Here is a 72,089-nt window from a genome sequence, read left to right as displayed (position 1 = left end):
GATTTTTATTGTTACAACTGTTTATTTTAATTAATTTCGAGTTTTAGTTCGTTGTAAAACTGACGCAGAATTCATTTCATTAAGGCGTAACGCTGGTGTTTTACAAGTTTAGCCTGTTTACCGGGCAGCCGCTTGCATACAGGCTATGAGTATGTGTGATCAGTTATTGATTGATTATAAGGCATATACTTTATGCAAAAACAACATGGCACTTTTAAATGGCCACAGAAACGCTCCACAGAAACGGCCCAGCATGCGTCACATTTAGAATTGAATGTGAATGTTCGAAAGGTGACATCATAGCTAAGAGAATGCGAATGCAACTCTGACTTTGGCATTCTGCGGTTAAACTAGTTGAGCGATGGGTCAACGTAATTGTCGTTGCAAAAAGGCAAACAATGATTTTGAGCGTGTGCACGTTTACCATCACGATGCACCGCCACAGCTCACCAATTTGGTGGAAGCTCATAAACATCCTGTTGGCGTAGGTGAAGATAGTGCGAGTGAGGGGAAAAATAAAAAGAGAAAGGAGGCCAACCGTAAAAAGAAAAGAAGGTTCAAGTTGTGGCGGTGGTTCTCCTGTTTGAGTGCTGCTGAAAAAAATAGTACACTTCAGGTTGATGGAGAGGCTCAGGACACTGGGGCAACTGCAGCACCACCTGAAGTACAACCTTCCTCCTCTTCAGGTGACGGATCTCTACAGCAGGTCATTCATACTGTAGACCTCAATCTTCAGGAACCTTCAGCCAGTGACCCTGAAGTCTATCCAACAGTAAAGAAACATCTTACTGTTCAACCTGATGTCCTCCGTTCTCCAGTTCTGAGCAGCAATACTGCTCAGACTTCATTCGACTGGAACTTTGAAATCAGCCAGACTCCATTGCTTAGTCCTGACTATTGTGATGGCCTGGCTCTAGCACGCACCACATCAAGGTGGAGCAATGATTTCACTAAGACTCCAACACGCACCACATCAGATTGGAGTACTGACGCTACCCGGACTCCGGTACACAAAGTGTCAGTCTGGAGTACTGATGTCACCCAGCCTCCATTTCACTCATCCACTTCTGATTGTTGTAACAATGCCACTGAGATTCCAGTCCCCGATGCTTCCGAGGGGAGAGCCAATTTCCCTCAGATTTCACAGCACACAACGTCAGACTGGAGCATCAATGGTGGTCAAGCTCCAGTCTGCACACAGGCCTCTGTTTCAAAACAAATAGAGAATAATGGAAAGATGACAAGTCAGGGTAAGTTGACTGTCCCTTAAACACACCACACACACACAAACACACACACACACACACACACACACACACACACACACACACACACACACACACACACACCTGCAATACTATATCAGGCCATTTTAATGTTTCCATTTGTGACCCTGGACCACAAAACCAGTCTTAAGTTGCACAAGATACATTTTTGGCAATAGGTAAAACTAAAGCTTATTTATTCAACATTCAGACCTCATTTTCAAAAAATGTACACTGATTAAGTAAAACATTTTGTCCTGTTTTACACTGGTTGATATTTCATATTACTTAACCTTGGTTTTGTTTTAATAGTCATCAATTCTTGCCACTATCTGATCGATGACATGCTGGGTGAAGGATCCTTTGGAACTGTGTACAAGGGGCGACGTCTACACGATGACTTAAAGGTGCCTTTCATTTTTCTGGATTGGATAAATAGTAACAAATACAATATGTTAGCTGTACAATCATTCTTACTTACACTTTGCTTATTTCTTGTTTATTAGGTGGCAGTGAAATTTGTCACAAAGACGGAAGATGTGGAATACATATGTATCGTAAGTGATTTCTCATAAGACAAGCTACTGTTGTCGAAATTTTGTGAAATTATGATTCAATTCATAATCTATAAAAGATATATCTATCTAAACATCATAAAAAATGTATTTCCTGTAGTCGGGTCATTCAGAGCCCTTTCCTCTTGAAGTTGCACTTCTCATCCTCGCCCATGGAGTATCCAGCGTTCCAGAAATAATCCAGCTTCTGGACTGGCAGGACCAGGAGGACCATTATATAATGGTGTTGGAATACCCTTCACCCTGTGAGGACCTATATGCTTTCACAGAAAGCTATGGAGGATTCATAAGTGAAGATTTAGCGCGTGTTGTTATGCAGCAGGCAACTCAAGCTGCATACATGTGCTGCCGCAATGGTGTTCTACATCGCGATATCAAACTTGAAAATCTATTGATCAACAAGGAGACTCATAAAGTCAAATTAATAGACTTTGGGTGTGGAGACCTTCTCAAGAAATTACCCTACGATTCATTTGCCGGTATGTATTAACCCTTAAGCTGTGAAAAACGATATTCTGAATTTATAGCAACAAATGCTAATTGATGCAAAAATCTTTTACCTTTAGGCACCCTTGAGTACTGCCCCCCAGAGTTTGAGGAAACGGGTGAATACAATGGGAAGCCGGCAACAGTCTGGTCCCTTGGCATCCTCTTGTTTGTATTGGTGTGTGAGGACTTTCCCAACCCTCAAGAACTGCACATGATCAATGAGAACAACTTCTCCAAAGCTGGCTTGTCCGATGGTAAGCTCTTTATTTTAAAGACTCTTACATGCAACATCAAAGGAGGTGTGAAGTTCAAGGTAAACAGATGTTTCAACTGTTTTTCACAGAATGCTGTCAGTTGATTAGTTGCTGTCTCCAGCAAAAGCCAGAGCAGCGGATTCAATTAAAAGAGATTCTTCTCCACGAATGGTTCAAGGTATGAAGCCTAAGCAGAGTATTTTGGGAGGGTTAATTCAAACACAAGACTATGGATGTTAGCTTAGAGAATATTAGATTTGGATTGACTTTTGATAAACTAATTGCTGTTTTTATTTTAGGACACCAACCTGGAGAACTGAAGAACAGCCACCCTACATGTTATTGTCTTGAGAGGAACGTTTCAGGCTGTTTGAGGCAGGAAATCTTGAGCAGGAGGTGGCTCCTCTCAAAACAAACAATAAAACATATGCATTAATTGAACTCTTGTGAAGAGTATTATTTGACAAAAACAATTCTAGGAGAGCACATATTTACATAGTACTGTGAATCTTGTTTCTGTCATGTATGATAAGTATGCAATGCATTTCTTGTGTCATGCTATTCTTACAGTTAAAAAGATGACTAGAGGCTGCATATTGACACAATAAACGTGTCAAAAAAGTCACCAACACAAAACAGCTGATGATAAACATCATTTTAAGCTGTAAAATGACATCACATTTCCACTCTGAAAATGAATATTTAAAATAACAGACACTTCCCTGCCACATGTATTTGTTCTTCAGACATCTCACCAAGCAATGAGACGTTTAAATGCTGTCTAATAGACTCTAAACGTCTGGCCAAAAGAAGGCTAAATTTGGGTAGGCAGTGCAAATCTATATGGCTACTTGATGACTTGATTTATAGATAATTATTCATTCATTCATTTTCCTTCGGCTTAGTCCCTTTATTAATCAGGGGTTGCCACAGCGGAAAGATCTGCTAACTTATCCAGTATATGTTTTACACAGCAGATGTCCTTCCAGTCACAACCAAGTAAACTCCTATACACTCACATTCACACACATACACTATGGCTAATTTAGACTGTGGCTTCTTCAATTCAGTTTCCCCTACCTGTACTGTGGGGGAAACTGGAGCACCCGGAGGAAACCCACATGAACATAGAGAGAACATGCAAACTCCACAAAGAAACGCCAAGTGACCCAGCTTGGTCCCGCTAGGAAGCCAGCGACCACCTTGCTGTGCAGCAACAGTGCTAACCACTGAGCCTCCATGCCACCTTATAAGCAGTTAGATGTTTTTCAAACACACACAAAAACGTTTGTTTTTTTTCCCTTCGCAAGTTGAATAACTGTGCATAGGTCAATTCAAACATAATACATCTAGATATGTTTATATCATGTTTAGAATTTTTGGCCATAAATACTTAAACAATGACAATATGTGGGCTTGAAATTGCTAATTTTAAAATTTTGTTTTAAATTTTTTATTTTCTGTGCAAATACAAAAAACATAAGTAAATTTTAAAAAAATTGTGAAAATGGCAATGCCATGTGAAAGCAAATCCGAGCAGCAAACCCGGATTTCACAATCTCCAGGGCCCGGTTTTTCAAAAGTAATCCACTAGGATTTTGGATAAGGGATTGGATCAAATCTTGAAAATGGGTTTTTCAAAAGAAAAAACGGATTACATAATCAGATTAGATCACGTAATCTAATCTTGGTTTTGATTTGGATAGTTTGGGTTTTTCAGACCTTTTTTGTAGGATCTGGATCACTTTGATCCAAAAAACCTGGATTAAACTGATCCCATCAGAAGGGTGGATTTTGCGTGGATTTCATGCCCAAAATGTAATTAAAACGTAAAAAAATGTATTAAATAAAACTATATTGGATCATGCAGAATCTTACGAGATATACTATTTATTCATAACGTTTTAATTTTATTTGTTCATCTGTCAGGCTATAGTGATTATAGGCTTTAACGTACACTGTTAACCCTTACTGTAGATTATGCAGTAAATAACTGTAAAATAGCCAGTGTTTTGCTGTAATAAAAGGAAACAGTATTTTACAGTAAAAGGAGCAGGATTTGTATGAAATTTTGTAGTGCAAAGAATAAATTACAGTAACATTACAGATAGTTACTGTGATAATAAATGGTAAATTACTGCTCAACCATTATTACCCCATGTACTCTGATGCTTTATGTTGCTATATATATATATATATATATATATATATATATATATATATATATATATATATATATATATATATATATAGTTCAGTTTTGGTATGTGTATGGTAAGTATTGAGGAGAAAGTGAGACAATGCATTGATGATAAGATAAATTTCTCTGCAGCCATCTCTGTGTTTTCTTTGGTTCCTTTTATGTTTTTAACATTGAGTATCAGGAGTCAACCAATGTCAATGTCACAGAGCTAATTAAAAGGTAAAGATATCGACCTATATATTACCTATAGTTATATATATTACTATAGGTTTGGAACAACATGAGGATCAGATTATTATTATTTTTTTTTATTTGTTTGCTTTGGATGAAGTTTTTATATTTTTATTGTTTTTATTCAATGATATGTGCATGATTGTGATAAATGTAGGCAATTCCTTTGAAAATATGCTATGTACCAGGGATGTCAAACTCCTGAAAGGCCACAGCCCAGCAGAATTTAGTTCCAGCCCTGCTTCAACACACTACCTTTAGATTTAGTTTGATCAGGTGTGTTTAATTAGTATAACTGCACTGTTACTCTGGCTATTTTACAGTTATTTACTGCACAATCTACAGTGTTTTGCTGTAATAAAAAGAAACATTTATTATTTATTAACACATTATTTTACTGTAAAAGGAGTAGACTTTGTATGAAATTGTGTAGTGCAAAAAATAAATTACAGTAATTTACTTTATGTACTCATTACAGATAGTAACTGACAATAAATAGCAAATTACTGTTCAACCATTACTGTCCCATCTTCTCTGATGGTTTATGTTGCTATTTATAGAGATGTGCATTTTAAAGGCAGAAATTAATGATTTAGGCATCACCACACACTCCCACGGGCTGTCTGTCTTCTTCTAAACACAAAGGTGTTAGAAAGAGTTTTCAGAAAATGCTGGCCCTTTAAGAGAGTCAGGTGTTTGATTTGTTTACTGCTGAGTGTGCTCTATTCTCTGTCTATCAATTCAGATGTTGAGTCTGATATGTATTAGGCTTTAAATAAGAATCTACAACGAGTAAATGAAATGTGTTCAAATGTTTTTGAGGGTTTCTATAATAAGGCTGTCTTTTAAGTTATATTGTTGTTATCTTGAACTGTGTACTTGAAAGCTACATTGTTAGCTAGTTAGCCTCTCCTCATATAACTTCTTACATTACTTTTGTCTAAGTATATGTATTTATTGGATATTGGATATTGCATACTGCCATAATGTACAGATGCTAACAGTTGTATGTATCTTTCTGGCAACTGAGCCAAAATTAAATTCCATCATCTCTGTAAGGTAACATGTGCACATCATCACAGGGAATCACAAAAACATGATACACATAGCCATCCACACACAAAAGCTCCACTGTCAGGTCACAGGTTGTGAGTTTGTTGCCAAGTATTTTTCAGAGCAGTGTTTCCACCTATGAATTTATATTAGAAACAATAAAAGTTTGTTGTCATGAGATAATTATAACAATAAAAGATTGGATCCTTTGGTTTTTCGATGTTGCCAACTTTATTTTTATTTTTTATAATTATTTTAAACTTTTTATTGAGATTTAACACAGTTTTTAATTACTTAAAACTTTAAAATTTAAAACAATTATGTCGTGTTTTTTGCTGTTCATTTGCTGATCTACCTTCCTGCAGATTCCAGTTGCTATCCATATCAAACACACCTAAACCAATTCATTAGGACCTAAACACCACTTGATAATTACAGGCAGGTGTGTTTGATATGGGTAGCAACTGAAATCTGCAGGAAGGTAGATATCCAGGAACCGGATTGAGCACCCCTGCTATATACCATGGGGGTCAAACTCCAAGTTCCTGGAGAACTGCAGCAGCAGAGTTTAGTACCCACCCTGCTTCAACATTACCTGTAGATTTCTAACAAGCCTTAATTAGTTTGATCAGGTGTGTTTAACTAGAGTAACAGCTTAAAGTCCCGGTCACACTGCACTTTTCTCCCTATAGACTTCGATTCATACGCATGTGAGTACTGCAGACCTGGAATAATAGCTCATGCGACAAATTTCATAATTCGCAGCATTGGAAAGTTCAAGCTTGGAGAACGCTGACATGCAAAATCACATCATGTGATTGCTTGATACCAATCAAAGATCAAAACGTGACCTCTCTGGCTTGCTTTTTCAATCTCTAATTATTTTGTTGAATTCCACTACTCGCGTTGTTTAATTCCACTTCGCAGTGCAGTATGACAGAATTTCGCATGCTCAAACGTTAATGTGACCGCAGCCTTACTGTGCAGACCTGTAATCTGCAAGACAATAATTATATCTGCTGATTTCTTAATTTTGTTATACTTTTTCTGTTTTTTATTTGTTTGGTGCCAAAACAATAAAATAAATTTGTCTGAAAAATGTTATGCCTTCTATTTTTTTAATAACAGCTAAGAATACTGATTAATTTTAGTAACACTACAATAACTATATATTACATACTATTAATGTGTTTGCAGTATAATGCTGTGATTTGTAACACTACAATACAGTAATTAACTGTACACAGTTTCTAGTTAGTTACCACTGCTGCTCTATTACAGTAATTAACTGGCAACAAAGTTGCCAGCTACTCACTGTATCGGTTCAGTTACAGTAAATAACTGGCAACACTGTTGCCAGTTACTTACTGTAACTGAACTTTTACAGTGAGTGGCTGGCAACAGTGTTGCCAGTATTCTACTGTAAAATCAACCCGGTAAGGTCTAACAGTGTATTTAGCCTTTCAGTATAGGCCTACAGCAAAATAGAAAGAGTTTGGCCTCATAAAACAATCCCCCAAACAGCTGTCAAAATTTACCAAAAACGATACATTTTATTCTGTTACTAATTGATATATATATTCATCACAATGGAAAATATTTTTGTGTTTAGAATATTTATTAGTGATGCATGCAATGATTACAGAATAAAAAAAAAAAAAATGCAAAGAATGGCAATGGCAATTTGAAACTTGTTATAAATATCCTCAATGTACAGTGTTGTAGATCTCAGATGAGCGGACTGCTGGAAGAGGATGGGGTGGGGTTTTTCTTGCTTTTATTATTTATTATTATAATTATTTTATTATTTATAAAATTTTCTTAGTTTTCATTTCAAATAAAAATAAATTTATATTTACCCCACACTGGCTATTCTACTTGTTGCTCTTTACATAGGCCTATCTATCCATCTACATTGTGATTGAACACTGGTAATCCAGATTTAGTGATCCTAAAAAGTTCCTATCCGGATCAGAATGATCCAATCCAATGTTGCTTTGAAAAACTGGCTCAAAAAGTAAGCTGGATTACGTGATCACAGATTGCAAAAACAGGATTACTAAATCCGGATCAATTTTATCCAGATTAAACCTTTTGAAAAACCGGGCCCAGATGCAAAAAGCTCTCGAGTAAAAAATTTTCAGAGCAAACGTATTTCTGCCACGTGTCGCGTGCACTGATCCACACGTGAGTCCAATTGCACTCTTACAGCTGGAAAATTAAAACAAAACCTTTGTTGCAGCACATTATAAAATCATGACTCGTATCTCCAAAACAAATCTTATTCTTTTGCCACTTCTTTTGGCAACCCAACATGGCGTCTATCTGCCGTCTGAACACTGTTTCAGATACAAACAGTCTTGTAAGCTAGCTTTCATATTAATGAAGTTGCACGGCATACACAATAGAGCGCGCTGATTGGTTTGAACCAAGTCTCTCATGGATGAATGCAGCACACTCAGAGACGTCACAAGGTACTCCCAGGTACAGACATAAAGTCTACACACTAGATTACACGCTAAGATCTCATGACTGTGACGCAGCTTCAAAAATTTGTTTCTAACTGGAAGTATAAATTTGCTCGAAATTAGGCGAAAACAAACAATTTTCACTTTTTAGTGAAATATTTGTGTCCTAACAGTGTTTTTAGCAGTGTGGGACACATATACGACCGTCAACAGCTCAAAAAAAGGTGTTTTACTGTTTTGTGAGCCTGTAAGTGCAAGTACTTAAATAATTTTATATTTAGTTCATTACTATAACCTTTTAAGCGAATTCTACTTTTTTGTAGACAAAGTTTATTGGATGAATAACTTTGAGTACAATAGAGTTTTTGTCTGATCCTGCACCTGCTCCCAACCTGACTTACTGTTCAGGCTATGGCATTTTCTCGTGGCTGCAGTTGCAGGACACTTCTGGTGAGTATACTGTAAACATTTCACCCAGTTTTTATTTTCTTCTGTTTGTAAATACAGGAAAACACTGTTTTATTTATGTTTCGCTTAAAATGTATACTAAATAGTTCATGGGAGCTGTTAATGTAGACAAATGAGACATGTGATTATATTTAGAAAGACCAACTGAATTATTCTTTTTCTTTTTTCTCCACACAGATATTGTGAGGTGTTATTTGTTAGCTTGTTAAAGCTACTTGTAGTGTAAGTAAATAATATGTTTAAATTTTGTTCTAAAATTTATTTTATATCATTGAATACCAGGGGACTTAAAGACAGTATTAAGAGAAAAGCAATATTCTTATTTTGCAAAAGTCAACAGGCACAATGTATATTTTTACAAGAGACACATTCTGGAGACCTTCTGGAGAAACCAATGGGGTGATACTATACTGTTTAGTCATGGAACTATAGATCTGCTGGCGTAGTCATATGCTTGAATAACTGTCCTGGTAAAGTAGTTAAAGTGAAAGAAGATAAGGATGGACACTGGATTGCTGCAGTTTTGATGATTGAAGGTACTCCACTGATTCTTCTAAATGTTTACGGATATAATGGTCAATATAAAAACAAAATATTGCTGAATGCATTTCAGAAACTATTAGAGAGTTGAAAACATTTTTCCCAACTGAAAATATGTTGGTGACTTTATTTGTGTCCCTGATAAATGGATGGATAGATCTTCAACAAATATGGTCATTATGAAATGAATGTATTACAAATTTTTGTATTAATACTTCCCAAATAGACGTTTGGAATCATGTTAACCCTGAAGTAAGGCAATATTCATGGATTAGACCCAATGGAAATTGTAAATCAAGAATAGATTTTTGGTTGGTAACCCAAGAAATTTTTAAATATGTTTTGCAAGCTAAAATCTCTGCAGCTCCTACAACTGATCATTGTGTAATTACTGTCACACTGATCCCAGGCTCTGAAAGAACATGTAGGCAAAAATATTGGAACTTTAATGCAAACTTGTTAAAAGAAGAATATTTTTGTGACATGGTTAAAAAAATCTTATATTCAATTATGACAAATGATGAGATAAAGTGAGAATGTACTCAATTAATTATGGTAAAATATTGTGTAATAAGCAAAAAGAATTAGAAAAACAGCTGATAAAAGACATTAATGGTTGTTGTAAAAAGGATTTATCATTAGAACCTAATAAAGAGGAAATGATTAGATTACAAACTAAATTAGACGATTTCTACTTAAATAGGGCACAAGGGGCATATATACGATCTAGAGCAAAATGGATGGAAGTTGGTGTAAAAAACAGCTCTTATTTTAGTATATTAGAAAAAAGTAGACAGAAATGCAATTACCACCTTAAATCCAAATAATAAAATTGTAACTGATCCAAAAGAAATAAGTAATGAGATTTTTAAATTTTATCAAAGCCTATATTCATCATCATTTTCCATGAAAGATTCTGAGAATTTCTTCAAAAATTCTATAATTTTATTCCTAAAATTGATGAAGATTTTAAAATGATATGTGACTCTGATTTAAAAATTGAAGAACTTGATGCTGCTATTAAAAAAATGGCTTTAGGTAAATCACCAGGTCAAGATGGACTTGCAACTAACTTTTATCTTTTTTCTGGAATGATATGAGAGAAATGCTCTTTAAAGCACTAAAAGAATGTTTAGAAAGTAATACACTACTAACTACAATGAAACAGGCTATAATTATTTTCATACCTAAACCAAAAAAGACAACACTCTTATTGATAATTTAAGACCAATTACTTAACTTAACATTGATTACAAAATATTCACTCATGCATTAGCTAGTAGACTTAAAGGTGGTATAGGTAAAATTATTAGTGATACACAATCTGGGTTTCTTCCAAATCGACTAATACATAATAACATTCGCATGGTGTTAGATTTACTGTATTAGACTATTCACATTTGATAGAGGATGATGGTATAATACTATTTCTGGATTTTCTAAAAGCTTTTGATAAACTTGAACACCCTTTTGTTTTTCAGTCTCAACAATATTTTGGGTTTGGGACAAAATTTATTAATATTATTTCAATGTTGACAATATAACCAATAACAAGTGCTGTTTTACTTCAATCGGGTACTACAAAGAGATTTGATATCAGAAGGGGAATACGACAGAGAGATCCAGTCATCCCACTTCCTTTCTTACTTGCTGCTGAATTATTAGCACTGTATATTAAAAATAACGACAATATTAAGCCATTAAATGTTCTGAGTAGATCCTTGGTAATTACACAACTAGCTGATGATACAACTTTATTTCGGAAGGACTCTTATCAAATACCGATTGCCTTAAAGTCTAAATCATTGTTTTCTAATGCTTCAGGGTTACATTTAAATTTGAAAAAATGTGAGATTCTAACTCTTCACAATAATACATAAAACTCATTGTATAATATCCCAATTAAAAGCTAAATAACATACTTGGAAATAACTATTACAAAAAAATTAGGGACAGGGAAAATAATAATATTCATACTGTTGTACAGAAAAATAAAAAAACATTAAGTAGCTGGTTACAAAGAAATATTTCAATTTTTCGGGAGAATATTATTAACAAAAATGGAAGCAATATCAAGATTAATCTATCCAGCATATTGCTTAGGTGTACCAGAAAGATGTATTAAACAAATTAACAGAATTCATTATGAGTTTATTTTGGAACAATAAGCAACATTTAATTCGAAAAAATGATTTGGTAAAGTTATCAGAGGAAGGGGGGTTGAATGTTATTGATTTTGGCGTTATAAATGGAGTAATGAAGTTAAAATGGTTACAAAGCTTTGTTAAAGATGAACCGTCTTTATGGTTTAGCATCCCTTTTCATATTTTTCAAAGGATGGGAGGAATTTCTTTTTTTCTAAAATGTGATTTTGAATTACTAAAATTGCCATTTAAATTGTCTGGTTTTCATGCGCAAGTGTTACTATATTGGAAAATGTTGTACAAGCACAATTTTACTCCACATAATGTTATCATTTGGAATAACAGGTGTGTTCTACATGACAGGAAATCTTTATTTTTTAAAGACTGGTTTAACAAAGGAATTTGGAATGTAATTCATTTAATGGATGATGATGGTAATATGTTGAGCTATGATCATTTTAAGTTAAAATTCAATTGTAATTGTGCACATAGAGAATTTTCTTTGGTTGTCAAAGCTATTAATGTAGCTTTGAGGAACTTAGTTAAAGGTATAGTGCAATACTCCTCTGTAATACCTACACTAGTTGATTTGTTTATAAATAATTATTCATTTTTGGATATTAAATGTAACAACAAGGTCTTGAGATCACTACTGACAAAAGAATATTTTCCTCTTCCTGTTAAAAGAAAAGTTTTATCTGAGAGATTTTCTAAAGCGGACACTATTGATATTAGAAAAAGATACCTGTCATTTCCCTTGTTACCTAAAATGAATGAAGTACATTTCAAAACAATTAATGACATCTATCCATGTAACGAATTTCTTAGAATAAGATTTCATTTAGACAGTAATATTGTATTTTTTTGCTTGAAAGATATAGAATCACAGGAACATCTTTTTTTATAGTTGTTCCAGTGTCAAATCCTTTTGGGACAGATTGTATTAGTGGTTGATAACTAAAAATGTAACACCTGCGTTTGACTATCACATTGTGAAATTTGGCATTTTTATGAAAAACAAGGAAGTTGAATTTCTATGTAATAATATGTCGATTGTAGCAAAATTTCATGTACACAAATGTAGATTTGTTAACGTTTCTTCTTGTTTCAAAGCATTTAAAAATGATTTCAATATGTCATATAAATCTATAAAACAAGTAAAAACAAAAGGTGCCTTAAAGTTCTCTAAGCTTTTGTCAACATATATGGACTGACCCCTCTGAATGTAATGTATTTTCTTTTGTATTATTTAAGGTTTATTTTTATGTTATTATTAATTTGTACTGTTTTGTGTATTATATGCTGCTTGGTTATAATGTTATATATGTTTAACAATGGAAGTTGAAAATGCCTGTTTGTTATTTGAAGTTTAAATAAAAAAATAAATTTAAAAAAAAGTTTGTCTAGACAATAGTAAAATACGAGATTGCTAGAATATAAATGTGTCAATGTGGGAATGGATATAAACAATTTAGCAATATATATAAACATGTAGCCTATCAAAAAATAGAAGTGAAAGTCACTGATGATATTTTAAGCATGAGGATTAAAATATCAGCCATACTTATTAGGGTCGAGTCAAACCATTCATTTATACATTCATTAAAGAATTTACCCATACAAAATGTCAACCTCAACACTACCAGTGACACATATACAAACGCACGCAGTACAATAAAGAATGAATGAATAAAAAGGGAGCAACATTATTATGTCAATAGAAAAAAAAGCATGCATCCAAAATCAAAAGAATGCTGAGTTTATACGAAGGACGAAACCGGCAAAAATAAATAAATAAATGAATAAATGCGCAAATAAATAAAGAAATTGGAGAATACATTTACATTTCTGCAAAAATAAAACAAAATAAAAAAAGAATAACTAAATACGCGCATATATACATAAATAAGCTTTGAAATCTATAAATTCCTGTATAAATAAAATAATTAATAAATAAATACGCAAATAAATAAATGAGTAAATAAATCCATGAATGCAGGCATAAAATAAATAAATACGCAAATAAACAAATAAATAAATAAATGTCTGCATAAATAAAAATGGATAAAAACGAAAATATATAAATAAATAAGTAAATAATTTCTGCATAAATAAAACAAAGCATAAATAAATAGGAAAATATATGCATAAAGAAAACTATAAATAATAAAATAAAATAAATAAATAAATAAATAAAAAATAAATAAATAAATAAGCTAATATAACAATAAATGAGTAAATAAATCCACAAATTCCTGCATAAATAAAGCAAAAAAATATGCAGGAATTTACGAATTTATTTATGAACTTATTTATTTATTCGTTTTTACCTATTTTTGTATAGTTTTTGAAGGTTTCGTCTTCTATAGGTTTTTAGTAAAATAGTAAAAAAGTAAAATAGTGAAAAACAAATGTTTTTCAATGATTTTTATTGTTACAACTGTTTATTTTAATTAATTTCGAGTTTTAGTTCGTTGTAAAACTGACGCAGAATTAATTTCATGAAGGCGTAACGCTGGTGTTTTACAAGTTTAGCCTGTTTACCGCGCAGCCGCTTGCATACAGGCTATGAGTATGTGTGATCAGTTATTGATTGATTATAAGGCATATACTTTATGCAAAAACAATATGGCACTTTCAAATGGCCACAGAAACGCTCCACAGAAACGGCCCAGCCTGCGTCACATTTAGAATTGAATGTGAATGTTCGAAACGGTGACATCATAGCTAAGAGAATGCGAATGCAACTCTGACTTTGGCATTCTGCGGTTAAACTAGTTGAGCGATGGGTCAACGTAATTGTCGTTGCAAAAAGGCAAACAATGATTTTGAGCGTGTGCACGTTTACCATCACGATGCACCGCCACAGCTCACCAATTTGGTGGAAGCTCATAAACATCCTGTTGGCGTAGGTGAAGATAGTGCGAGTGAGGGGAAAAATAAAAAGAGAAAGGAGGCCAACCGTAAAAAGAAAAGAAGGTTCAAGTTGTGGCGGTGGTTCTCCTGTTTGAGTGCTGCTGAAAAAAATAGTACATTTCAGGTTGATGGAGAGGCTCAGGACACTGGGGCAACTGCAGCACCACCTGAAGTACAACCTTCCTCCTCTTCAGGTGACGGATCTCTACAGCAGGTCATTCATACTGTAGACCTCAATCTTCAGGAACCTTCAGCCAGTGACCCTGAAGTCTATCCAACAGTAAAGAAACATCTTACTGTTCAACCTGATGTCCTCCGTTCTCCAGTTCTGAGCAGCAATACTGCTCAGACTTCATTCGACTGGAACTTTGACATCAGCCAGACTCCATTGCTTAGTCCTGACTATTGTGATGAAGCCGAAAGCTTAGCTCACACCTTATCTGACTGGAGCATTGATTCTGGCCTGGCTCTAGCACGCACCACATCAAGGTGGAGCAATGATTTCACTAAGACTTCAGCACACACCATGTCAGATTGGAGCATTGATAAGATCAAAACTCCAACACGCACCACATCAGATTGGAGTACTGACGCTACCCGGACTCCAGTACACAAAGTGTCAGTCTGGAGTATTGATGTCACCCAGCCTCCATTTCACTCATCCACTTCTGATTGTTGTAACAATGCCACTGAGATTCCAGTCCCCGATGCTTCCGAGGGGAGAGCCAATTTCCCTCAGACTTCACAGCACACAACGTCAGACTGGAGCATCAATGGTGGTCAAGCTCCAGTCTGCACACAGGCCTCTGTTTCAAAACAAATAGAGAATAATGGAAAGATGACAAGTCAGGGTAAGTTGACTGTCCCTTAAAACACCACACACACACACACACACACACACACACACACACACACACACACACACACACACACACACACACACACACACACACACACACACACACACACACACACACACACACACACACACACACACACACACACACACACACACACACACACACACACACACACACACACACACACACACACACACACACACACACACACACACACACACACACACACACACACACACCTGCAATACTATATCAGGCCATTTTAATGTTTCCATTTGTGACCCTGGACCATAAAACCAGTCTTAAGTTGCACAAGATACATTTTTGGCAATAGGTAAAACTAAAGCTTATTTATTCAACATTCAGACCTCATTTTCAAAAAATGTACACTGATTAAGTAAAACATTTTGTCCTGTTTTACACTGGTTGATATTTCATATTACTTAACCTTGGTTTTGTTTTAATAGTCATCAATTCTTGCCACTATCTGATCGATGACATGCTGGGTGAAGGATCCTTTGGAACAGTGTACAAGGGGCGACGTCTACACGATGACTTAAAGGTGCCTTTCATTTTTCTGGATTGGATAAATAGTAACAAATACAACATGTTAGCTGTACAATCATTCTTACTTACACTTTGCTTATTTCTTGTTTATTAGGTGGCAGTGAAATTTGTCACAAAGACGGAAGATGTGGAATACATATGTATCGTAAGTGATTTCTCATAAGACAAGCTACTGTTGTCGAAATTTTGTGAAATTATGATTCAATTCATAATCTATAAAAGATATATCTATCTAAACATCATAAAAAATGTATTTCCTGTAGTCGGGTCATTCAGAGCCCTTTCCTCTTGAAGTTGCACTTCTCATCCTCGCCCATGGAGTATCCAGCGTTCCAGAAATAATCCAGCTTCTGGACTGGCAGGACCAGGAGGACCATTATATAATGGTGTTGGAATACCCTTCACCCTGTGAGGACCTATATGCTTTCACAGAAAGCTATGGAGGATCCATAAGTGAAGATTTAGCGCGTGTTGTTATGCAGCAGGCAACTCAAGCTGCATACATGTGCTGCCGCAATGGTGTTCTACATCGCGATATCAAACTTGAAAATCTATTGATCAACAAGGAGACTCATAAAGTCAAATTAATAGACTTTGGGTGTGGAGACCTTCTCAAGAAATTACCCTACGATTCATTTGCCGGTATGTATTAACCCTTAAGCTGTGAAAAACGATATTCTGAATTTATAGCAACAAATGCTAATTGATGCAAAAATCTTTTACCTTTAGGCACCCTTGAGTACTGCCCCCCAGAGTTTGAGGAAACGGGTGAATACAATGGGAAGCCGGCAACAGTCTGGTCCCTTGGCATCCTCTTGTTTGTATTGGTGTGTGAGGACTTTCCCAACCCTCAAGAACTGCACATGATCAATGAGAACAACTTCTCCAAAGCTGGCTTGTCCGATGGTAAGCTCTTTATTTTAAAGACTCTTACATGCAACATCAAAGGAGGTGTGAAGTTCAAGGTAAACAGATGTTTCAACTGTTTTTCACAGAATGCTGTCAGTTGATTAGTTGCTGTCTCCAGCAAAAGCCAGAGCAGCGGATTCAATTAAAAGAGATTCTTCTCCACGAATGGTTCAAGGTATGAAGCCTAAGCAGAGTATTTTGGGAGGGTTAATTCAAACACAAGACTATGGATGTTAGCTTAGAGAATATTAGATTTGGATTGACTTTTGATAAACTAATTGCTGTTTTTATTTTAGGACACCAACCTGGAGAACTGAAGAACAGCCACCCTACATGTTATTGTCTTGAGAGGAACGTTTCAGGCTGTTTGAGGCAGGAAATCTTGAGCAGGAGGTGGCTCCTCTCAAAACAAACAATAAAACATATGCATTAATTGAACTCTTGTGAAGAGTATTATTTGACAAAAACAATTCTAGGAGAGCACATATTTACATAGTACTGTGAATCTTGTTTCTGTCATGTATGATAAGTATGCAATGCATTTCTTGTGTCATGCTATTCTTACAGTTAAAAAGATGACTAGAGGCTGCATATTGACACAATAAACGTGTCAAAAAAGTCACCAACACAAAACAGCTGATGATAAACATCATTTTAAGCTGTAAAATGACATCACATTTCCACTCTGAAAATGAATATTTAAAATAACAGACACTTCCCTGCCACATGTATTTGTTCTTCAGACATCTCACCAAGCAATGAGACGTTTAAATGCTGTCTAATAGACTCTAAACGTCTGGCCAAAAGAAGGCTAAATTTGGGTAGGCAGTGCAAATCTATATGGCTACTTGATGACTTGATTTATAGATAATTATTCATTCATTCATTTTCCTTCGGCTTAGTCCCTTTATTAATCAGGGGTTGCCACAGCGGAAAGATCTGCTAACTTATCCAGTATATGTTTTACACAGCAGATGTCCTTCCAGTCACAACCAAGTAAACTCCTATACACTCACATTCACACACATACACTATGGCTAATTTAGACTGTGGCTTCTTCAATTCAGTTTCCCCTACCTGTACTGTGGGGGAAACTGGAGCACCCGGAGGAAACCCACATGAACATAGAGAGAACATGCAAACTCCACAAAGAAACGCCAAGTGACCCAGCTTGGTCCCGCTAGGAAGCCAGCGACCACCTTGCTGTGCAGCAACAGTGCTAACCACTGAGCCTCCATGCCACCTTATAAGCAGTTAGATGTTTTTCAAACACACACAAAAACGTTTGTTTTTTTCCCTTCGCAAGTTGAATAACTGTGCATAGGTCAATTCAAACATAATACATCTAGATATGTTTATATCATGTTTAGAGTTTTTGGCCATAAAAACTTAAACAATGACAATATGTGAGCTTGAAATTGCCAATTTTAAAATTTTGTTTTAAATTTTTTATTTTCTGTGCAAATACAAAAAAAATAAATAAATAAAAATTGTGAAAATGGCAATGCCATGTGAAAGCAAATTTGAGCAGCAAATCTGGATTTCACAATCTCCTGGGCCCGGTTTTTCAAAAGGTTTAATCCGGATAAAATTGATCCGGATTTAGTAATCCTGTTTTTGCGATCCGTGATAACGTAATCCAGCTTACTTTTTGAGCCAGTTTTTCAAAGCAACATCGGATTGGATCAATCTGATCCGGATAGGAACTTTTCAGGATCACTAAATCTGGATAACCAGTGCTCAAACAGCATAGGACATCACAATGTAGAACTATAGATATGTAAAGAGCGACAAGTAGAATAGCCAGCGTGGGGCCAATATAACTTTATTTTTATTTAAAATGAAAACTAAGAAAATTTAATAATTATTAAAATAATAATAATAATAAATAATAAAAACAAGAAAAACCCCACCCCATCCTCTTCCAGCATTCGGCTCATGAGACCTACAACACTGTACATTGAGGATATTTATAATAAGTTTCAAATATAGATGTAAATAAAAAAAAGGACAATGTCAAAAAGTCCACAATAATTTCAGACTTCCTCATCTGATGGGGAGAGAGCAGCTTGTCTGAGCGTAGCCTTTGGGAGGCGAATCTCAAGTCATTGGCCTTGGTTTGCTGCAGGATGGTCAGAGTCAGTTGTTTCTCTGCCAGATGAAGCTGTGCTTCTGCCCTTTCAGTTTCTTTTTGCAATTGTTGATAGTGATATCAAAAATCAGCGATTGCCATTCTTTGCAATTTTTTTTGGGTTATTCTGTAATCATTGCATGCATCACTAATAAATATTCTAAAAACAAAAATATTTTCCATTGTGATGAATATATATATATATCAATTATTGACAGAATAAAATTAATTGTTTTTGGTCAATTTTGACAACTGTTTGGGGGATTATTTTATGAGGTCAAGCTATTTCTACTTTGCTGTATGCATACTGAAAGGCTGAATACATTAAAGCCTACACTCACTATAGCCTGACAGATGAACAAATAAAATTAAAACCTTATAATTAAATAGTATATCTCGTAAGATACTGCATGATCCAAAAATAGTATTATTTTATACATTTTTAAAGTTTTCATTACATTTTGGGCATGAAATCCACACTAAATCCACCCTTCTGATGGGATAAGTTTAATCCAGGTTTTTTGGATCAAAGTGATCCAGATCCTACAAAAAAGGTCTGAAAAACCCAAAGTAAAGGTTTGATCCGGATCAAAACCAAGATTGGATTACGTGATCTAATCCGATTAGGTAATCTGTTTTTTCTTTTGAAAAACCCATTTTCAAGATTTGATCCAATCCCTTATCCAAAATCCTAGTGGATTACTTTTAAAAAACACATAAAAACCCCACCCCATCATCTTCCAGCAGTCCGCTCATCTGAGACCTACAACACAAACACTGTACATTGAGGTATTTATAATAAGTTTCAAATATAGATATAAATAAAAAAAGACTTAATTTCAAAAACTCCACAATAATTTCAGACTTCCTCATCTGATGTGGAGAAACCAGCTTGTCTGAGTGTACCCTTTAGAAGGCAAATCTCAAGTCTGGCCTTGGTTTGCTGCATTTTGGTCAGAGTCAGTTGTTGCTTGGGTTGAGGGCAGGCAGCGAGTATCAGAGTCCATGTATCAGGCTTGGGTCATGGACAGGCAGAAGGCAAAGCAGAGTCAGAAACGGGCGTTTTTTCTTTTGAAAAACCCATTTTCAAGAATTGATCCAATCCCTTATCCAAAATCCTAGTGGATTAATTTTGAAAAACCGGGCCCAGGTTTTTCAAAAGTACATTTTGGACATGTACTAAATGTATTAAATAATACTATTTTTGGATCATGCAGTATCTTACGAGATATACTATTTATTCATAAGGTTTTAATTTTATTTGTTCATCTGTCAGGCTATAGTGAGTATAGGCTTTAACGTATTCAGCCTTTCAGTATAGGCCTACAGCAAAGTAGAAAGAGTTTGGCCTCATAAAATAATCCCCCAAACAGCTGTAAAAAACTGACCAAAAACAATCAATTTTATTCTGTCACTAATTGATATATATATATATTCATCACAATGGAAAATATTTTTCTTTTTAGAATATTTATTAGTGATGCATGCAATGATTTAAGAATAACAAAAAAAAAATTGCAAAGAATGGCAATCACTGATATTTGAAATCACTTTCAACAATTGCAAAAAGAGACTGAAAGGGCAGAAGCACAGCTTCGTCTGGCAGAGAAACAACTGACTTTAACCAAACTGCAGCAAACCAAGGCCAATGACTTGAGATTCGCCTCCTAAAGGCTGCGCTCTGACAAGCTGGTCTCTCCACATCAGATGAGTAAGTCTGAAATTACTGTGACAGTTTTTGACATCAAGTCTTTTTTTTGATTTACATCGATATTTGAAACTTATTATAAATATCCTCAATGTACAGTGTTGTAGATCTCAGATGAGTGGACTGCTGAAAGAGGATGGGGTGGGGTTTTTCTTGTTTTTATTATTATTATTATTTTAATAATTATAAAAAATTTTTTAGCTTTCTTTTTAAATAAAAATAAAGTTATATTGGCCCCACGCTGGCTATACTACTTGTCGCTCTTTACATATCTATAGTGCTAAATTGTGATGTCCTATGCTGTTTGAGCACTGGTTATCCAGATTTAGTGATCCTGAAAAGTTCCTATCCAGATCAGATTGATCCAATCCGATGTTGCTTTGAAAAACTGGCTCAAAAAGTAAGCTGGATTACGTGATCACGGATCGCAAAAACAGGATTACTAAATCTGGATCAATTTTATCCGGATTAAACCTTTTGAAAAACCGGGCCCAGGGCCCGGTTTTTCAAAAGTAATCCACTAGGATTTTGGATAAGGGATTGGATCAAATCTTGAAAATCGTTTTTTCAAAATAAATTACATAATCGGATTAGATCACGTAATCCAATCTTGGTTTTGATCCAGATCAAATCTTTACTTTGGGTTTTTCAGACCTTTTTTGTAGGATTTGGATCTCTTTGATCCAAAAAACATGGATTAAACTGATCTCATCAGAAGGATGGATTTAGTGTGGATTTCATGCCCAAAATTTAATGAAAACTTAAAAAATGTATTAAATAAAACTATATTTGGATCATGCAGTATCTTACGAGATATACTATTTATTCATAAGGTTTTAATTTTATTTGTTCATCTGTCAGGCTATGATTATAGCCTTTAATGCATTTAGCCTTTCAGTATAGGCCTACAGCAAAATAGAAAGAGTTTGGCCTCATAAAATAATCCCCCAAACAGCTGTCAAAATTTACCAAAAACAATACATTTTATTCTGTCACTAATTGATTATATATATATATATATATATATATATATATATATATATATATATATATATATATATATATATATATATTCATCACAATGGAAAATATTTATTAGTGATGTATGCAATGATTACAGAATAACCAAAAACAAAAAATTTCAAAGAATGGCAATGCCTGATTTTTTAAATTACTTTCAACAATTGCAAAAAGAGACTGAAAGGGCAGAAGCACAGCTTCATCTGGTACAGAAACAACTGACTTTAACCAAACTGCAGCAAACCAAGGCCATGACTTGAGATCTGCCTCCTAAAGGCTGCGCTCAGATAAGCTGGTCTCTCCACATCAGATGAGGAAGTCTGAAATTATTGTAGAGTTTTTGACATTAAGTGTTTTTTTTTTTATTTACATTTATATTTGATACTTATTATAAATATCCTCAATGTACAGTGTTGTAGGTCTCAAATGAGCGGACTGCTTAAAGAGGATGGGGTGATGTTTTCCTTGTTTTATCTATCATTATTATTTTAATAATTATTAAATTTTCTTAGTTTTCATTTGAAATAGAAATAAAGTTATATTGATCCCATGCTGGCTATTCTACTCTTTACATATCTATAGTTCTACATTGTGATGTCCTATACTGTTTGAGCACTGGTTATCCAGATTTAGTGATCCTGAAAAGTTCCTATCTAGATCAGATTGATCCAATCCAATGTTGCTTTGAAAAAACTGGCTCAAAAAGTAAGCTGGATTACGTGATCACGGATCGCAAAAACAGGATTACTAAATCCGGATCAATTTTATCCGGATTAAACCTTTTGAAAAACTGGGCACAGGGCCCAGTTTTTTTTAAAGTAATCCACTAGGATTTTGGACAAGGGATTGGATCAAATCTTGAAAATGGGTTTTTCAAAAGAAAAAAAAACGGATTGCCTAATCAGATTAGATCACGTAATCTAATCTTGGTTTTGATCTGGATCAAACCTTTAGTTTGGGTTTTTCAGACCTTTTTTGTAGGATCTGGATCACTTTGATAAAAAAAAAAAAAAAAAAAAAAAAAAAAGATTAAACTGATCTCATCAGAAGGGTGGATTTAATGCCCAAAATTTAATGAAAACTTAAATGTATTAAATAATTTTATTTTTGGATCTTACGCGATATACCATTTTTTCATAATTTTTTTTAATTTTATTTGTTCATCTGTCAGGCCATAGTGATTATTGGCTTAAACGTATTCAGCCTTTCAGTATAGGCCTACAGCAAAGTAGAAATAGCTTGGCCTCAAAACAATCCCCCAAACAGCTGTCAAAATTGACCAAAAATACATTTTATCTGGTCTGTAACGAGGAGACTGACACGGAGGGATCCATTATGCAGTATTTATTAAAGGGTCACGAAACACCAAAACACATTTTTTGAGCTTTTGACAGTCGTACATGTGTCCCACACTGCTAAAAACACTATTAGGACACCTATATTTCACTAAAAAGTGTAAATTGGTTGTTTTTGCGTTATTTCAAGCAAATTCGTACTTCCTGTTTGAAACGAATTTTTGAAGCTGCGTCACGGTCATGACATAATAGCGTGTATTCCAGCGTGCAGACTGGGCGTCTGTGCCTGAGTGAGTCTTATTACGTCTTACAGTGTGATACATTAATGCATGAGTAAAGCTTGGTTCAAACCAATCAGCGCGCTCTATTGTGCAACTTCATTAATATTCATTTGTGTCACCGTGTTTACACCACAAAGACGCCACGTTGTGTTGGCAAAACAAGCGTGAAGTGTTGCTTTTATAGTTTGCTACAGTTAAGTTTCGTTTTCATTTTCTCTCTGTGAGAGCTCAGACTCACGTGTGGATTAACAGTGTACGCGACGCGCGACAACAATAACTTACGTGTCTAAGGAGGATTATTGTTTACCTGAGAGCTGTTCTCATCTGCAAACGCTGAAATCTGGATTTGCTTGTAGTCTTCTCTTAATAAAGACGCGGCTCTAGTTGCTGGTGATTGTCCTGTCTCTACAGATTTGGTAAGTGAGCGACCAGTGCTCTTTGTTTATTCAGTTTGCTCGTATCGAATTAAGTTAACTATAGCACTGAGTGCAGAAATGTTAGCACCGCATTTAGTGACCGGAATAACAAACGCGGCTTTCTGACGCTACCTGCCGTGTGCATCTAAGTTTCCGGGAAATGCGGAGTTTTTTTTCTCTCATTCGCCGTGCGGTATCAAACATTGCATGAAAAATACACGCTTAGAGCAGTTCCTCGAATCAAATACCTCGTTTGTCGCGAGGGGCATGAATGAATTCCCTGAATGAAAGAGCCAAACTGCAGTTAAAGTCCAACATTTATTAATTCAGCAAATAATTCGACTACAGATGTCCATGTAGGTTAAACACCATCGCTTTCTCCTGTCTGTGTGTGTGTGTATTTTGACTCTGAAACTCGCGCGTGCACAAATAGACACTCCCACACCATCCCACTTTAGTTCCTCCGACACTCCCCCCTAAACAGAGCTGGACACGCCCACTTTTCTAACTTTTCCGAAAGTAGAGGTGTGAAAACACCCTGCTGAAACGAGGGGGTTTCATGGCCCTTTAAATCACACTCTTACTCAAACACTCAATATGCACAAAGGTGCAAACACAAATCAACAGTAGTAGTAATGGTCTCAAGGCTGGCGGCAGACAGACACAGTGTGATTTACCAGGCATGGGTCAAAGGCAGGCGGCGTGATTCAGAGTCCGTGTATCAGGCTTGGGTTGAGGGCAGGCAGCGAGTATCAGAGTCCATGTATCAGGCTTGGGTCATGGACAGGCAGAAGGCAAAGCAGAGTCAGAAACGGGCTGGAGTAATACAAAGGAGATCAGGCAGGATCTAACACTCAGTAATGCTGGCCAGGGCTGAACAAGACTTCGCACTGACTGAGTGTTTGAATGCGGCTTATAAAGGGTACGTGGGTCGTTAACTGGGATGTGATTCAGGTGTGCACGATCAGTGTAAGTGGATGATGTAATGCTAGAAGTCCGGAGATGGCGGCCTCTGCTGGCCAGCGAGGGGAATGACTGGGACCGAGTCGGTGACACTGTATCTAATTGATATATATATTCATCACAATGGAAACTATTTTTGTTTTTAAAATATTTATTAGTGATGCATGCAATGATTACAGAATAACCAAAAAAAAAAAAAAAAAAAAAAGCAAAGAATGGCAATCACTGATTTTTGAAATCACCTTCAACATTTGCAAAAAGATACTAAAAGAGCAGAAGCACAGCTTCATCTGGTAGAGGAACAACTGACTTGAGATTTGAGATTGATGACCAGACTTAAGATTCGCCTCCTAAAGGCTTTGCTCAGCAAGCTGGTCTCTCCACATCAAATGAGGAAGTCTGAACTAATTGTGGAGTTTTTGACATTAAGTCTTTTTTTATTTACATCTATATTTGAAACTTATTATAAATATCCTCAATGTACAGTATTTGTGTTGTAGGTCTCAGATGAGCGGACTACTGGAAGAGGATGGGGTGGGGTTTTTATAGTTTTTAGTTTGTTTGTTTTTTTTTTTAATGTGTGTGTGTTTTCCTTTCAAATAAAAATAAAGTTATATTGACCCCACATTGGCTTTTCTACTTGTTGCTCTTTACATAGGCCTATTTATCCATCTACATTGTGATTGAACACTGGTAATCCAGATTTAGTGATCCTGAAAAGTTCCTATCTGGATCAAAATGATCCAATCCAATGTTGCTTTGAAAAACTGGCTCAAAAAGTAAGCTGGATTACGTGATCACAGACCGCAAAAACAGGATTACTAAATCCGGATCAATTTGATCCAGATTAAACCTTTTGAAAAACCGGGCCCAGATGCAAAAAGCTCTCGAGTAAAAAATTTTCAGAGCAAACGTATTTCTGCCGCGTGTCGCGTGCACTGATCCACACGTGAGTCCAATTGCGCTCTCACAGCTGGAAAATTAAAACAAAACCTTCGTTGCAGCACATTATAAAATCATGACCCGTATCTCCAAAACAAATCTTATTCTTTTCCCACTTCTTTTGGCAACCCAACATGGCGTCTATCTGCCGTCTGAACACTGTTTCAGGTACAAACAGTCTTGTAAGCTAGCTTTCATATTAATGAAGTTGCACGGCATACACAATAGAGCGTGCTGATTGGTTTGAACCAAGTCTCTCATGAATGAATGCAGCACACTCAGAGACGTCACAAGGTACTCCCAGGTACAGACATAAAGTCTACACACTAGATTACACGCTAAGATCTCATGACTGTGACGCAGCTTCAAAAAATTAGTTTCTAACTGGAAGTATAAATTTGCTCGAAATTAGGCGAAAACAAACCATTTTCACTTTTTAGTGAAATATTTGTGTCCTAACAGTGTTTTTAGCAGTGTGGGACACATATACGACCGTCAACAGCTCAAAAAAAGGTGTTTTACTGTTTTGTGAGCCTGTAAGTGCAAGTACTTAAATAATTTTATATTTAGTTCATTACTATAACCTTTTAAGCGAATTCTACTTTTTTGTAGACAAAGTTTATTGGATGAATAACTTTAAGTACAATAAAGTTTTTGTCTGATCCCGCACCTGCTCCCAACCTGACTTACTGTTCAGGCTATGGCATTATCTTGTGGCTGCAGTTGCAGGACACTTCTGGTGAGTATACTGTAAACATTTCACCCAGTTTTTATTTTCGGCTGTTTGTGAATACAGGAAAACACTGTTTTAAGTATGTTTCGCTTAAAATGTATACTAAATAGTTCATGGGAGCTGTTAATGTAGACAAATGAGACACGTGATTATATTTAGAAGGACCAACTGAATTATTCTTTTTCTTTTTTCTCCACACAGATATTGTGAGGTGTTATTTGTTAGCTTGTTAAAGCTACTTGTAGTGTAAGTAAATAGTATGCTTAAATTTTGTTCTAAAATTTCTTTTATTTCATTGAATTTGAGGGGACTTAAAGACAGTATTAAGTGAAAAGCAATATTCTTATTTTGCAAAAGTCAACAGGCACAATGTATATTTTTACAAGAGACACTTTCCAGCGCAGAGGACTCAACCTTCTGGAGAAACCAATGGGGTGATACTATACTGTTTAGTCATGGAACTATAGATCTGCTGGCGTAGTCATATGCTTGATTAACTGTCCTGGTAAAGTAGTTAAAGTGAAAGAAGATAAGGATGGACACTGGATTGCTGCAGTTTTGATGATTGAAGGTACTCCACTGATTCTTCTAAATGTTTACGGATATAATGGTCAATATAAAAACAAAATATTGCTGAATGCATTTCAGAAACTATTAGAGAGTTGAAAACATTTTTCCCAACTGAAAATATGTTGGTAGGTGGTGACTTTAATTGTGTCACTAATGAATGGATGGATAGATTTCCAACAAAATATGGTCATTATGAAATGAATGTATTACAAATTTTTGTATTAATACTTCCCAAATAGACGTTTGGAATCATGTTAACCCTGAAGTAAGGCAATATTCATGGATTAGACCCAATGGAAATTGTAAATCAAGAATAGATTTTTGGTTGGTAACCCAAGAAATGTTTTAATATGTTTTGCAAGCTAAAATCTCTGCAGCTCCTACAACTGATCATTGTGTAATTACTGTCACACTGATCCCAGGCTCTGAAAGAACATGTAGGCAAAAATCTAGGAAATTTGATGCAAACTTGTTAAAAGAAGAATATTTTTGTGACATGGTTAAAAAAAATCTTATATTCAATTATGATAAATTATAAGATTGATTCATATGGAAAGAAGTGGCAATTCTTTAAATATAAAGTGAGAATGTACTCAATTAATTATGGTAAAATATTGTGTAATAAGCAAAAAGAGTTAGAAAAACAGCCGATAAAAGACATTAATGATTGTTGTAAAAAGGATTTATCATTAGAACCTAATAAAGAGGAAATGATTAGATTACAAACTAAATTAGACGATTTCTACTTAAATAGGGCACAAGGGGCATATATACGATCTAGAGCAAAATGGATGGAAGTTGGTGTAAAAAACAGCTCTTATTTTAGTAGATTAGAAAAAAGTAGACAGAAATGCAATTACCACCTTAAATCTAAATAATAAAATTGTAACTGATCCAAAAGAAATAAGTAATGAGATTTTTAAATTTTATCAAAGCCTATATTCATCATCATTTTCCATGAAAGATTCTGAGAATTTCTTAGAATTTCTAAAATTGATGAAGATTTTAAAATGATATGTGACTCTGATTTAAAAATTGAAGAACTTGATGCTGCTATTAAAAAAAATGGCTTTAGGTAAATCACCAGGTCAAGATGGACTTGCAACTAACTTTTATCTTTTTTCTGGAATGATATGAGAGAAATGCTCTTTAAAGCACTAAAAGAATGTTTAGAAAGTAATACACTACTAACTACAATGAAACAGGCTATAATTATTTTAATACCTAAACCAAAAAAGACAACACTCTTATTGATAATTTAAGACCAATTACTTTACTTAACATTGATTACAAAATATTCACTCATGCATTAGCTAGTAGACTTAAAGGTGGTATAGGTAAAATTATTAGTGATACACAATCTGGGTTTCTTCCAAATCGACTAATACATAATAACATTCGCATGGTGTTAGATTTATTAGACTATTCACATTTGATAGAGGATGATGGTATAATACTATTTCTGGATTTTCTAAAAGCTTTTGATAAACTTGAACACCCTTTTGTTTTTCAGTCTCAACAATATTTTGGGTTTGGGACAAAATTTATTAATATTCTTTCAATGTTGACAATATAACAAATAACAAGTGCTGTTTTACTTCAATCGGGTACTACAAAGAGATTTGATATCAGAAGGGGAATACGACAGGGAGATCCAGTCAGCCCCCTTCTTTCTTACTTGCTGCCGAATTATTAGCACTGTATATTAAAAATATTAAGCCATTAAAAGTAGATCCTTGGTAATTACACAACTAGCTGATGATACAACTTGATTTCTGAAGGACTCTAATCAAATACCGATTGCCTTAAAGTCTATATCATTGTTTTCTAATGCTTCAGGGTTACATTTAAATTTGAAAAAAGTGTGAGATTCTAACTCTTCACAATAATACATAAAACTCATTGTATAATATCCCAATTAAAAGCTAAATAACATACTTGGGAATAACTATTACAAAAAATTTTAGGGACAGGGAAAATAATAATATTCATACTGTTGTACAGAAAATAAAAAAACATTAAGTAGCTGGTTACAAAGAAATATTTCAATTTTTGGGAGAATATTATTAACAAAAAAGGAAGCAATATCAAGATTAATCTATCCAGCATTTTCCTTAGGTGTACCAGAAAGATGTATTAAACAAATTAACAGAGTTCATTATGAGATTATTTGGAACAATAAGCAACATTTAATTCGAAAAAATGATTTGGTAAAGTTATCAGAGGAAGGGGGGTTGAATGTTATTGATTTTGGCGTTATAAATGGAGTAATGAAGTTAAAATGGTTACAAAGCTTTGTTAAAGGTGAACCGTCTTTATGGTTTAGCATCCCTTTTCATATTTTTCAAAGGATGGGAGGAATTTCTTTTCTTCTAAAATGTGATTTTGACTTACTAAAATTGCCATTTAAATTGTCTGGTTTTCATGCAGAAGTGTTACTATATTGGAAAATGTTGTACAAGCACAATTTTACTCCACATAATGTTATCATTTGGAATAACAGGTGTGTTTTTCTACATGACAGGAAATCTTTATTTTTTAAAGACTGGTTTGACAAAGGAATTTGGAATGTAATTCATTTAATGGATGATGATGGTAATATGTTGAGCTATGATCATTTTAGGTTAAAATTCAATTGTAATTGTGCATATAGAGAATTTTCTTTGGTTGTCAAAGCTATTAATGTAGCTTTGAGGAACTTAGTTAAAGGTATAGTGCAATACTCATCTGTAATACCTACACTAGTTGATTTGTTTATAAATAATTATTCATTTTTGGATATTAAACGTAACAACAAGGTCTTGAGATCACTACTGACAAAAGAATATTTTCCTCTTCCTGTTAAAAGAAAAGTTTTATCTGAGAGATTTTCTAAAGCGGACACTATTGAAATTAGAAAAAGATACCTGTCATTTCCCTTGTTACCTAAAATGAACGAAGTACATTTCAAAACAATTAATGACATCTATCCATGTAACGAATTTCTTAGAATAAGATTTCATTTAGACAGTAATGCTTGTATTTTTTGCTTGAAAGATATAGAATCCCATGAACATCTTTTTTATAGTTGTTCCAGTGTCAAATCCTTTTGGGACAGATTGTATTAGTGGTTGATAACTAAAAATGTAACACCTGCGTTTGACTATCACATTGTGAAATTTGGCATTTTTATGAAAAACAAGGAAGTTGAATTTCTATGTAATAATATGTTGATTGTAGCAAAATTTTATATACACAAATGTAGATTTGTTAAAGTTTCTCCTTGTTTCAAAGCATTTACAAATGATTTCAATATGTTATATAAATCTATAAAACAAGTAAAAACAAAAGGTGCCTTAAAGCTCTCTAAGCTTTTGTCAACATATATGGACTGACCCCTCTGAATGTAATGTATTTTCTTTTGTATTATTTAAGGTTTATTTTTATGTTATTATTAATTTGTACTGTTTTGTTTATTATATGCTGCTTGGATATAATGATATATATGTTTAACGATGGAAGTTGAAAATGCCTGTTTGTTATTTGAAGTTTAAATTAAAAAAAAAAAGTTCGTCAAGAGAATAATAAAATACGAGACTGCTAGAATATAAATGTGTCACTGTGGTATTGGATATACACAATTTATCAATATATATAAACATGTAGCCTATCAAAAAATAGAAGTGCAAGTCACTGATGATATTTTAAGCATGAGGATTAAAATATCAGCCATACTTAATAGTGACGAGTCCAACCATTCATTTATACATTCATTAAAGAATTTAACCATACAAAATGTCAACCTCAACACTGTCAGTGAAACATATACACACGCACGCAGTACAATAAAGAATGATTGAGCAAAAATATTATGTCAATAGAAAAAAAAAGCATGCATCCAAAATCAAAAGAATGCTGAGTTTATACGAAGAACGAAACCGGCAAAAAAAAAAAATAAAAATAAATGAATAAATACGCAAAAAAATAAAAATAAAAATAAAAGACAAAGTAAATAAATACATAAATTCATACATAAATACAAAAATTAATAAATACGCAAATATATAACGAAATTGGAGAATAAATCCATACATTTCTGCAAAAATAAAATAAAATAAAGAATAACAAAATACGCGCATATATACATAAATAAGCTTTGAAATCTATAAATCCCTGTATAAATAAAATAATTAATAAATAAATACGCAAATAAATAAATAAGTAAATAAATCCATAAATGCAGGCATAAATATTTTTTTTTATAAATAAATAAATACGACTGATAAATAAACAAATAAATAAATGTCTTCATAAATAAAAATTAATAAAAACGAAAATATATAAATAAATAAGTAAATAAATTCTGCATAAATAAAACAAAGCATAAATAAACAAGAAAATATAAATTACTACATAAATAAAACATTAAATAAATAAAAAAAGCAATTATAAAAATAAATGAGTAAAAATGTTCACAATTTCCTGCATAAATAAAGCAAATAAATATGCAATGTGTTTATTTATTGTTTTATTTATGCAGGAATTTATGAATTTATTTATTCATTTATTTATTTATTTGTTTACTTATTTATTTATAGTTTTTGAAGGTTTCGTCCTCTATAGGTTTTTTTTCCTAGGGTGCGAATATCCATGTTGCAGATGCGGATAGATAATGATAAATTGATTGATAAATTGTGCAAAAGGAATAATAACGAAGTAAATAGAAGTGTCTAGCATTTTACAATCCTATATTAAAGAGATTCAGACGTTTTAAATCATTTGGTAAATTTAGGTCCATTCGAATTTTGTTATAAATAAATATATGTAATATAATGTATAATAGTGAAAGTAAAATAGTGAAAAACAAATGTTTTTAATGATTTTTTATTGTTACAACTGTTTATTTGAATTAATTTCGAGTTTTAGTTTGTTGTAAAACTGACGCAGAATTAATTTCATGAAGGCGTAACGCTGGTCTATGTTTTACAAGTTTAGCCTGTTTACCGGGCAGCCGCTTGCATACAGGCTATGAGTATGTGTGATCGGTTATTGATTGATTATAAGGCATATACTTATATATACTTATATGGCAAAAACAATATGGCACTTTCAAATGGCCACAGAAACGCTCCACAGAAACGGCCCAGCATGCGTCACATTTAGAATTGAATGTGAATGTTCGAAAGGTGACATCATAGCTAAGAGAATGCGAATGCAACTCTGACTTTGGCATTCTGCGGTTAAACTAGTTGAGCGATGGGTCAACGTAATTGTCGTTGCAAAAAGGCAAACAATGATTTTGAGCGTGTGCACGTTTACCATCACGATGCACCGCCACAGCTCACCAATTTGGTGGAAGCTCATAAACATCCTGTTGGCGTAGGTGAAGATAGTGCGAGTGAGGGGAAAAATAAAAAGAGAAAGGAGGCCAACCGTAAAAAGAAAAGAAGGTTCAAGTTGTGGCGGTGGTTCTCCTGTCTGAGAGCTGCTGACAAAAATAGTACACTTCAGGTTGATGGAGAGGCTCAGGACACTGGGGCAACTGCAGCACCACCTGAAGTACAACCTTCCTCCTCTTCAGGTGACGGATCTCTACAGCAGGTCATTCATACTGTAGACCTCAATCTTCAGGAACCTTCAGCCAGTGACCCTGAAGTCTATCCAACAGTAAAGAAACATCTTACTGTTCAACCTGATGTCCTCCGTTCTCCAGTTCTGAGCAGCAATACTGCTCAGACTTCATTCGACTGGAACTTTGACATCAGCCAGACTCCATTGCTTAGTCCTGACTATTGTGATGAAGCCGAAAGCTTAGCTCACACCTTATCTGACTGGAGCATTGATTCTGGCCTGGCTCTAGCACGCACCACATCAAGGTGGAGCAATGGTTTCACTAAGACTTCAGCACACACCATGTCAGATTGGAGCATTGATAAGATCAAAACTCCAACACGCACCACATCAGATTGGAGTACTGACGCTACCCGGACTCCGGTACACAAAGTGTCAGTCTGGAGTATTGATGTCAACCAGCCTCCATTACACTCATCCACTTCTGATTGTTTTAACAATGCCACTGAGATTCCAGTCCCCGATGCTTCGGAGGGGAGTGCCAATTTCCCTCAGACTTCACAGCACACAACGTCAGACTGGAGCATCAATGGTGGTCAAACTCCAGTCTGCACACAGGCCTCTGTTTCAAAACAAATAGAGAATAATGGAAAGATGACAAGTCAGGGTAAGTTGACTGTCCCTTAAACACACCACACACACACACACACACACACACACACACACACACACACACACACACACACACACACACACACACACACACACACACACACACACACACACACACACACACACACTCCTGCAATACTATATCAGGCCATTTTAATGTTTCCATTTGTGACCCTGGACCACAAAACCAGTCTTAAGTTGCACAAGATACATTTTTGGCAATAGGTAAAACTAAAGCTTATTAATTCAACATTCAGACCTCATTTTGAAAAAAATGTACACTGATTAAGTAAAACATTTTGTCCTGTTTTACACTGGTTGATATTTCATATTACTTAACCTTGGTTTTGTTTTAATAGTCATCAATTCTTGCCACTATCTGATCGATGACATGCTGGGTGAAGGATCCTTTGGAACTGTGTACAAGGGGCGACGTCTACACGATGACTTAAAGGTGCCTTTCATTTTTCTGGATTGGATAAATAGTAACAAATACAATATGTTAGCTGTACAATCATTCTTACTTACACTTTGCTTATTTTTTGTTTTTTAGGTGGCAGTGAAATTTGTCACAAAGACGGAAGATGTGGAATACATATGTATCGTAAGTGATTTCTCATAAGACAAGCTACTGTTGTCGAAATTTCAATTCATAATTTATAAAAGATATATCTATCTAAACATCATAAAAAATGTATTTCCTGTAGTCGGGTCATTCAGAGCCCTTTCCTCTTGAAGTTGCACTTCTCATCCTCGCCCATGGAGTATCCAGCGTTCCAGAAATAATCCAGCTTCTGGACTGGCAGGACCAGGAGGACCATTATATAATGGTGTTGGAATACCCTTCACCCTGTGAGGACCTATATGCTTTCACAGAAAGCTATGGAGGATCCATAAGTGAAGGTTTAGCGCGTGTTGTTATGCAGCAGGCAACTCAAGCTGCATACATGTGCTGCCGCAATGGTGTTCTACATCGCGATATCAAACTTGAAAATCTACTAATCAACAAGGAGACTCATAAAGTCAAATTAATAGACTTTGGGTGTGGAGACCTTCTCAAGAAATTACCCTACGATACATTTGCCGGTATGTATTAACCCTTAAGCTGTGAAAAACGATATTCTGAATTTATAGCAACAAATGCTAATTGATGCAAAAATCTTTTACCTTTAGGCACCCTTGAGTACTGCCCCCCAGAGTTTGAGGAAACGGGTGAATACAATGGGAAGCCGGCAACAGTCTGGTCCCTTGGCATCCTCTTGTTCGTATTGGTGTGTGAGGACTTTCCCAACCCTCAAGAACTGCACATGATCAATGAGAACAACTTCTCCAAAGCTGGCTTGTCCGATGGTAAGCTCTTTATTTCAAAGACTCTTACATGCAACATCAAAGTAGGTGTGAAGTTCAAGGTAAACAGATGTTTCAACTGTTTTTCACAGAATGCTGTCAGTTGATTAGTTGCTGTCTCCAGCAAAAGCCAGAGCAGCGGATTCAATTAAAAGAGATTCTTCTCCACGAATGGTTCAAGGTATGAAGCCTAAGCAGAGTATTTTGGGAGGGTTAATTCAAACACAAGACTATGGATGTTAGCTTAGAGAATATTAGATTTGGATTCACTTTTGATAAACTAATTGCTGTTTTTATTTTAGGACACCAACCTGGAGAACTGAAGAACAGCCACCCTACATGTTATTGTCTTGAGAGGAACGTTTCAGGCTGTTTGAGGCAAGAAATCTTGAGCAGGAGGTGGCTCCTCTCAAAACAAACAATAAAATATATGCATTAATTGAACTCTTGTGAAGAGTATTATTTGACAAAAACAATTCTAGGAGAGCACATATTTACATAGTACTGTGAATCTTGTTTCTGTCATGTATGATAAGTTTGCAATGCATTTCTTGTGTCATGCTATTCTTACAGTTAAAAAGATGACTAGAGGCTGCATATTGACACAATAAACGTGTCAAAAAAGTCACCAACACAAAACAGCTGATGAGAAACATCATTTTAAGCTGTAAAATGACATCACATTTCCACTCTGAAAATGAATATTTAAAATAACAGACACTTCCCTGCCACATGTATTTGTTCTTCAGACATCTCACCAAGCAATGAGACGTTTAAATGCTGTCTAATAGACTCTAAACGTCTGGCCAAAAGAAGGCTAAATTTGGGTAGGCAGTGCAAATCTATATGGCTACTTGATGACTTGATTTATAGATAATTATTCATTCATTCATTTTCCTTCGGCTTAGTCCCTTTATTAATCAGGGGTTGCCACAGCGGAAAGATCTGCTAACTTATCCAGTATATGTTTTACACAGCAGATGTCCTTCCAGTCACAACCAAGTAAACTCCTATACACTCACATTCACACACATACACTATGGCTAATTTAGACTGTGGCTTCTTCAATTCAGTTTCCCCTACCTGTACTGTGGGGGAAACTGGAGCACCCGGAGGAAACCCACATGAACATAGAGAGAACATGCAAACTCCACGAAGAAACGCCAAGTGACCCAGCTTGGTCCCGCTAGGAAGCCAGCGACCACCTTGCTGTGCAGCAACAGTGCTAACCACTGAGCCTCCATGCCACCTTATAAGCAGTTAGATGTTTTTCAAACACACACAAAAACGTTTGTTTTTTTTCCCTTCGCAAGTTGAATAACTGTGCATAGGTCAATTCAAACATAATACATCTAGATATGTTTATATCATGTTTAGAGTTTTTGGTCATAAATACTTAAACAATGACAATATGTGGGCTTGAAATTTCTAATTTTAATTTGTTGGGAGTGTATATACTTCTTTAAACAATGTTTTTTTATTGGCAAACACATTTTCAAATTTTCAAACTAAAATCTAGCATAATGTTTTTCACTCTGAATATAAAAACATTATCTGTGCATTTTTTACTTGGAAAAGTGATGTTTAAAATACTATTCATTAAACTTACTGCATGACTGGAGTTTAATATTACAAACCAATAGCATTGACCTAATTCAAGCTTTTGATTTTGCACTCTGTAGCAGTTTTTCAACACAAAATGTTTTATGCATGTGTTAAAAATCTGTAATTTTGCACAACTGTTTGTATGTAACATAGCATACATGTTTATTAAAACTGTCAGTTTTCAAAAGTTACTTAACGTTGTCCCCTTTCTTCAGGAGTTTTTAGGAACAACGATGTTTCATTTGGGGGAAAGAAAAAAAGTGATATTTTGAAGTACATTGGTTACAACAATATGGTGTAAAGGTTAGAATTTGGGGTTTCATCCAGACGGCTGGGGCTCAACTCATGATTTAAGAATATTTTTTAACCTCTAAAGTTTCCCAAGTAACATTAATAACAACACTTAGCCACAATTATTTGTATTCTAGTTGAATGCTACACTCAATACTGTCAGCAAAGCACAATAATAACAAAGAGTAAACACTTTTTTATTTTAAGAATACTTTGCAGTAAACTTTAATCCATAAATAAGTTTATTTTTCAACCTTCTAATGCAGAATGTTTTTGAAACATTAAATCATGTTTTTACCACCACTGTCATCATACCAAATTAAATGACCTAATTCAAGTAACCAGTGCTGTAGTTTTTAACTCAATGTCTTTGCAAACTTTTTTTGCATATGTGTTAAAAGTCTAATTTTACACAACTCTCATAGCATCTGTCACGATGCATACAGTAAAAGTCACAATATCCATTTCTACTGTCAATTTTCTTTAGTTCTCTCATTCTTCACAGTATATATTTATTTTTCACAAGAAGTATGACTCTACAAAGGCAAGGCAAGGCAAGGCAAGTTTATTTATATAGTACATTTCATACATAGTGTCAATTCAAAGTGCTTTATATAAACAGGAATAAAAGAGACATGTTTAAGAAAGATAAAAACAATAATAAAAAAATATTTTAAAAATGATAAAAACAGATCAAATGTGTTAAAACAAGTTATAAAAGAATGAAAAAGAAGAGAAAAACATAATACTGTGATCTGTCAATAGTGCGATCTGTCTACAAAACTAAATGAATATTTGCCACTAAAACTGCATTAATATCTTTTTGCAACAGTGTCTAATGTACTGTGTATTAGAAATGTTTTCTTTTGAACTGTCATGAAAGTTTGAGATGTAAATTTTTTGGTTTTAAACCAGACACAACCAACAATATCATGTATACCTTTTGTTCATTCTCTTTTTCAAATGAAAGAGAAATTATGAAATTGTACGTCAGTGCATCTTTAAAACTAAATTGGGCGAAAATTTTAAGGTTGTCTTTCTAAACTGACTACAAACCCGTTATACATGAGAACTGTGTGTTATTGGGTTGTTTTAAACGTTAACCAACTTTAATAAATGATCTACAGTTTATACCTTTATGCTTTAGACAAGTAACCAATCCTTGACACACTATGCAACATTCTAATTTTCTAAATATTTAAATATACATTTGGCATTAATACAGGGCTTTAATCAGTTTCGACAATGTTTCTATGATTTGTTTCACACCATCATGTTTTCCACCTAGCTCAATTTTTAACTTTTTTACAGGAAAGGCATAGACACTTGAGTTGATAAACTTTTATTTCAAGTAAATATACACTGAAATAGAGTAGTACATAATGAACAAACATGGATTGCATTACCATAATAAAGACAAATTAACTAAGAAAAAAAATACATATATACTGTCATACATTGAAAAAAAAACAAGGTACAACACCAGAACAATAAAGACATTACTGAATATTACCAAACAACAAAGAAATGCTGCTAAAAGCATTCTGTCATGTTCTAGTATGTGGCTGGTCATAACTTACACAGTCTCAGCAATATTTGTTATTTTGTTTTCTGAAACCAGTGACACACAAATATCTGCTATATATGTTGACATACATAGAACCTGCCTTACCCCCATCTCATCACTCAATTCAGTCAGCACCTCCAGAATTTTTGTATTGGTTGCACAGACAGCACCATTGCTATGAAAACACAGGTGTGTCAAATGATTTATCGTATCGGCCCATGAGTTTAAGGTCCCTCTCACAACGTCCATTTCTCTTGAGATTTTTCACACGTTTGCCATTTCCTGTACAATCATGTTTAGAATAACACGCATCATTAATGATCTTCTCCAGAAGAAAAACCCTATGGTCCCTATAATGCTGTTTAAACATGTTGTCCACAATAGACCTTATTTGACAATCAAAAACAGGGTTGCACTCGTACTCGGGCCTTTCATGCGCATTACCGTCAGTATTTTGAGAACAATAGCAATCAACCATCTTTGCATGGTGGCTGTCAGAAAAAAAATCTGAAAATATTTTTAAGAAAACGTTTTTTCTTTAATCACAATACAAAGTTTGTCCCATAATCTGTTTAGATCATATAAAGTAGTACCTTAAAGATGCGGCCTGTGTCCTTAAACAGCGATAGTTCAGCCCTAATAGTTCAGTGCAAACAAGACCAAAGTAGGGGCGGTGGTCCTCAAAGATAGTACCTTTTTATGTCTTTAATCTTCTTTTTACTCCTGATCAATTGGTTCTTGTAGAAAGCTTTAGGATCAGTGACTGTAGCCAGAAGCATTACTTCTTGGTAGCTGGAAGTAATAATGGGCCGCTTTATCTACGCATTCAAACAGGCCCGCCTTCACTCACGGGGCGGTACTATGAACATCTGCTATGGTGTCATAAAACTCATGATAGTTGACATCTTGTCTTTTATTTAAGACATAGGCGTGATGATGTAGGGATACCTATTTTAAAAATAAAAATACAGAGTCATACCGTAAATATATTCACAATGAAAGATTTTAGAGAACTAATATTATAGATTTTTTACATTTCATGGAAGTTTTAGGTTGACAAAATATAATGCACAGCTGAAGTCATCTCAAAACTCATTGCCAAAATGGACAATACAATTAATTTGAATGTTTTAAGCAAATATGTACAGTCTTTTCAACATTATTCTGCAGTTTGAATTGTTCAATACAATTGTTTATTTGGATTCCTATTAGGGCTCAAAGCAGTCACATATTTAACTGAAATTTGCATCTTTCATGATAGTGTTCTTTTTCAAAGAATGATTGAGAAGAAATAGGATTACATCTATACTTGCATATTCATTTGGAATTTAAGTGAAACATACTTGTAAGAAAATACAATTAAATTTATGAAATAACCCATATTCCATAACTTATTACAATGCCTTTGAGGTCAAGAAAGAGATCAAGTTTAGGACCCATTACCTCATATTTGGTTATTAGATAAAAGTTATTTTAAAAAGTCAAGTTTGGTTAAAAACCTAGGCTTTCTTAAATTTGTTCTGTTAAAACATAAAGAAATTTAAAAAATCAAGTTATGCATTATACGTTCTGGAGATATATAAACATACACTTTACCATCAGATAATCTACGAATAACAATATTCACCAATTTTATACAAAGGGTACCAAAACCGTTTGCTTATGTTTGTTGCAGAGTAGCAATAAGATGTTTTTTTGTTTTATTTTTATGTTATGTGATACTAAATCTATTTTCTGGCCTATAATTTTAGTGATATACTTATGATAAAGTTGAAATAAAAAAGCTGATACATTTAGTTAAACATCATGTGCTTGACATTTTGGTAAATAGTTAAAGCTTCTGATTGTACTAATTGAATATTTAGCATTTTGAAAGGTAAATATGTGTCAGGGTATGTAAAGCTGACACCTCTAACTTGTTTGGTTGAGATTTGTGGAATGTTTCCACAAATTGAAATATTAAAGTGTTTTTCTTATTCACTATTCTGCAACTTTGATGCAACATTGTAACATTGTTAGAAATATAAAAAAGTACATGTCATACTGTTTTGTAAAAACAGACAGTCATATCAGTAAAGAACTACACTTCCTGAGACAAACACTTTGTTTTGCTGTAAATCTAAAATTTTTTAATGTATCGGTCAGGATGTAAGCATACAACTTACATATAACTGACTTTTTGTACGACAATCTTTCGATGAACATGTTTACATTATATTGTGACATTTTTAGAGTGGTATTTGAAATAGTTACAATATCACAGATGTAAAGTACTCGAACAATGTATGAACAATGTTAGCTGATTGCTGTACTTAAGTACTACTTTTATGTTTTGTACCCTACTTGAGTACAGTTAAAATTAATGTTTACTTTTACTTCATTACTTTTTTAAAAACAGTATTTTTTTTTACAACTTTCAATTTTATTTATTCTCAAAAAAAAGTTCCTCACTCCTAACAAAACGACAAAGCTGCTTAAATTAATGTTATTTACTTTGTAATTGACATTCATTTCAATATTCCATCAAACTGGTCAGACATGCTCTTCGATTGTTTAGAAGTCATGTCCTGTCACATTGAGCTCTACAATACACATCAACCCCAGTAAGTCTGCTATCAGTACACTTCTGTTAAGCAGTTCATAAGAAAATATACATTCAGTCCATTGTCTGTGTACACATCCACATAATTTTATTTAGATGCCGCACAGAAATAAACTTAAACCTCACTTAAGTATATTTAAACTTATACAAACAGAAAGCGTTTAGTTATTTGTCCTACAGTATGCTTGGTCATTGTTTTACGCGTACAATTTTATTACAGTACGTGTTCTAAGTAAATTTGGTTAGTAGTTATTTTGACACCCTTTGATTAATTGGGCACATTATTTTTCTACATAACATGTATTAAGACAGAGAATAAATTAGTTTGAGTCGACTTAACTGAAATGAACTCCGAACATGTCAAATCTTTATAAAAGACGGTAATCTTATAATTACACAAATTTAACTGCTTACTGCAGTGAGAAAAATATTAAAATGAAATCACAAAAACATAAAAAGTAAAATTTATTGATTTTTTGTCTGGTTTTCATGCGCAAGTGTTACTATATTGGAAAATGTTGTACAAGCACAATTTTACTCCACATAATGTTATCATTTGGAATAACAGGTGTGTTCTACATGAGAGGAAATCTTTATTTTTTAAAGACTGGTTTGACAAAGGAATTTGGAATGTAATTCATTTAATGGATGATGATGGTGATATGTTGAGCTATGATCATTTTAAGTTAAAATTCAATTGTAATTGTGCACATAGAGAATTTTCTTTGGTTGTCAAAGCTATTAATGTAGCTTTGAGGAATTTAGTTAAAGGTATAGTGCAATACTCCTCTGTAATACCTACACTAGTTGATTTGTTTATAAATAATTATTCATTTTGGGATATTAAATGTAACAACAAGGTCTTGAGATCACTACTGACAAAAGAATATTTTCCTCTTCCTGTTAAAAGAAAAGTTTTATCTGAGAGATTTTCTAAAGCGGACACTATTGAAATTAGAAAAAGATACCTGTCATTTCCCTTGTTACCTAAAATGAAAGAAGTACATTTCAAAACAATTAATGACATCTATCCATCTAACGAATTTCTTAGAATAAGATTTCATTTAGACAGTAATATTGTATTTTTTTGCTTGAAAGATATAGAATCACAGGAACATATTTTTTTATAGTTGTTCCAGTGTCAAATCCTTTTGGGACAGATTGTATTAGTGGTTGATAACTAAAAATGTAACACCTGCGTTTGACTATCACATTGTGAAATTTGGCATTTTTATGAAAAACAAGGAAGTTGAATTTCTATGTAATAATATGTCGATTGTAGCAAAATTTCATGTACACAAATGTAGATTTGTTAACGTTTCTTCTTGTTTCAAAGCATTTAAAAATGATTTCAATATGTCATATAAATCTATAAAACAAGTAAAAACAAAAGGTGCCTTAAAGCTCTCTAAGCTTTTGTCAACATATATGGACTGACCCCTCTGAATGTAATGTATTTTCTTTTGTATTATTTAAGGTTTATTTTTATGTTATTATTAATTTGTACTGTTTTGTTTATTATATGCTGCTTGGTTATAATGTTATATATGTTTAACAATGGAAGTTGAAAATGCCTGTTTGTTATTTGAAGTTTAAATAAAAAAATACATTTAAAAAAAGTTTGTCTAGACAATAGTAAAATACGAGATTGCTAGAATATAAATGTGTCAATGTGGGAATGGATATAAACAATTTAGCAATATATATAAACATGTAGCCTATCAAAAAATAGAAGTGAAAGTCACTGATGATATTTTAAGCATGAGGATTAAAATATCAGCCATACTTATTAGAGTCGAGTCAAACCATTCATTTATACATTCATTAAAGAATTTACCCATACAAAATGTCAACCTCAACACTACCAGTGAAACATATACACACGCACGCAGTACAATAAAGAATGAATGAATAAAAAGGGAGCAACATTATTATGTCAATAGAAAAAAAAAAGCATGCATCCAAAATCAAAAGAATGCTGAGTTTATACGAAGGACGAAACCGGCAAAAATAAATAAATAAATGAATAAATGCGCAAATAAATAAAGAAATTGGAGAATACATTTACATTTCTGCAAAAATAAAACAAAATAAAAAAAGAATAACTAAATACGCGCATATATACATAAATAAGCATTGAAATCTATAAATTCCTGTATAAATAAAATAATTAATAAATAAATACGCAAATAAATAAATGAGTAAATAAATCCATGAATGCAGGCATAAAATAAATAAATACGCAAATAAACAAATAAATAAATAAATGTCTGCATAAATAAAAATGGATAAAAACGAAAATATATAAATAAATAAGTAAATAATTTCTGCATAATTAAAACAAAGCATAAATAAATAGGAAAATATATGCATAAAGAAGACTATAAATAATAAAATAAAATAAATAAATAAATAAATAAATAAAAAATAAATAAATAAACAAAAAAGCTAATATAACAATAAATAAGTAAATAAATCCACAAATTCCTGCATAAATAAAGCAAATAAATATGCAGGAATTTACGAATTTATTTATGAACTTATTTATTTATTTGTTTTTACCTATTTTTGTATAGTTTTTGAAGGTTTCGTCTTCTATAGGTTTTTAGTAAAATAGTAAAAAAGTAAAATAGTGAAAAACAAATGTTTTTCAATGATTTTTATTGTTACAACTGTTTATTTTAATTAATTTCGATTTTTAGTTCGTTGTAAAACTGACGCAGAATTCATTTCATTAAGGCATAACGCTGGTGTTTTACAAGTTTAGCCTGTTTACCGGGCAGCCGCTTGCATACAGGCTATGAGTATGTGTGATCAGTTATTGATTGATTATAAGGCATATACTTTATGCAAAAACAATATGGCACTTTCAAATGGCCACAGAAACGCTCCACAGAAACGGCCCAGCATGCGTCACATTTAGAATTGAATGTGAATGTTCGAAAGGTGACATCATAGCTAAGAGAATGCGAATGCAACTCTGACTTTGGCATTCTGCGGTTAAACTAGTTGAGCGATGGGTCAACGTAATTGTCGTTGCAAAAAGGCAAACAATGATTTTGAGCGTGTGCACGTTTACCATCACGATGCACCGCCACAGCTCACCAATTTGGTGGAAGCTCATAAACATCCTGTTGGCGTAGGTGAAGATAGTGCGAGTGAGGGGAAAAATAAAAAGAGAAAGGAGGCCAACCGTAAAAAGAAAAGAAGGTTCAAGTTGTGGCGGTGGTTCTCCTGTCTGAGAGCTGCTGAAAAAAATAGTACATTTCAGGTTGATGGAGAGGCTCAGGACACTGGGGCAACTGCAGCACCACCTGAAGTACAACCTTCCTCCTCTTCAGGTGACGGATCTCTACAGCAGGTCATTCATACTGTAGACCTCAATCTTCAGGAACCTTCAGCCAGTGACCCTGAAGTCTATCCAACAGTAAAGACACATCTTACTGTTCAACCTGATGTCCTCCGTTCTCTTTTTCTGAGCAGCAATACTGCTCAGACTTCATTCGACTGGAACTTTGACATCAGCCAGACTCCATTGCTTAGTCATGACTATTGTGATGGCCTGGCTCTAGCACGCACCACATCAAGGTGGAGCAATGATTTTACTAAGACTTCAGCACACACCATGTCAGATTGGAGCATTGATAAGATCAAAACTCCAACACGCACCACATCAGATTTTAGTACTGATGCTACCCGAACTCCGGTACACAACGTGTCAGTCTGGAGTATTGATGTCACCCAGCCTCCATTACACTCATCCACTTCTGATTGTTGTAACAATGCCACTGAGATTCCAGTGCCCGATGCTTCCGAGGGGAGTGCCAATTTCCCTCAGATTTCACAGCACACAACGTCAGACTGGAGCATCAATGGTGGTCAAGCTCCAGTCTGCACACAGGCCTCTGTTTCAAAACAAATAGAGAATAATGGAAAGATGACAAGTCAGGGTAAGTTGACTGTCCCTTAAACACACCACACACACACACACACACACACACACACACACACACACACACACACACACACACACACACACACACACACACACACACACACACACACACACACACACACACACACACACACACACACACACACACACACACACACCTGCAATACTATATCAGGCCATTTTAATGTTTCCATTTGTGACCCTGGACCACAAAACCAGTCTTAAGTTGCACAAGATACATTTTTGGCAATAGGTAAAACTAAAGCTTATTTATTCAACATTCAGACCTCATTTTCAAAAAATGTACACTGATTAAGTAAAACATTTTGTCCTGTTTTACACTGGTTGATATTTCATATTACTTAACCTTGGTTTTGTTTTAATAGTCATCAATTCTTGCCACTATCTGATCGATGACATGCTGGGTGAAGGATCCTTTGGAACTGTGTACAAGGGGCGACGTCTACACGATGACTTAAAGGTGCCTTTCATTTTTCTGGATTGGATAAATAGTAACAAATACAATATGTTAGCTGTACAATCATTCTTACTTACACTTTGCTTATTTCTTGTTTATTAGGTTGCAGTGAAATTTGTCACAAAGACGGAAGATGTGGAATACATATGTATCGTAAGTGATTTCTCATAAGACAAGCTACTGTTGTCGAAATTTTGTGAAATTATGATTCAATTCATAATCTATAAAAGATATATCTATCTAAACATCATAAAAAATGTATTTCCTGTAGTCGGGTCATTCAGAGCCCTTTCCTCTTGAAGTTGCACTTCTCATCCTCGCCCATGGAGTATCCAGCGTTCCAGAAATAATCCAGCTTCTGGACTGGCAGGACCAGGAGGACCATTATATAATGGTGTTGGAATACCCTTCACCCTGTGAGGACCTATATGCTTTCACAGAAAGCTATGGAGGATCCATAAGTGAAGATTTAGCGCGTGTTGTTATGCAGCAGGCAACTCAAGCTGCATACATGTGCTGCCGCAATGGTGTTCTACATCGCGATATCAAACTTGAAAATCTACTAATCAACAAGGAGACTCATAAAGTCAAATTAATAGACTTTGGGTGTGGAGACCTTCTCAAGAAATTACCCTACGATACATTTGCCGGTATGTATTAACCCTTAAGCTGTGAAAAACAATATTCTGACTTTATAGCAACAAATGCTAATTGATGCAAAAATCTTTTACCTTTAGGCACCCTTGAGTACTGCCCCCCAGAGTTTGAGGAAACGGGTGAATACAATGGGAAGCCGGCAACAGTCTGGTCCCTTGGCATCCTCTTGTTCGTATTGGTGTGTGAGGACTTTCCCAACCCTCAAGAACTGCACATGATCAATGAGAACAACTTCTCCAAAGCTGGCTTGTCCGATGGTAAGCTCTTTATTTCAAAGACTCTTACATGCAACATCAAAGGAGGTGTGAAGTTCAAGGTAAACAGATGTTTCAACTGTTTTTCACAGAATGCTGTCAGTTGATTAGTTGCTGTCTCCAGCAAAAGCCAGAGCAGCGGATTCAATTAAAAGAGATTCTTCTCCACGAATGGTTCAAGGTATGAAGCCTAAGCAGAGTATTTTGGGAGGGTTAATTCAAACACAAGACTATGGATGTTAGCTTAGAGAATATTAGATTTGGATTGACTTTTGATAAACTAATTGCTGTTTTTATTTTAGGACACCAACCTGGAGAACTGAAGAACAGCCACCCTACATGTTATTGTCTTGAGAGGAACGTTTCAGGCTGTTTGAGGCAGGAAATCTTGAGCAGGAGGTGGCTCCTCTCAAAACAAACAATAAAACATATGCATTAATTGAACTCTTGTGAAGAGTATTATTTGACAAAAACAATTCTAGGAGAGCACATATTTACATAGTACTGTGAATCTTGTTTCTGTCATGTATGATAAGTATGCAATGCATTTCTTGTGTCATGCTATTCTTACAGTTAAAAAGATGACTAGAGGCTGCATATTGACACAATAAACGTGTCAAAAAAGTCACCAACACAAAACAGCTGATGATAAACATCATTTTAAGCTGTAAAATGACATCACATTTCCACTCTGAAAATGAATATTTAAAATAACAGACACTTCCCTGCCACATGTATTTGTTCTTCAGACATCTCACCAAGCAATGACACGTTTAAATGCTGTCTAATAGACTCTAAACGTCTGGCCAAAAGAAGGCTAAATTTGGGTAGGCAGTGCAAATCTATATGGCTACTTGATGACTTGATTTATAGATAATTATTCATTCATTCATTTTCCTTCGGCTTAGTCCCTTTATTAATCAGGGGTTGCCACAGCGGAAAGATCTGCTAACTTATCCAGTATATGTTTTACACAGCAGATGTCCTTCCAGTCACAACCAAGTAAACTCCTATACACTCACATTCACACACATACACTATGGCTAATTTAGACTGTGGCTTCTTCAATTCAGTTTCCCCTACCTGTACTGTGGGGGAAACTGGAGCACCCGGAGGAAACCCACATGAACATAGAGAGAACATGCAAACTCCACGAAGAAACGCCAAGTGACCCAGCTTGGTCCCGCTAGGAAGCCAGCGACCACCTTGCTGTGCAGCAACAGTGCTAACCACTGAGCCTCCATGCCACCTTATAAGCAGTTAGATGTTTTTCAAACACACACAAAAACGTTTGTTTTTTTTCCCTTCGCAAGTTGAATAACTGTGCATAGGTCAATTCAAACATAATACATCTAGATATGTTTATATCATGTTTAGAGTTTTTGGCCATAAATACTTAAACAATGACAATATGTGGGCTTGAAATTGCTAATTTTAAAATTTTGTTTTAAATTTTTTATTTTCTGTGCAAATACAAAAAACATAAATAAATAAAAAAAAAATTGTGAAAATGGCAATGCCATGTGAAAGCAAATCCGAGCAGCAAACCCGGATTTCACAATCTCCAGGGCCCGGTTTTTCAAAAGTAATCCACAAGGATTTTGGATAAGGGATTGGATCAAATCTTGAAAATGGGTTTTTCAAAAGAAAAAACGGATTACATAATCAGATTAGATCACGTAATCTAATCTTGGTTTTGATTTGGATAGTTTGGGTTTTTCAGACCTTTTTTGTAGGATCTGGATCACTTTGATCCAAAAAACCTGGATTAAACTGATCCCATCAGAAGGGTGGATTTAGCGTGGATTTCATGCCCAAAATGTAATTAAAACCTAAAAAAATGTATTAAATAAAACTATATTGGATCATGCAGAATCTTACGAGATATACTATTTATTCATAACGTTTTAATTTTATTTGTTCATCTGTCAGGCTATAGTGATTATAGGCTTTAACGTACACTGTTAACCCTTACTGTAGATTATGCAGTAAATAACTGTAAAATAGCCAGTGTTTTGCTGTAATAAAAGGAAACAGTATTTTACAGTAAAAGGAGCAGGATTTGTATGAAATTTTGTAGTGCAAAGAATAAATTACAGTAATTTATTTTATGTACCCATTACAGATAGTTACTGTGATAATAAATGGTAAATTACTGCTCAACCATTATTACCCCATGTACTCTGATGCTTTATGTTGCTATATATATATATATATATAGTTCAGTTTTGGTATGTGTATGGTCAGTATTGAGGAGAAAGTGAGGCAATGCATTGATGATAAGATAAATTTCTCTGCAGCCATCTCTGTGTTTTCTTTGGTTCCTTTTATGTTTTTAACATTGAGTATCAGGAGTCAACCAATGTCAATGTCACAGAGCTAATTAAAAGGTAAAGATATCGACCTATATATTACCTATAGTAATATATTTTACTATAGGTTTGGAACAACATGAGGATCAGATTATTATTATTTTTTTTTTACTTGTTTGCTTTGGATGAAGTTTTTATATTTTTATTGTTTTTATTCAATGATATGTGCATGATTGTGATAAATGTAGGCAATTCCTTTGAAAATATGCTATGTACCAGGGATGTCAAACTCCTGAAAGGCCACAGCCCAGCAGAATTTAGTTCCAGCCCTGCTTCAACACACTACCTTTAGATTTAGTTTGATCAGGTGTGTTTAATTAGTATAACTGCACTGTTACTCTGGCTATTTTACAGTTATTTACTGCACAATCTACAGTGTTTTGCTGTAATAAAAGGAAACATTTATTATTTATTAACACATTATTTTACTGTAAAAGGAGTAGACTTTGTATGAAATTGTGTAGTGCAAAAAATAAATTACAGTAATTTACTTTATGTACTCATTACAGATAGTAACTGACAATAAATAGCAAATTACTGTTCAACCATTACTGTCCCATCTTCTCTGATGGTTTATGTTGCTATTTATAGAGATGTGCATTTTAAAGGCAGAAATTAATGATTTAGGCATCACCACACACTCCCACGGGCTGTCTGTCTTCTTCTAAACACAAAGGTGTTAGAAAGAGTTTTCAGAAAATGCTGGCCCTTTAAGGGAGCCAGGTGTTTGATTTGTTTACTGCTGAGTGTGCTCTATTCTCTGTCCATCAATTCAGATGTAGAGTCTGATATGTATTAGGCTTTAAATAAGAATCTACAACGAGTAAATAAAATGTGTTCAAATGTTTTTGAGGGTTTCTATAATAAGGCTGTGTTTTAAGTTATATTGTTGTTATCTTGAACTGTGTACTTGAAAGCTACATTGTTAGCTAGTTAGCCTCTCCTCATATAACTTCTTACATTACTTTTGTCTAAGTATATGTATTTATTGGATATTGGATATTGCATACTGCCATAATGTACAGATGCTAACAGTTGTATGTATCTTTCTGGCAACTAAGCCAAAATTAAATTCCATCATCTCTGTAAGGTAACATGTGCACATCATCACAGGGAATCACAAAAACATGATACACATAGCCATCCACACACAAAAGCTCCACTGTCAGGTCACAGGTTGTGAGTTTGTTGCCAAGTATTTTTCAGAGCAGTGTTTCCACCTATGAATTTATATTAGAAACAATAAAAGTTTGTTGTCATGAGATAATTATAACAATAAAAGATTGGATCCTTTGGTTTTTCGTTGTTGCCAACTTTATTTTTATTTTTTATAATTATTTTAAACTTTTTATTGAGATTTAACACAGTTTTTAATTACTTAAAACTTTAAAATTTAAAATAATTATGTTGTGTTTTTTGCTGTTCATTTGCTGATCTACCTTCCTGCAGATTCCAGTTGCTATCCATATCAAACACACCTAAACCAATTCATTAGGACCTAAACACCACTTGATAATTACAGGCAGGTGTGTTCGATATGGGTAGCAACTGAAATCTGCAGGAAGGTAGATATCCAGGAACCGGATTGAGCACCCCTGCTATATACCATGGGGGTCAAACTCCAAGTTCCTGGAGAACTGCAGCAGCAGAATTCAGTACCCACCCTGCTTCAACATTACCTGTAGATTTCTAACAAGCCTTAATTAGTTTGATCAGGTGTGTTTAACTAGAGTAACAGCTTAAAGTCCCGGTCACACTGCACTTTTCTCCCTATAGACTTCGATTCATACGCATGTGAGTACTGCAGACCTGGAATAATAGCTCATGCGACAAATTTCATAATTCGCAGCATTGGAAAGTTCAAGCTTGGAGAACGCTGACATGCAAAATCACATCATGTGATTGCTTGATACCAATCAAAGATCAAAACGTGACCTCTCTGGCTTGCTTTTTCAATCTCTAATTATTTTGTTGAATTCCACTACTCGCGTTGTTTAATTCCACTTCGCAGTGCAGTATGACAGAATTTCGCATGCTCAAACGTTAGTGTGACCGCAGCCTTACTGTGCAGACCTGTAATCTGCAAGACAATAATTATATCTGCTGATTTCTTAATTTTGTTATACTTTTTCTGTTATTTATTTGTTTGGTGCCAAAACAATAAAATAAATTTGCCTGAAAAATGTTATGCCTTCTATTTTTTTAATAACAGCTAAGAATACTGATTAATTTTAGTAACACTACAATAACTATATATTACATACTATTAATGTGTTTGCAGTATAATGCTGTGATTTGTAACACTACAATACAGTAATTAACTGTACACAGTTTCCAGTTAGTTACCACTGCTGCTCTATTACAGTAATTAACTGGCAACAAAGTTGCCAGCTACTCACTGTATCGGTTCAGTTACAGTAAATAACTGGCAACACTGTTGCCAGTTACTTACTGTAACTGAACTTTTACAGTGAGTGGCTGGCAACAGTGTTGCCAGTATTCTACTGTGAAATCAACCCGGTAAGGTCTAAAAGTGTATTTAGCCTTTCAGTATAGGCCTACAGCAAAATAGAAAGAGTTTGGCCTCATAAAACAATCCCCCAAACAGCTGTCAAAATTTACCAAAAACGATACATTTTATTCTGTTACTAATTGATATATATATATTCATCACAATGGAAAATATTTTTGTGTTTAGAATATTTATTAGTGATGCATGCAATGATTACAGAATAACAAAAAAAAAATGCAAAGAATGGCAATGGCAATTTGAAACTTATTATAAATATCCTCAATGTACAGTGTTGTAGATCTCAGATGAGCGGACTGCTGGAAGAGGTTGGGGTGGGGTTTTTCTTGCTTTTATTATTTATTATTATAATTATTTTATTATTTATAAAATTTTCTTAGTTTTCATTTCAAATAAAAATAAATTTATATTTACCCCACACTGGCTATTTTACTTGTTGCTCTTTACATAGGCCTATCTATCCATCTACATTGTGATTGAACACTGGTAATCCAGATTTAGTGATCCTAAAAAGTTCCTATCCGGATCAGAATGATCCAATCCAATGTTGCTTTGAAAAACTGGCTCAAAAAGTAAGCTGGATTACGTGATCACGGATTGCAAAAACAGGATTACTAAATCCGGATCAATTTTATCCAGATTAAACCTTTTGAAAAACCGGGCCCAGATGCAAAAAGCTCTCGAGTAAAAAATTTTCAGAGCAAACGTATTTCTGCCACGTGTCGCGTGCACTGATCCACACGTGAGTCCAATTGCGCTCTTACAGCTGGAAAATTAAAACAAAACTTTTGTTGCAGCACATTATAAAATCACGACCCGTATCTCCAAAACAAATCTTATTCTTTTCCCACTTCTTTTGGCAACCCAACATGGCGTCTATCTGCCGTCTGAACACTGTTTCAGGTACAAACAGTCTTGTAAGCTAGCTTTCATATTAATGAAGTTGCACGGCATACACAATAGAGCGCGCTGATTGGTTTGAACCAAGTCTCTCATGAATGAATGCAGCACACTCAGAGACGTCACAAGGTACTCCCAGGTACAGACATAAAGTTTATTGGATGAATAACTTTAAGTACAATAGAGTTTTTGTCTGATCCTGCACCTGCTTCCAACCTGACTTACTGTTCAGGCTATGGCATTTTCTCGTGGCTGCAGTTGCAGGACACTTCTGGTGAGTATACTGTAAACATTTCACCCAGTTTTTATTTTCTTCTGTTTGTGAATACAGGAAAACACTGTTTTAAGTATGTTTCGCTTAAAATGTATACTAAATAGTTCATGGGAGCTGTTAATGTAGACAAATGAGACACATGATTATATTTAGAAAGACCAACTGAATTATTCTTTTTCTTTTTTCTCCACACAGATATTGTGAGGTGTTATTTGTTAGCTTGTTAAAGCTACTTGTAGTGTAAGTAAATAGTATGTTTAAATTTTGTTCTAAACTTTATTTTATTTCATTGAATACCAGGGGACTTAAAGACAGTATTAAGAGAAAAGCAATATTCTTATTTTGCAAAAGTCAACAGGCACAATGTATATTTTTACAAGAGACACATTCCAGCGCAGAGGACTCAACCTTCTGGAGAAAGCAATGGGGTGATACTATACTGTTTAGTCATGGAACTATAGATCTGCTGGCATAGTCATATGCTTGATTAACTGTCCTGGTAAAGTAGTTAAAGTGAAAGAAGATAAGGATGGACACTGGATTGCTGCAGTTTTGATGATTGAAGGTACTCCACTGATTCTTCTAAATGTTTACGGATATAATGGTCAATATAAAAACAAAATATTGCTGAATGCATTTCAGAAACTATTAGAGAGTTGAAAACATTTTTCCCAACTGAAAATATGGTGGTGACTTTAATTGTGTCCCTGATGAATGGATGGATAGATTTCCAACAAAATATGGTTATTATGAAATGAATGTATTACAAATGTTTGTATTAATACTTCCCTAATAGACGTTTGGAATCATGTTAATCCTGAAGTAAGGCAATATTCATGGATTAGATCCAATGGAAATTGTAAATCAAGAATAGATTTTTGGTTGGTAACCCAAGAAATTTTTAAATATGTTTTGCAAGCTAAAATCTCTGCAGCTCCTACAACTGATCATTGTGTAATTACTGTCACACTGATCCCAGGCTCTGAAAGAACATGTAGGCAAAAATATTGGAAATTTGATGCAAACTTGTTAAAAGAAGAATATTTTTGTGACATGGTTAAAAAAATCTTATATTCAATTATGACAAATGATGAGATTGATTCATATGGAAAGAAGTGGCAAATCTTTAAATATAAAGTGAGAATGTACTCAATTAATTATGGTAAAATATTGTGTAATAAGCAAAAAGAATTAGAAAAACAGCCGATGAAAGACATTAATGATTGTTGTAAAAAGGATTTATCATTAGAACCTAATAAAGAGGAAATGATTAGATTACAAACTAAATTAGACGATTTCTACTTAAATAGGGCACAAGGGGCATATATACGATCTAGAGCAAAATGGGTGGAAGCTGGTGTAAAAAACAGCTCTTATTTTAGTAGATTAGAAAAAAGTAGACAGAAATGCAATTACCACCTTAAATCTAAATAATAAAATTGTAACTGATCCAAAAGAAATAAGTAATGAGATTTTTAAATTTTATCAAAGCCTATATTCATCATCATTTTCCATGAAAGATTCTGAGAATTTCTTCAAAAATTCTATAATTTTATTCCTAAAATTGATGAAGATTTTAAAATGATATGTGACTCTGATTTAAAAATTGAAGAACTTGATGCTGCTATTAAAAAATGGCTTTAGGTAAATCACCAGGTCAAGATGGACTTGCAACTAACTTTTATCTTTTTTCTGGAATGATATAAGAGAAATGCTCTTTAAAGCACTAAAAGAATGTTTAGAAAGTAATACACTACTAACTACAATGAAACAGGCTATAATTATTTTCATACCTAAACCAAAAAAGACAATACTCTTATTGATAATTTAAGACCAATTACTTTACTTAACATTGATTACAAAATATTCACTCATGCATTAGCTAGTAGACTTAAAGGTGGTATAGGTAAAATTATTAGTGATACACAATCTGGGTTTCTTCCAAATCGACTAATACATAATAACATTTGCATGGTGTTAGATTTAGACTATTTACATTTGATAGAGGATGATGGTATAATACTATTTCTGGATTTTCTAAAAGCTTTTGATAAACTTGAACACCCTTTTGTTTTTCAGTCTCAACAATATTTTGGGTTTGGGACAAAATTTATTAATATTCTTTCAATGTTGACAATATAACAAATAACAAGTGCTGTTTTACTTCAATCGGGTACTACAAAGAGATTTGATATCAGAAGGGGAATACGACAGGGAGATCCAGTCAGCCCCCTTCTTTCTTACCTGCTGCCGAATTATTAGCACTGTATATTAAAAATATTAAGCCATTAAAAGTAGATCCTTGGTAATTACACAACTAGCTGATGATACAACTTGATTTCTGAAGGACTCTAATCAAATACCGATTGCCTTAAAGTCTATATCATTGTTTTCTAATGCTTCAGGGTTACATTTAAATTTGAAAAAAATGTGAGATTCTAACTCTTCACAATAATACATAAAACTCATTGTATAATATCCCAATTAAAAGCTAAATAACATACTTGGGAATAACTATTACAAAAAATTTTAGGGACAGGGAAAATAATAATATTTATACTGTTGTACAGAAAAATAAAAAAACATTAAGTAGCTGGTTACAAAGAAATATTTCAATTTTTGGGAGAATATTATTAACAAAAATGGAAGCAATATCAAGATTAATCTATCCAGCATTTTCCTTAGGTGTACCAGAAAGATGTATTAACAAATTAACAGAGTTCATTATGAGTTTATTTGGAACAATAAGCAACATTTAATTCGAAAAAATGATTTGGTAAAGTTATCAGAGGAAGGGGGGTTGAATGTTATTGATTTTGGCGTTATAAATGGAGTAATGAAGTTAAAATGGTTACAAAGCTTTGTTAAAGGTGAACCGTCTTTATGGTTTAGCATCCCTTTTCATATTTTTCAAAGGATCGGAGGAATTTCTTTTCTTCTAAAATGTGATTTTGACTTACTAAAATTGCCATTTAAATTGTCTGGTTTTCATGCAGAAGTGTTACTATATTGGAAGATGTTGTACAAGCACAATTTTACTCCACATAATGTTATCATTTGGAATAACAGGTGTATTTTTCTACATGACAGGAAATCTTTATTTTTTAAAGACTGGTTTGACAAAAGAATTTGGAATGTAATTCATTTAATGGATGATGATGGTAATATGTTGAGCTATGATCATTTTAGGTTAAAATTCAATTGTAATTGTGCATATAGAGAATTTTCTTTGGTTGTCAAAGCTATTAATGTAGCTTTGAGGAACTTAGTTAAAGGTATAGTGCAATACTCCTCTGTAATACCTACACTAGTTGATTTGTTTATAAATAATTATTCATTTTTGGATATTAAACGTAACAACAAGGTCTTGAGATCACTACTGACAAAAGAATATTTTCCTCTTCCTGTTAAAAGAAAAGTTTTATCTGAGAGATTTTCTAAAGCGGACACTATTGAAATTAGAAAAAGATACCTGTCATTTCCCTTGTTACCTAAAATGAACGAAGTACATTTCAAAACAATTAATGACATCTATCCATGTAACGAATTTCTTAAAATAAGATTTCATTTAGACAGTAATGCTTGTATTTTTTGCTTGAAAGATATAGAATCCCATGAACATCTTTTTTATAGTTGTTCCAGTGTCAAATCCTTTTGGGACAGATTGTATTAGTGGTTGATAACTAAAAATGTAACACCTGCGTTTGACTATCACATTGTGAAATTTGGCATTTTTATGAAAAACAAGGAAGTTGAATTTCTATGTAATAATATGTTGATTGCAGCAAAATTTTATATACACAAATGTAGATTTGTTAAAGTTTCTCCTTGTTTCAAAGCATTTACAAATGATTTCAATATGTTATATAAATCTATAAAACAAGTAAAAACAAAAGGTGCCTTAAAGCTCTCTAAGCTTTTGTCAACATATATGGACTGACCCCTCTGAATGTAATGTATTTTCTTTTGCATTATTTAAGGTTTATTTTTATGTTATTATTAATTTGTACTGTTTTGTTTATTAGCTATATGCTGCTTGGATATAATGATATATATGTTTAACGATGGAAGTTGAAAATGCCTGTTTGTTTTTTGAAGTTTAAATTAAAAAAAAAAAGTTCGTCAAGAGAATAATAAAATACGAGATTGCTAGAATATAAATGTGTCACTGTGGTAATGGATACACACAATTTATCAATATATATAAACATGTAGCCTATCAAAAAATAGAAGTGCAAGTCACTGATGATATTTTAAGCATGAGGATTAAAATATCAGCCATACTTAATAGTGACGAGTCCAACCATTCATTTATACATTCATTAAAGAATTTAACCATACAAAATGTCAACCTCAACACTGTCAGTGAAACATATACACACGCACGCAGTACTATAAAGAATGATTGAGCAAAAATATTATGTCAATAGAAAAAAAAAGCATGCATCCAAAATCAAAAGAATGCTGAGTTTATACGAAGAACGAAACCGGCAAAAATAAATAAATAAATAAATGAATAAATACGCAAAAAATAAAAAAAAAAATAAAAATAAAAGACAAAGTAAATAAATACATAAATTCATACATAAATACAAAAATTAATAAATACGCAAATATATAACGAAATTGGAGAATAAATCCATACATTTCTGCAAAAATAAAATAAAATAAAGAATAACAAAATACGCGCATATATACATAAATAAGCATTGAAATCTATAAATCCCTGTATAAATAAAATAATTAATAAATAAATACGCAAATAAATAAATAAGTAAATAAATCCATAAATGCAGGCATAAATATTTTTTTATGAATAAATAAATACGACTGATAAATAAACAAATAAATAAATGTCTTCATAAATAAAAATTTATAAAAACGAAAATATATAAATAAATAAGTAAATAAATTCTGCATAAATAAAACAAAGCATAAATAAACAAGAAAATATAAATTACTACATAAATAAAACATTAAATAAATAAAAAAAGCAATTATAAAAATAAATGAGTAAAAATGTTCACAATTTCCTGCATAAAGCAAATAAATATGCAATGTGTTTATTTATTGTTTTATTTATGCAGGAATTTATGAATTTATTTATTCATTTATTTATTTATTTGTTTACTTATTTATTTATAGTTTTTGAAGGTTTCGTCCTCTATAGGTTTTTTTTCCTAGGGTGCGAATATCCATGTTGCAGATGCGGATAGATAATGATAAATTGATTGATAAAATGTGCAAAAGGAATAACAACGAAGTAAATAGAAGTGTCTAGCATTTTACAATCCATTCAGACGTTTTAAATCATTTGGTAAATTTAGGTCCATTCGAATTTTGTTATAAATAAATATATGTAATATAATGTATAATAGTGAAAGTAAAATAGTGAAAAACAAATGTTTTTAATGATTTTTTATTGTTACAACTGTTTATTTGAATTAATTTCGAGTTTTAGTTTGTTGTAAAACTGACGCAGAATTAATTTCATGAAGGCGTAACGCTGGTCTATGTTTTACAAGTTTAGCCTGTTTACCGGGCAGCCGCTTGCATACAGGCTATGAGTATGTGTGATCGGTTATTGATTGATTATAAGGCATATACTTTATGCAAAAACAATATGGCACTTTCAAATGGCCACAGAAACGCTCCACAGAAACGGCCCAGCCTGCGTCACATTTAGAATTGAATGTGAATGTTCGAAACGGTGACATCATAGCTAAGAGAATGCGAATGCAACTCTGACTTTGGCATTCTGCGGTTAAACTAGTTGAGCGATGGGTCAACGTAATTGTCGTTGCAAAAAGGCGAACAATGATTTTGAGCGTGTGCACGTTTACCATCACGATGCACCGCCACAGCTCACCAATTTGGTGGAAGCTCATAAACATCCTGTTGGCGTAGGTGAAGATAGTGCGAGTGAGGGGAAAAATAAAAAGAGAAAGGAGACCAACCGTAAAAAGAAAAGAAGGTTCAAGTTGTGGCGGTGGTTCTCCTGTCTGAGAGCTGCTGACATAAATAGTACACTTCAGGTTGATGGAGAGGCTCAGGACACTGGGGCAACTGCAGCACCACCTGAAGTACAACCTTCCTCCTCTTCAGGTGACGGATCTCTACAGCAGGTCATTCATACTGTAGACCTCAATCTTCAGGAACCTTCAGCCAGTGACCCTGAAGTCTATCCAACAGTAAAGAAACATCTTACTGTTCAACCTGATGTCCTCCGTTCTCCAGTTCTGAGCAGCAATACTGCTCAGACTTCATTCGACTGGAACTTTGACATCAGCCAGACTCCATTGCTTAGTCCTGACTATTGTGATGAAGCCGAAAGCTTAGCTCACACCTTATCTGACTGGAGCATTGATTCTGGCCTGGCTCTAGCACGCACGACATCAAGGTGGAGCAATGATTTCACTAAGACTTCAGCACACACCATGTCAGATTGGAGCATTGATAAGATCAAAACTCCAACACGCACCACATCAGATTGGAGTACTGACGCTACCCGGACTCCGGTACACAAAGTGTCAGTCTGGAGTATTGATGTCACCCAGCCTCCATTACACTCATCCACTTCTGATTGTTTTAACAATGCCACTGAGATTCCAGTCCCCGATGCTTCCGAGGGGAGTGCCAATTTCCCTCAGATTTCACAGCACACAACGTCAGACTGGAGCATCAATGGTGGTCAAGCTCCAGTCTGCACACAGGCCTCTGTTTCAAAACAAATAGAGAATAATGGAAAGATGACAAGTCAGGGTAAGTTTACTGTCCCTTAAACACACCACACACACACACACACACACACACACACACACACCTGCAATACTATATCAGGCCATTTTAATGTTTCCATTTGTGACCCTGGACCACAAAACCAGTCTTAAGTTGCACAAGATACATTTTTGGCAATAGGTAAAACTAAAGCTTATTAATTCAACATTCAGACCTCATTTTGAAAAAATGTACACTGATTAAGTAAAACATTTTGTCCTGTTTTACACTGGTTGATATTTCATATTACTTAACCTTGGTTTTGTTTTAATAGTCATCAATTCTTGCCACTATCTGATCGATGACATGCTGGGTGAAGGATCCTTTGGAACTGTGTACAAGGGGCGACGTCTACACGATGACTTAAAGGTGCCTTTCATTTTTCTGGATTGGATAAATAGTAACAAATACAATATGTTAGCTGTACAATCATTCTTACTTACACTTTGCTTATTTTTTGTTTTTTAGGTGGCAGTGAAATTTGTCACAAAGACGGAAGATGTGGAATACATATGTATCGTAAGTGATTTCTCATAAGGCAAGCTACTGTTGTCGAAATTTTGTGAAATTATGATTCAATTCATAATTTATAAAAGATATATCTATCTAAACATCATAAAAATTGTATTTCCTGTAGTCGGGTCATTCAGAGCCCTTTCCTCTTGAAGTTGCACTTCTCATCCTCGCCCATGGAGTATCCAGCGTTCCAGAAATAATCCAGCTTCTGGACTGGCAGGACCAGGAGGACCATTATATAATGGTGTTGGAATACCCTTCACCCTGTGAGGACCTATATGCTTTCACAGAAAGCTATGGAGGATCCATAAGTGAAGGTTTAGCGCGTGTTGTTATGCAGCAGGCAACTCAAGCTGCATACATGTGCTGCCGCAATGGTGTTCTACATCGCGATATCAAACTTGAAAACCTACTAATCAACAAGGAGACTCATAAAGTCAAATTAATAGACTTTGGGTGTGGAGACCTTCTCAAGAAATTACCCTACGATACATTTGCCGGTATGTATTAACCCTTAAGCTGTGAAAAACGATATTCTGAATTTATAGCAACAAATGCTAATTGATGCAAAAATCTTTTACCTTTAGGCACCCTTGAGTACTGCCCCCCAGAGTTTGAGGAAACGGGTGAATACAATGGGAAGCCGGCAACAGTCTGGTCCCTTGGCATCCTCTTGTTTGTATTGGTGTGTGAGGACTTTCCCAACCCTCAAGAACTGCACATGATCAATGAGAACAACTTCTCCAAAGCTGGCTTGTCCGATGGTAAGCTCTTTATTTCAAAGACTCTTACATGCAACATCAAAGGAGGTGTGAAGTTCAAGGTAAACAGATGTTTCAACTGTTTTTCACAGAATGCTGTCAGTTGATTAGTTGCTGTCTCCAGCAAAAGCCAGAGCAGCGGATTCAATTAAAAGAGATTCTTCTCCACGAATGGTTCAAGGTATGAAGCCTAAGCAGAGTATTTTGGGAGGGTTAATTCAAACACAAGACTATGGATGTTAGCTTAGAGAATATTAGATTTGGATTGACTTTTGATAAACTAATTGCTGTTTTTATTTTAGGACACCAACCTGGAGAACTAAAGAACAGCCACCCTACATGTTATTGTCTTGAGAGGAACGTTTCAGGCTGTTTGAGGCAGGAAATCTTGAGCAGGAGGTGGCTCCTCTCAAAACAAACAATAAAACATATGCATTAATTGAACTCTTGTGAAGAGTATTATTTGACAAAAACAATTCTAGGAGAGCACATATTTACATAGTACTGTGAATCTTGTTTCTGTTTTTAACTCAATGTCTTTGCAAACTTTTTTTGCATATGTGTTAAAAGTCTAATTTTACACAACTCTCATAGCATCTGTCACGATGCATACAGTAAAAGTCACAATATCCATTTCTACTGTCAATTTTCTTTAGTTCTCTCATTCTTCACAGTATATATTTATTTTTCACAAGAAGTATGACTCTACAAAGGCAAGGCAAGGCAAGGCAAGTTTATTTATATAGTACATTTCATACATAGTGTCAATTCAAAGTGCTAAATAGACAATAAAAGAGACATGTTTAAGAAAGATAAAAACAATAATAAAAAAATATTTAAAAAATGATAAAAACAGATCAAATGTGTTAAAACAAGTTATAAAAGAATGAAAAAGAAGAGAAAAACATAATACTGTGATCTGTCAATAGTGCGATCTGTCTACAAAACTAAATGAATATTTGCCACTAAAACTGCATTAATATCTTTTTGCAACAGTGTCTAATGTACTGTGTATTAGAAATGTTTTCTTTTGAACTGTCATGAAAGTTTGAGATGTAAATTTTTTGGTTTTAAACCAGACACAACCAACAATATCATGTATACCTTTTGTTCATTCTCTTTTTCAAATGAAAGAGAAATTATGAAATTGTACGTCAGTGCATCTTTAAAACTAAATTGGGCGAAAATTTTAAGGTTGTCTTTCTAAACTGACTACAAACTGACACAGTTATACATGAGAACTGTGTGTTATTGGGTTGTTTTAAACGTTAACCAACTTTAATAAATGATCTACAGTTTATACCTTTATGCTTTAGACAAGTAACCAATCCTTGACACACTATGCAACATTCTAATTTTCTAAATATTTAAATATACACTTGGCATTAATACAGGGCTTTAATCAGTTTCGACAATGTTTCTATGATTTGTTTCACACCATCATGTTTTCCACCTAGCTCAATTTTTAACTTTTTTACAGGAAAGGCATAGACACTTGAGTTGATAAACTTTTATTTCAAGTAAATATACACTGAAATAGAGTAGTACATAATGAACAAACATGGATTGCATTACCATAATAAAGACAAATTAACTAAGAAAAAAAATACATATATACTGTCATACATTGAAAAAAAAACAGGGTACACCACCAGAACAATAAAGACATTACTGAATATTACCAAACAACAAAGAAATGCTGCTAAAAGCATTCTGTCATGTTCTAGTATGTGGCTGGTCATAACTTACACAGTCTCAGCAATATTTGTTATTTTGTTTTCTGAAACCAGTGACACACAAATATCTGCTATATATGTTGACATACATAGAACCTGCCTGACCCCCATCTCATCACTCAATTCAGTCAGCACCTCCAGAATTTTTGTATTGGTTGCACAGACAGCACCATTGCTATGAAAACACAGGTGTGTCAAATGATTTATCGTATCGGCCCATGAGTTTAAGGTCCCTCTCACAACGTCCATTTCTCTTGAGATTTTTCACACGTTTGCCATTTCCTGTACAATCATGTTTAGAATAACACGCATCATTAATGATCTTCTCCAGAAGAAAAACCCTATGGTCCCTATAATGCTGTTTAAACATGTTGTCCACAATAGACCTTATTTGACAATCAAAAACAGGGTTGCACTCGTACTCGGGCCTTTCATGCGCATTACCGTCAGTATTTTGAGAACAATAGCAATCAACCATCTTTGCATGGTGGCTGTCAGAAAAAAAATCTGAAAATATTTTTAAGAAAACGTTTTTTCTTTAATCACAATACAAAGTTTGTCCCATAATCTGTTTAGATCATATAAAGTAGTACCTTAAAGATGCGGCCTGTGTCCTTAAACAGCGATAGTTCAGCCCTAATAGTTCAGTGCAAACAAGACCAAAGTAGGGGCGGTGGTCCTCAAAGATAGTACCTTTTTATGTCTTTAATCTTCTTTTTACTCCTGATCAATTGGTTCTTGTAGAAAGCTTTAGGATCAGTGACTGTAGCCAGAAGCATTACTCCTTGGTAGCTGGAAGTAATAATGGGCCGCTTTATCTACGCATTCAAACAGGCCCGCCTTCACTCACGGGGCGGTACTATGAACATCTGCTATGGTGTCATAAAACTCATGATAGTTGACATCTTGTCTTTTATTTAAGACATAGGCGTGATGATGTAGGGATACCTATTTTAAAAATAAAAATACAGAGTCATACCGTAAATATATTCACAATGAAAGATTTTAGAGAACTAATATTATAGATTTTTTACATTTCATGGAAGTTTTAGGTTGACAAAATATAATGCACAGCTGAAGTCATCTCAAAACTCATTGCCAAAATGGACAATACAATTAATTTGAATGTTTTAAGCAAATATGTACAGTCTTTTCAACATTATTCTGCAGTTTGAATTGTTCAATACAATTGTTTATTTGGATTCCTATTAGGGCTCAAAGCAGTCACATATTTAACTGAAATTTGCATCTTTCATGATAGTGTTCTTTTTCAAAGAATGATTGAGAAGAAATAGGATTACATCTATACTTGCATATTCATTTGGAATTTAAGTGAAACATACTTGTAAGAAAATACAATTAAATTTATGAAATAACCCATATTCCATAACTTATTACAATGCCTTTGAGGTCAAGAAAGAGATCAAGTTTAGGACCCATTACCTCATATTTGGTTATTAGATAAAAGTTATTTTAAAAAGTCAAGTTTGGTTAAAAACCTAGGCTTTCTTAAATTTGTTCTGTTAAAACAAAGAAATTTAAAAAATCAAGTTATGCATTATACGTTCTGGAGATATATAAACATACACTTTACCATCAGATAATCTACGAATAACAATATTCACCAATTTTATACAAAGGGTACCAAAACCGTTTGCTTATGTTTGTTGCAGAGTAGCAATAAGATGTTTTTTTGTTTTATTTTTATGTTATGTGATACTAAATCTATTTTCTGGCCTATAATTTTAGTGATATACTTATGATAAAGTTGAAATAAAAAGCTGATACATTTAGTTAAACATCATGTGCTTGACATTTTGGTAAATAGTTAAAGCTTCTGATTGTACTAATTGAATATTTAGCATTTTGAAAGGTAAATATGTGTCAGGGTATGTAAAGCTGACACCTCTAACTTGTTTGGTTGAGATTTGTGGAATGTTTCCACAAATTGAAATATTAAAGTGTTTTTCTTATTCACTATTCTGCAACTTTGATGCAACATTGTAACAGTGTTAGAAATATACAAAAGTACATGTCATACTGTTTTGTAAAAACAGACAGTCATATCAGTAAAGAACTACACTTCCTGAGACAAACATTTTGTTTTGCTGTAAATCTAAAATTTTTTAATGTATCGGTCAGGATGTAAGCATACAACTTACATATAACTGACTTTTTGTACGACAATCTTTCGATGAACATGTTTACATTATATTGTGACATTTTTAGAGTGGTATTTGAAATAGTTACAACATCACAGATGTAAAGTACTCGAACAATGTATGAACAATGTTAGCTGATTGCTGTACTTAAGTACTACTTTTATGTTTTGTACCCTACTTGAGTACAGTTAAAATTAATGTTTACTTTTACTTCATTACTTTTTTAAAAACAGTATTTTTTTTTACAACTTTCAATTTTATTTATTCTCAAAAAAAAAGTTCCTCACTCCTAACAAAACGACAAAGCTGCTTAAATTAATGTTATTTACTTTGTAATTGACATTCATTTCAATATTCCATCAAACTGGTCAGACATGCTCTTCGATTGTTTAGAAGTCATGTCCTGTCACATTGAGCTCTACAATACACATCAACCCCAGTAAGTCTGCTATCAGTACACTTCTGTTAAGCAGTTCATAAGAAAATATACATTCAGTCCATTGTCTGTGTACACATCCACATAATTTTATTTAGATGCCGCACAGAAATAAACTTAAACCTCACTTAAGTATATTTAAACTTATACAAACAGAAAGCGTTTAGTTATTTGTCCTACAGTATGCTTGGTCATTGTTTTACGCGTACAATTTTATTACAGTACGTGTTCTAAGTAAATTTGGTTAGTAGTTATTTTGACACCCTTTGATTAATTGGGCACATTATTTTTCTACATAACATGTATTAAGACAGAGAATAAATTAGTTTGAGTCGACTTAACTGAAATGAACTCCGAACATGTCAAATCTTTATAAAAGACGGTAATCTTATAATTACACAAATTTAACTGCTTACTGCAGTGAGAAAAATATTAAAATGAAATTACAAAAACATAAAAAGTAAAATTTATTGATTTTTTGTCTGGTTTTCATGCGCAAGTGTTACTATATTGGAAAATGTTGTACAAGCACAATTTTACTCCACATAATGTTATCATTTGGAATAACAGGTGTGTTCTACATGAGAGGAAATCTTTATTTTTTAAAGACTGGTTTGACAAAGGAATTTGGAATGTAATTCATTTAATGGATGATGATGGTAATATGTTGAGCTATGATCATTTTAAGTTAAAATTCAATTGTAATTGTGCACATAGAGAATTCTCTTTGGTTGTCAAAGCTATTCCTGTAGCTTTGAGAAATTTAGTTAAAGGTATAATGCAATACTCCTCTGTAATACCTACACTAGTTGATTTGTTTATAAATAATTATTCATTTTGGGATATTAAATGTAACAACAAGGTCTTGAGATCACTACTGACAAAAGAATATTTTCCTCTTCCTGTTAAAAGAAAAGTTTTATCTGAGAGATTTTCTAAAGCGGACACTATTGAAATTAGAAAAAGATACCTGTCATTTCCCTTGTTACCTAAAATGAAAGAAGTACATTTCAAAACAATTAATGACATCTATCCATGTAACGAATTTCTTAGAATAAGATTTCATTTAGACAGTAATATTGTATTTTTTTGCTTGAAAGATATAGAATCACAGGAACATCTTTTTTTATAGTTGTTCCAGTGTCAAATCCTTTTGGGACAGATTGTATTAGTGGTTGATACCTAAAAATGTAACACCTGCGTTTGACTATCACATTGTGAAATTTGGCATTTTTATGAAAAACAAGGAAGTTGAATTTCTATGTAATAATATGTCGATTGTAGCAAAATTTCATGTACACAAATGTAGATTTGTTAACGTTTCTTCTTGTTTCAAAGCATTTAAAAATGATTTCAATATGTCATATAAATCTATAAAACAAGTAAAAACAAAAGGTGCCTTAAAGCTCTCTAAGCTTTTGTCAACATATATGGACTGACCCCCCTGAATGTAATGTATTTTCTTTTGTATTATTTAAGGTTTATTTTTATGTTATTATTAATTTGTACTGTTTTGTTTATTATATGCTGCTTGGTTATAATGTTATATATGTTTAACAATGGAAGTTGAAAATGCCTGTTTGTTATTTGAAGTTTAAATAAAAAAATAAATTTAAAAAAAGTTTGTCTAGACAATAGTAAAATACGAGATTGCTAGAATATAAATGTGTCAATGTGGGAATGGATATAAACAATTTAGCAATATATATAAACATGTAGCCTATCAAAAAATAGAAGTGAAAGTCACTGATGATATTTTAAGCATGAGGATTAAAATATCAGCCATACTTATTAGAGTCGAGTCAAACCATTCATTTATACATTCATTAAAGAATTTACCCATACAAAATGTCAACCTCAACACTACCAGTGAAACATATACACACGCACGCAGTACAATAAAGAATGAATGAATAAAAAGGGAGCAACATTATTATGTCAATAGAAAAAAAAAGCATGCATCCAAAATCAAAAGAATGCTGAGTTTATACGAAGGACGAAACCGGCAAAAATAAATAAATAAATGAATAAATGCGCAAATAAATAAAGAAATTGGAGAATACATTTACATTTCTGCAAAAATAAAACAAAATAAAAAAAGAATAACTAAATACGCGCATATATACATAAATAAGCTTTGAAATCTATAAATTCCTGTATAAATAAAATAATTAATAAATAAATACGCAAATAAATAAATGAGTAAATAAATCCATGAATGCAGGCATAAAATAAATAAATACGCAAATAAACAAATAAATAAATAAATGTCTGCATAAATAAAAATGGATAAAAACGAAAATATATAAATAAATAAGTAAATAATTTCTGCATAAATAAAACAAAGCATAAATAAATAGGAAAATATATGCATAAAGAAAACTATAAATAATAAAATAAAATAAATAAATAAATAAATAAAAAATAAATAAATAAATAAGCTAATATAACAATAAATGAGTAAATAAATCCACAAATTCCTGCATAAAGCAAAAAAATATGCAGGAATTTACGAATTTATTTATGAACTTATTTATTTATTCGTTTTTACCTATTTTTGTATAGTTTTTGAAGGTTTCGTCTTCTATAGGTTTTTAGTAAAATAGTAAAAAAGTAAAATAGTGAAAAACAAATGTTTTTCAATGATTTTTATTGTTACAACTGTTTATTTTAATTAATTTCGAGTTTTAGTTCGTTGTAAAACTGACGCAGAATTCATTTCATTAAGGCGTAACGCTGGTGTTTTACAAGTTTAGCCTGTTTACCGCGCAGCCGCTTGCATACAGGCTATGAGTATGTGTGATCAGTTATTGATTGATTATAAGGCATATACTTTATGCAAAAACAATATGGCACTTTCAAATGGCCACAGAAACGCTCCACAGAAACGGCCCAGCCTGCGTCACATTTAGAATTGAATGTGAATGTTCGAAACGGTGACATCATAGCTAAGAGAATGCGAATGCAACTCTGACTTTGGCATTCTGCGGTTAAACTAGTTGAGCGATGGGTCAACGTAATTGTCGTTGCAAAAAGGCAAACAATGATTTTGAGCGTGTGCACGTTTACCATCACGATGCACCGCCACAGCTCACCAATTTGGTGGAAGCTCATAAACATCCTGTTGGCGTAGGTGAAGATAGTGCGAGTGAGGGGAAAAATAAAAAGAGAAAGGAGGCCAACCGTAAAAAGAAAAGAAGGTTCAAGTTGTGGCGGTGGTTCTCCTGTTTGAGTGCTGCTGAAAAAAATAGTACATTTCAGGTTGATGGAGAGGCTCAGGACACTGGGGCAACTGCAGCACCACCTGAAGTACAACCTTCCTCCTCTTCAGGTGACGGATCTCTACAGCAGGTCATTCATACTGTAGACCTCAATCTTCAGGAACCTTCAGCCAGTGACCCTGAAGTCTATCCAACAGTAAAGAAACATCTTACTGTTCAACCTGATGTCCTCCGTTCTCCAGTTCTGAGCAGCAATACTGCTCAGACTTCATTCGACTGGAACTTTGACATCAGCCAGACTCCATTGCTTAGTCCTGACTATTGTGATGAAGCCGAAAGCTTAGCTCACACCTTATCTGACTGGAGCATTGATTCTGGCCTGGCTCTAGCACGCACCACATCAAGGTGGAGCAATGATTTCACTAAGACTTCAGCACACACCATGTCAGATTGGAGCATTGATAAGATCAAAACTCCAACACGCACCACATCAGATTGGAGTACTGACGCTACCCGGACTCCAGTACACAAAGTGTCAGTCTGGAGTATTGATGTCACCCAGCCTCCATTTCACTCATCCACTTCTGATTGTTGTAACAATGCCACTGAGATTCCAGTCCCCGATGCTTCCGAGGGGAGAGCCAATTTCCCTCAGACTTCACAGCACACAACGTCAGACTGGAGCATCAATGGTGGTCAAGCTCCAGTCTGCACACAGGCCTCTGTTTCAAAACAAATAGAGAATAATGGAAAGATGACAAGTCAGGGTAAGTTGACTGTCCCTTAAACACACCACACACACACACACACACACACACACACACACACACACACACACACACACACACACACACACACACACACACACACACACACACACACACACACACACACACACACACACACACACACACACACACACACACACACACACACACACACACACACACACACACACACACACACACACACACACACACACACACACACCTGCAATACTATATCAGGCCATTTTAATGTTTCCATTTGTGACCCTGGACCATAAAACCAGTCTTAAGTTGCACAAGATACATTTTTGGCAATAGGTAAAACTAAAGCTTATTTATTCAACATTCAGACCTCATTTTCAAAAAATGTACACTGATTAAGTAAAACATTTTGTCCTGTTTTACACTGGTTGATATTTCATATTACTTAACCTTGGTTTTGTTTTAATAGTCATCAATTCTTGCCACTATCTGATCGATGACATGCTGGGTGAAGGATCCTTTGGAACAGTGTACAAGGGGCGACGTCTACACGATGACTTAAAGGTGCCTTTCATTTTTCTGGATTGGATAAATAGTAACAAATACAACATGTTAGCTGTACAATCATTCTTACTTACACTTTGCTTATTTCTTGTTTATTAGGTGGCAGTGAAATTTGTCACAAAGACGGAAGATGTGGAATACATATGTATCGTAAGTGATTTCTCATAAGACAAGCTACTGTTGTCGAAATTTTGTGAAATTATGATTCAATTCATAATCTATAAAAGATATATCTATCTAAACATCATAAAAAATGTATTTCCTGTAGTCGGGTCATTCAGAGCCCTTTCCTCTTGAAGTTGCACTTCTCATCCTCGCCCATGGAGTATCCAGCGTTCCAGAAATAATCCAGCTTCTGGACTGGCAGGACCAGGAGGACCATTATATAATGGTGTTGGAATACCCTTCACCCTGTGAGGACCTATATGCTTTCACAGAAAGCTATGGAGGATCCATAAGTGAAGGTTTAGCGCGTGTTGTTATGCAGCAGGCAACTCAAGCTGCATACATGTGCTGCCGCAATGGTGTTCTACATCGCGATATCAAACTTGAAAATCTATTGATCAACAAGGAGACTCATAAAGTCAAATTAATAGACTTTGGGTGTGGAGACCTTCTCAAGAAATTACCCTACGATTCATTTGCCGGTATGTATTAACCCTTAAGCTGTGAAAAACGATATTCTGAATTTATAGCAACAAATGCTAATTGATGCAAAAATCTTTTACCTTTAGGCACCCTTGAGTACTGCCCCCCAGAGTTTGAGGAAACGGGTGAATACAATGGGAAGCCGGCAACAGTCTGGTCCCTTGGCATCCTCTTGTTTGTATTGGTGTGTGAGGACTTTCCCAACCCTCAAGAACTGCACATGATCAATGAGAACAACTTCTCCAAAGCTGGCTTGTCCGATGGTAAGCTCTTTATTTTAAAGACTCTTACATGCAACATCAAAGGAGGTGTGAAGTTCAAGGTAAACAGATGTTTCAACTGTTTTTCACAGAATGCTGTCAGTTGATTAGTTGCTGTCTCCAGCAAAAGCCAGAGCAGCGGATTCAATTAAAAGAGATTCTTCTCCACGAATGGTTCAAGGTATGAAGCCTAAGCAGAGTATTTTGGGAGGGTTAATTCAAACACAAGACTATGGATGTTAGCTTAGAGAATATTAGATTTGGATTGACTTTTGATAAACTAATTGCTGTTTTTATTTTAGGACACCAACCTGGAGAAGTGAAGAACAGCCACCCTACATGTTATTGTCTTGAGAGGAACGTTTCAGGCTGTTTGAGGCAGGAAATCTTGAGCAGGAGGTGGCTCCTCTCAAAACAAACAATAAAACATATGCATTAATTGAACTCTTGTGAAGAGTATTATTTGACAAAAACAATTCTAGGAGAGCACATATTTACATAGTACTGTGAATCTTGTTTCTGTCATGTATGATAAGTATGCAATGCATTTCTTGTGTCATGCTATTCTTACAGTTAAAAAGATGACTAGAGGCTGCATATTGACACAATAAACGTGTCAAAAAAGTCACCAACACAAAACAGCTGATGATAAACATCATTTTAAGCTGTAAAATGACATCACATTTCCACTCTGAAAATGAATATTTAAAATAACAGACACTTCCCTGCCACATGTATTTGTTCTTCAGACATCTCACCAAGCAATGAGACATTTAAATGCTGTCTAATAGACTCTAAACGTCTGGCCAAAAGAAGGCTAAATTTGGGTAGGCAGTGCAAATCTATATGGCTACTTGATGACTTGATTTATAGATAATTATTCATTCATTCATTTTCCTTCGGCTTAGTCACTTTATTAATCAGGGGTTGCCACAGCGGAAAGATCTGCTAACTTATCCAGTATATGTTTTACACAGCAGATGTCCTTCCAGTCACAACCAAGTAAACTCCTATACACTCACATTCACACACATACACTATGGCTAATTTAGACTGTGGCTTCTTCAATTCAGTTTCCCCTACCTGTACTGTGGGAGAAACTGGAGCACCCGGAGGAAACCCACATGAACATAGAGAGAACATGCAAACTCCACGTAGAAACGTCAAGTGACCCAGCTGGGTCCCGCTAGGAAGCCAGCGACCACCTTGCTGTGCAGCAACAGTGCTAACCACTGAGCCTCCATGCCACCTTATAAGCAGTTAGATGTTTTTCAAACACACACAAAAACGTTTGTTTTTTTCCTTTGTAAGTTGAATAACTGTGCATAGGTGAATTCAAACAAAATACATCTAGATATGTTTATATCATGTTTAGAGTCTTTGGCCATAAATACTTAAACAATGACAATATGTGGGCTTGAAATTGCCAATTTTAAAATTTTGTTTTAGATTTTTTATTTTCTATGCAAATACAAAAAAAAAAAAAAAAAAAAAAAAAAAAATATATATATATATATATATATATATATATATATATATATATATATATATATATATATATATATATATATATATATATATTTGTGAAAATGGCAATGCCATGTGAAAGGATATTGTAAATTGGATATTGCAAGCATGAAACATAGTCTATGAACATTTGGCAACCAAAGCAAAAAAAATGGCAAACTAAAGTACTGGATTTTAGTACAGATTAATGTTTTTAGACTTTCATTTATCCGCAAAGAAAAGAATATATTGCAGAATATAGAATGTATTGCATAAATGTACCCTATGTGTGATGATGTTGCAGATTTTAGTTCTTTATCTGTAGTTTTGCAGGCAAATCATAATTTTTTTAATTTTATTTATTTATTTTATTTATTTTTATTTATGTATTTATTTATTTTTTTGAGAAAAAGTTTAGTAGAATATATTGTGAAGTCGCATTTAAATATGTTAATTTGGGTCATTGTGTATCTTCTTTATATATATATATATATATATATATATATATATATATATATATATATATATATATATATATATATATATATATATATATATATATATATATATATCTTTTATTGACATCCGGTGGACACAGGGCATAATTACAGGCTCATCAGGTTCCTTTGGCTACGTGACGAAGAAAATTGTATCGAAGTAATTCCCTGTCTAATTAATTTATGTATTTATAAATGAAT

General features: G+C 34.0%; 6 protein-coding genes across 6 annotated transcripts; all 6 read left to right on the top strand.

Moving 5' to 3' along the window:
- The first annotated feature begins 265 nt into the window (after positions 1-265).
- On the top strand, positions 266-3,024 carry LOC137496311 (uncharacterized). Its single transcript, XM_073910118.1, has 7 exons — positions 266-1,250; positions 1,578-1,672; positions 1,772-1,822; positions 1,941-2,319; positions 2,407-2,583; positions 2,673-2,761; positions 2,883-3,024. Exons 1-7 carry the CDS (start codon positions 362-364, stop codon positions 2,901-2,903), a joined length of 1,701 nt encoding a protein of 566 aa, XP_073766219.1. The 5' UTR covers positions 266-361; the 3' UTR covers positions 2,904-3,024.
- Positions 3,025-14,058: 11,034 nt separating this feature from the next.
- On the top strand, positions 14,059-17,380 carry pimr105 (Pim proto-oncogene, serine/threonine kinase, related 105). Its single transcript, XM_073910117.1, has 7 exons — positions 14,059-15,457; positions 15,934-16,028; positions 16,128-16,178; positions 16,297-16,675; positions 16,763-16,939; positions 17,029-17,117; positions 17,239-17,380. Exons 1-7 carry the CDS (start codon positions 14,476-14,478, stop codon positions 17,257-17,259), a joined length of 1,794 nt encoding a protein of 597 aa, XP_073766218.1. The 5' UTR covers positions 14,059-14,475; the 3' UTR covers positions 17,260-17,380.
- Positions 17,381-31,528: 14,148 nt separating this feature from the next.
- LOC100001760 (novel protein similar to vertebrate pim oncogene family) lies at positions 31,529-35,012 on the top strand. The gene is made up of 7 exons (XM_001341663.9): positions 31,529-33,218; positions 33,583-33,677; positions 33,777-33,827; positions 33,931-34,309; positions 34,397-34,573; positions 34,663-34,751; positions 34,873-35,012. Exons 1-7 carry the CDS (start codon positions 32,237-32,239, stop codon positions 34,891-34,893), a joined length of 1,794 nt encoding a protein of 597 aa, XP_001341699.6. The 5' UTR covers positions 31,529-32,236; the 3' UTR covers positions 34,894-35,012.
- An 8,329-nt stretch (positions 35,013-43,341) lies between these two features.
- On the top strand, positions 43,342-46,423 carry pimr106 (Pim proto-oncogene, serine/threonine kinase, related 106). Its single transcript, XM_021478378.3, has 7 exons — positions 43,342-44,585; positions 44,977-45,071; positions 45,171-45,221; positions 45,340-45,718; positions 45,806-45,982; positions 46,072-46,160; positions 46,282-46,423. Exons 1-7 carry the CDS (start codon positions 43,652-43,654, stop codon positions 46,300-46,302), a joined length of 1,746 nt encoding a protein of 581 aa, XP_021334053.2. The 5' UTR covers positions 43,342-43,651; the 3' UTR covers positions 46,303-46,423.
- Positions 46,424-57,380: 10,957 nt separating this feature from the next.
- LOC100001608 (novel protein similar to vertebrate pim oncogene family) lies at positions 57,381-60,846 on the top strand. Its single transcript, XM_021478377.3, has 7 exons — positions 57,381-58,817; positions 59,107-59,201; positions 59,301-59,351; positions 59,470-59,848; positions 59,936-60,112; positions 60,202-60,290; positions 60,412-60,846. Exons 1-7 carry the CDS (start codon positions 57,836-57,838, stop codon positions 60,430-60,432), a joined length of 1,794 nt encoding a protein of 597 aa, XP_021334052.3. The 5' UTR covers positions 57,381-57,835; the 3' UTR covers positions 60,433-60,846.
- A 6,243-nt stretch (positions 60,847-67,089) lies between these two features.
- Positions 67,090-70,329, top strand: LOC100001534 (novel protein similar to vertebrate pim oncogene family). The gene is made up of 7 exons (XM_021478546.3): positions 67,090-68,431; positions 68,883-68,977; positions 69,077-69,127; positions 69,246-69,624; positions 69,712-69,888; positions 69,978-70,066; positions 70,188-70,329. Exons 1-7 carry the CDS (start codon positions 67,450-67,452, stop codon positions 70,206-70,208), a joined length of 1,794 nt encoding a protein of 597 aa, XP_021334221.3. The 5' UTR covers positions 67,090-67,449; the 3' UTR covers positions 70,209-70,329.
- Positions 70,330-72,089: the final 1,760 nt, after the last annotated feature.

Source organism: Danio rerio, chromosome 8 (genome assembly GCF_049306965.1).
Source record: "Danio rerio strain Tuebingen ecotype United States chromosome 8, GRCz12tu, whole genome shotgun sequence".
Classification (NCBI taxonomy): domain Eukaryota; kingdom Metazoa; phylum Chordata; class Actinopteri; order Cypriniformes; family Danionidae; genus Danio; species Danio rerio.
Note: the sequence above shows the minus strand (reverse complement) of the source record. Positions and strands in the feature narration are given on the sequence as shown.

Coding starts and splice junctions, on each gene's coding strand:
- LOC137496311 (XM_073910118.1), top strand. CDS start 362: ATGGGTCAACGTAATTGTCGTTGCAAAAAGGCAAACAATGATTTTGAG. Junction 1,823..1,940: donor ATGTGGAATACATATGTATC/GTAAGTGATTTC, acceptor TATTTCCTGTAG/TCGGGTCATTCAGAGCCCTT. Junction 2,762..2,882: donor TTCTCCACGAATGGTTCAAG/GTATGAAGCCTA, acceptor TTTTTATTTTAG/GACACCAACCTGGAGAACTG.
- pimr105 (XM_073910117.1), top strand. CDS start 14,476: ATGGGTCAACGTAATTGTCGTTGCAAAAAGGCAAACAATGATTTTGAG. Junction 16,179..16,296: donor ATGTGGAATACATATGTATC/GTAAGTGATTTC, acceptor TATTTCCTGTAG/TCGGGTCATTCAGAGCCCTT. Junction 16,676..16,762: donor ACCCTACGATTCATTTGCCG/GTATGTATTAAC, acceptor TTTTACCTTTAG/GCACCCTTGAGTACTGCCCC.
- LOC100001760 (XM_001341663.9), top strand. CDS start 32,237: ATGGGTCAACGTAATTGTCGTTGCAAAAAGGCAAACAATGATTTTGAG. Junction 34,310..34,396: donor ACCCTACGATACATTTGCCG/GTATGTATTAAC, acceptor TTTTACCTTTAG/GCACCCTTGAGTACTGCCCC. Junction 34,574..34,662: donor CAAAGCTGGCTTGTCCGATG/GTAAGCTCTTTA, acceptor TGTTTTTCACAG/AATGCTGTCAGTTGATTAGT.
- pimr106 (XM_021478378.3), top strand. CDS start 43,652: ATGGGTCAACGTAATTGTCGTTGCAAAAAGGCAAACAATGATTTTGAG. Junction 45,072..45,170: donor GTCTACACGATGACTTAAAG/GTGCCTTTCATT, acceptor CTTGTTTATTAG/GTTGCAGTGAAATTTGTCAC. Junction 45,983..46,071: donor CAAAGCTGGCTTGTCCGATG/GTAAGCTCTTTA, acceptor TGTTTTTCACAG/AATGCTGTCAGTTGATTAGT.
- LOC100001608 (XM_021478377.3), top strand. CDS start 57,836: ATGGGTCAACGTAATTGTCGTTGCAAAAAGGCGAACAATGATTTTGAG. Junction 59,202..59,300: donor GTCTACACGATGACTTAAAG/GTGCCTTTCATT, acceptor TTTGTTTTTTAG/GTGGCAGTGAAATTTGTCAC. Junction 60,291..60,411: donor TTCTCCACGAATGGTTCAAG/GTATGAAGCCTA, acceptor TTTTTATTTTAG/GACACCAACCTGGAGAACTA.
- LOC100001534 (XM_021478546.3), top strand. CDS start 67,450: ATGGGTCAACGTAATTGTCGTTGCAAAAAGGCAAACAATGATTTTGAG. Junction 68,432..68,882: donor TGGAAAGATGACAAGTCAGG/GTAAGTTGACTG, acceptor TTGTTTTAATAG/TCATCAATTCTTGCCACTAT. Junction 68,978..69,076: donor GTCTACACGATGACTTAAAG/GTGCCTTTCATT, acceptor CTTGTTTATTAG/GTGGCAGTGAAATTTGTCAC.